This window comes from Myotis daubentonii, chromosome X, assembly GCF_963259705.1.
Source record: "Myotis daubentonii chromosome X, mMyoDau2.1, whole genome shotgun sequence".
In the NCBI taxonomy this organism is placed as follows: domain Eukaryota; kingdom Metazoa; phylum Chordata; class Mammalia; order Chiroptera; family Vespertilionidae; genus Myotis; species Myotis daubentonii.
In genome coordinates, this window is record NC_081861.1 from 60,844,623 (window position 1) to 60,916,711 (window position 72,089).

Genomic DNA, 72,089 nt, shown 5'->3' on the forward strand with positions numbered 1-72,089 from the left:
AAGACACAGAAAGGAATTTGAATTTTATTTTAATTTTGGTAGTAAGTCCTTAGAAAGAATTGAACTGAAAAATGACATGGATACAGAACAGAGATTAGCATTCATGTTGGACTGACATGAGACAGTTTTTTTGGAAAAGAGAGAAAGTGCTGCATCCCACTTGCCCTTGTTAAAGAGGTTTAACATCAATACTGTCCACAAGCTATAACTTGGAGCAGACAAATGTGACCGTTACAAAAGCTTTTCCACTCCCCCACCCCCGAACCTAATCTCTTAAATCTATCCCTCACGCTGATTGAGTAAAGTTTTTGAAATACTAATCTGAACATGCTATTTCCCTACTTTATTCCCTTCTTTCTTTTAATGATTTTCAAGGCCCATAGTGATCTTGCCAGAGCATGCCTTCCTACCATTCTTTCTTAATCCTCTGCTCATTCTAGGTGTACTGACCTGCCTGCAATGTCCTATGTTTTCTTTGGTCTGGTGCCCCTTGGCATATCACTTTGCTTGAAATGTTTTTCAGTATGCCTGCTCTGAAATCATTATGGGAGCAGGTAGTCAGAGAAGCTTTCATTTGTAATGATTAGTTTTCATTTTATCTAGTAAACAACAGGATGCCTTTATAAAATGCGGACATATAGGATTGCACGTTGTAAGTGATTCTTGAAAAGATAAATTTGCAGGTGTTATGGAGAGTGGATTTGAGGACAAAGATAATTGAGACTAAGAATTTTGTTTGGAGATGGTTGTGGTTTTACAAACAAAACTAGAATAGTGGAAGCCAGAATTAAGACAAAGGAATAAATCCATTTGCTATAAGAACACTTATTTTCTTAGTAGAAAATGAGAATGAAAGAAAGTTAAAATACAAATATGGATAGAGCCAAATAGGATATGCAATTTAATTTTTTTATTTATTGATTGATTTTTAGAGAGAGGAAGGGAGAGAGACAGAGACAGAGAAAGATATATTGTTTGTTCCACTTATTTCTTTATACATTCATTGGTTGATTCTTATATGTTCCCTGACTTGAATTAAGCTCACAACCTTGGCATGTCAGGATGATGCTCTAACCAACTGAGCTACGCAGCCAGGGGTGGATGTGCAATTTTTATGCATCCATCTATGTGTCCATCTATGCATCTAAAACACTAAGAAGCCTCATTTCCCTTGCCAGATCTAAATAATTGTATTGGAAATGAGTTAAAGACTAAGAAAAAAGACATTATATAATCACCTAGACAAAGCTATAAGGATCATCATCATGGAAAGGACTATAGTTTTTCAAATATGTCTATAGGATCATACACACACACAGATTATATATATATATTCTACAGTAATACCTACAAGATGCATATTGTGTCTTATGATGAGTTCTTTAGATGTAAAGCTGGACCTGAGGGTTTGATAACTAGAAATTAATTGTTAGAACTAATATTTAAGAATATGATGTTATTTGTAAGTGCTTTGAATTAATAATTCCAATCAGGTTTGCAGTTTTATAAGTTGGCAGTTTCTCTGGGAATTTTTCACTGCTGAATGAAATTGTCTAAGACAATGTATATACATTGTCTAGATCAGACTTGGAAGAAATTCCCCTAACTATATCTCAATGTTCTGAATAATGAAGTTTAATCAGCTGCCAGTAAGAAGCCGCCTCTTTGAAAATGTTGGGATGCCAATAGGGTATAATTAATACTTTGAATAATAAAGATTTAAAAAAAGTTGGGATGTTCAGCTAATGTCACCAAATGAACATGCAAAATAGTCTATTTGGACAGGGTTCATAAAGGAGTAAACTAACAGTGAACCGACTCTTCAAAATTTGTCAGGGCTAAAAAATAGATTGACAATTGGTTGACTTACAAAAGTAACAGAATATCAGCTTCCAAAATGTCTTAGATTTGAGGTTGTGGAATTCAATCTAAAAAAAAGGCAACTTCTGGAGCATTTGGCTTCTCCATGAGTTAATATCAAATAGTGAATGTTATTGTTCTATTCTTGTTTGTTTTCCTTTTAAAAGTTTATTTTTGTCCTAGTAAGCACCCTTAGCCAGTTGGTGGTGATATGATGACAACATGTAAGTGTTGCTTTGCATTTCCTTTGGGAAACAACTTAGGAATGTAGCAGTATAATTATCAACCATTATAACCTGATGAATATTCTATTTCTTAGCAGTCTGTGTTTCCTTTGAGGCCCCCTGTGTTTAACAGTGAACATTGGCAGTAGCCATGAAACAGTGCTCTTTGATGTACTAAAACATTCTGCATGAAGCTTTTTTTTCTATATTGTAAGGCCTGGAACAACATTTGCATATGATAGAATTAAAAGTCTGAAATGAATGTCTCGGTTTAGCATTGGCAGTTCAGTTTTAGTCCCATTGTAGGCACTCCTATGCTTCTGGGAAGGATTCCAGAATGACCAATTATGTCAAGTATGTTTTACCAAAATACAGTGAAACATATAGGGCAGAATCTCATGATGTATATTAAATCCTTGCCCTTTTTCTTTCTAAGTGCTTCTTCAAATATATCAACTCTAACTTTCTAAAGAAAATGGATAGAGAAAACAGAAATGTCCAGGTTTGGGGTGTATTGGCCTTCTTGCTTATGACGAACAAGAATCAGAACAGTGAAGAGTGTTTTGCTGAAGTTTGCTTAATGATCAAATAAAATAACTCAGGAGATTATTCTTACACAGGAAAAAATAAATAAAAACCACACAAAAACATATTATGTTAGAAATATTTGGCACGAAGCAACAAATGATTTTCACCTATAGACTGAAGTAGAACTTTGTACAATAAATGGGAGTATATATGGGTAGTGAATATTAATATTAAAAAGAAAAGTATCTGAAATTTAAGTGAAAAGTCAAATTTAATTTTGAGTGGAGTTTTTTAAATCTTTTAATATTCAGAAGAAATTCCTTGAGCTGATAGTAAAACCTATGTAAAGTAGAATTAGAAGTCACTTATAAGTGGGTGCCTAAGGACTGTCTTTTTACTCAACTGAATTTGTTCCAATGTAGAGGAAAGAGAGAGAAGTTCAAGCTAGAATCAAATAATAAGAACAATGGCCATTTATCTATCCTTTCAAATAGACAAAAGCAATACAAAGTATCACATTTCAATGCTGAGTACTCCAGGGAACAACATTCCACAGAAGCTGAAAAGCTATATTCTACTGTGGGAACAAAAAAAATATTCTAAATATTTTTGAATTTGCATTCCATTTTTAAATGATGTAAAACAATCTAAGTAGAAATAAATGAATAGAAAACATACAGTTACCCTAAATGGTTTGGCTTAGTGGATAGAGCGTCGGCCTGTGGACCGAAAGGTCCCAGGTTCTATTCCGGTCAAGAGCATGTACCTTGGTTGTGGGCACATCCCCAGTAGGAGGTGTGCAGGAGGCAGCTGATTGATGTTTCTCTACCATCAATGTTTCTAACTCTCTATCCCTCCCTCTTCCTCTCTGTAAAAAGTCATATATATATATATATATATATATATATATATATATATATATATATATTACAGTTGTCATGGTTTCTGTTTTTGATTTATAAAACACGTTTCCAATCATGGGAAGAAAGCAAAGTGCATAACAAAATATCAAGTTATTTTTTTTCTCTCCATTAATTTTTATTTTCTTAACAACCCCAGTGGTGCAAGGGTCCTAACATTGTGTTTCTGTGCTCGAATACAAATGTGTGTATTTTTAAATTTTAATTAATTTATTTTTTATTGTTTAAAGTATTACATGTATGAGGGCATGTGCCTGGGAGTGGGGGTGACTAGGGGGAGGTCAATGGGGTAAAAAGGAGACATATGTAAAATTCATTTTTTTAAAATCAAGAATTCACATTTTCCTTTTGATTTTACTTACCTGAAAAATCAAGACTATAGTAAAAGTGCTAATAAGCTGCAATTCAATGCTGTACTCAGTGAAACGTTAATTATTCTACAACTGTACTCTTATTTTCAGCCACCATGTTTACTGAATTTAGGTAGGAGTGTGTAAGACAAATTTTGAGGGAGGAAAATTTATGCTATTTAGTGATGTTTGAAATTTAAATTAGATTTGTTCTGAAAGCACTGTTGAATTTACCCATCATTGTCTACACTTAGAGTTTTATATCACACCAATGAGGTGCTACTCTATTTATTAATTGACACACACATCACATTCAAAAGGAACTCTGAAAATGTGATATTTCTTCCCTCTCCCTAATGTTCTATTTGTGAACATTCTTTGGTGTGTACATGGGTGGTATATGTCCCAAGATATATATATATATATATATATTTCTATGATGCTGACTCTGAGGCATCTGACCATAGATACATTTTCTGAATATTAATCTTTACAAACATTGTTTCAGAGAAAAACAGGACTCAACTCAGGTTCCCTGTAGTTGGACTTTCATTAGGTATAGTACATAAAGGTTGCTCGCTGAGAGACTTCATTTTCCACTAGTAAGATGACCAACTGTACCAGTTTGACAGTGAATGGAGGCTTTTCCTGGGGATATGGGACTTTAAGTGTTAACACCAGAACAGATCTTAGGAAATTAAGATAATTACTGTGGAAGACTGAACTTTAAGATGATTACTAAGACTTTGATATACACATCTTGTATGATTCCCACCCCCTGTGTATGGGCAGAAGCTAATTTGGATATTACTCTGGTTATGATGTTACTAACCAGTTAACTTGTAGCTAATCACAAGGAATATTAGCCTGGGTGGGTGTGGCCTAATCCAGGTGGACCCTTAAAAAAGGATGGAGCCGTTTCTGAAAAGAGATGACTTCTTGGCTCCCATCATTCAAGAAGTCAGCCACTATCAGTTCTGCAGTCACAGCCCCAAGGAACTGAATTCTTCCAACAAACAGTGAACTTTGAGGAGGAACTTGAGCCCCAAATGAAATTAAAGCCACAGAGAACACACTGATTTCATCTTGGTGAGACCCTGAGCAGTTGACCCAAGAAATCTTTTCCTGTACATCTGACCCAGAGAAACTGTGTTGTTTAAATCCACTAAATTTATGGTAATTTGTTATACAGCAATAGAAAACTCTAATAGTATTGATTTTTCTATTCTAGCATGAAATAAAATGTATGGACTTGTTAACATTTCTTGGACCTATAAAAGGAAGTTGTACACTTGGGCAAAATGCAGAATTTTAAAAAGCACCAGTTTTCACATTTGTACATTCGGGATAAATATATTGCCTACCTCATAGGGGTGTCCTGAAAGTGAAATTAAGTCAAATGAACATAGCCCAATTTGTAGCACTGAGTAATGACAGTAAAATAAGCAGGTCATTGTTGCTAATCTATAAAGTTTTAAAAATGGTTACAAATTGGTGGAAAGACAACATAGGACCAGATTTACAAGGTTCCACATTCCAGGAACAGGATTGAGGTCATGAGGGTCATTCATATGCGGCTGAATTCAGACTATGACTCCACTGAAGTGACAGTGTTTCTGACAGGGAGGTGCTGCTCAACATGGAAAATTAACGGGATCAAAAGCCTATCGCTGCCCTGCCAGTCGGTAACCCGCACTCTTCCATCATAGTTGGGAACTCCTCATCTTTTCAGTTCTCCGGGTAAGACTGCTTATTCAGTGAAATTCCAAGGTCACCTCAGCAGCCAGCCTGTCCGAGCCACTTGGCCGGTGACCCACCATTCCACCCTGAGGCTCAATCAAGGTAAGCATTCAGCTTGTGCTGAAAACTGTCAATGTAGGGAAACTCCGGTGTCTTTCTTTTGCCTTGCAGTGTGTTAGACTCTAGGAATTTTTGGCATTTTGTGGATACTTTGGCTCACTGAGTGGCCAGATTATTATGACCGGCCAGATTATTATGACCACCCCATCAGTACTTCCTTGGGCCACCTTTTGCCTTCAACACTGTGGTAATTCTTCTTGCCATTGACTCCACGAGATGTTGAAAGGTGATGCGAGGAATCTGACACCATGCCTGACGAATAGCACTGTCCAGTTCTGTGAGATTTGATGGTTGTGGAACCAGCTTCCTGATGGCTCTTTTAACTTTGTCCCACAAATGCTCAATTGGATTGATATCTGGTGATTGTGGGGGCCACCTAAGCAAGGTAACATCTCCCTCATGTTCTTGAAACCACTCCTGCACAATATGAGCACCGTGGCATGGCACATTGTCTTGTTGGAAGAAGCCATCTCCATTAGGATATGCCTTCAACATGATAGGATGAACTTGATCAGCAACGATACTTTGGTATGTTGTGCTATTCCGACGTTTGTAATGATATGGCCCTCTAGCAACTTCAGAGTGGAATTATAGCTAATTTGCCTATAAATATCAGGTGGTCATAATAATCTGGCCACTCAGTATATCAGTATATATATAATGCTAAGTGTTCAACCACCCAGGTAATGATGTCACGTAGCAGCGCCTAGCTTCTTCTCCCTAGCGACTAGCCTCCTTGCAGTTACTTCAGCCCATGGACACCCAGGTGGAAACATTTTACACTGTAACCAAATGTCTGTGAAGCATTTTCCTGTGCCTCATCTCATTTGATCCTCACAGAAGTCCTGAAGTAGGTGGATAGGAGACTCGGTAGAATCCTATTTTCTTTTCATTAGCTGGAAAACAGAAATTTAGAAACTTGACCCGACTGAAAAGAAGTAAAAAATGGTGGACCTTGAAAATGACTTCAGATTTTCTCACTGTGCAGAATATAGTCAAACACTGCTGCAGTTAAATATTTTACCCTTTCTTCTCCCTGCGTAATCTACAATAATCTGCTTCGTGTTAATATTTATTGCTCTGTCGCTGACAATTACCTGAAAGAGAAGTTGGGTGCTTCACTGGGCTGGAAAAACTTTAGCTACATCAGAAAGCAGGTCTAATTAAGCAAGTTTATTCTATATATATCAAAAGGCTAAGTTGACTCACACATGCACGATACATATAAAGCTCTCACTGGCACCAATCGCATGTGTGTGTTTTCATCTGTCATTGTCAATTGTGAATTTGGTTGTGTGTGTGAGTTTTTTTTTAACATTCTGAAGCTGAAAGAACGTGGTGTCGTAGCACAGAAGTAACAATGACAATTAAATATGATCATAACAGTGATCCAGGTAGATACAATTCTCCCTGTGTACCTGGAGTTGCCGTCATATTCAGAAACACACTGGAGGACCTCCTTTTGAAAGGGATTTGTTCATTCATTGTAAACCAGATCCCAATAATCTGAATGCCACTAAAATGAAACAAATCAGTGTCCTGTTTCCTACATTAGATGCAATGACGTATCCTATTCTTTTCCCACATTGTGAAAAAGGCTGGGGAACAGATGGTGCATTAAGACTCAGAGACGACAGTGTAATCGACAATAATGCTAGATTCAATGGATTGTGCCAAAAAAAAATTTTCCCATCAAGTTTCTTAAAAATATTACTACTTTGGGAATGCCATATCATAAATTATAATTGAAAGTAGGTGCTATCATCATACTACTGAGAAATTTTAATAGTAAATGGGGTCTTTGGAATGGCACTAGATTTATTATCAAAAGATTGTGACATAACATAATTGAAGCTGAAGTATTAACAGGATCTGTGGAGGAGAGGTTGTTCTGATTCAAAGAATTGATTCGTCCCCATCTGACACTGGCCTCAGTGTTAGAATAAGGTTAATCAATTTATTAGTCATTGTTTTATCAATGTTGTTTTTATATAATGTCTTTGTTGTTGTTATATCATGCTGTTATTGTTTATTTATTAATCACTTTATATATTATTTTCATATACAGTTTACTAATTTTAATTCATCTCTGAAACTTCTATTATTGAGAAAAGGTGAATAGCAATATTAAAATATTTCTTCTAATTCATTTCCTTTCAATGTGCATAAATTCGTGCATGGGGCCACTAGTGATATATGATTGCTTAATTTCCACAATATCATAATTGGTTCTACTGCAGTAGAAAAGCTCATCTTATTTTCCTTTTTTATGTTCTTTTTTAAAATAATCAACTGAAAAAGATGTCATGGGGACACTTCCATTGGTAGAAAAAAATGAATACTGTCTCAGAACACTGCAAATACACAAAATTAGGATAAAGAAACTTGTAGGAAGCAGAAAACCACACAGGGAAGGACTAGAGGTATAATAATCCTATCTAATAAAAGAGAAACATGGCAATTAGCATACGACCGCTACCCTTCCCATTGGCTAATCAGGGTGATATGCAAATTAACTGCCAGCCAAGATGGCGGCTAATTTGCATACTCACAATGATGGAAAGCGAAAAGGGAAGGATGAAGACAGTGATCAGAAACCCAGGCGCAGGCAAGAGCCAGGGAGCATGGCAAAGGTTGGTCCTGGAGGCCACCTTTGCCCTGTCATCAGTGGGTGATCGGAGAAGCCTGGGGGGTGGGGCAGGGAAGCGGACACAGACAGCGATGCAGAAGCTGGATGCAGGGGCAGGGAAGCAGCTGCCGCCAGCATCCTGGCTTCCCTGCCCCGCACCTGGCTTCTGCGATCGGTGACCACAGAAGCCCAGTGCAGGGGCGATCACAGAAGCCGGGTGCAAGGGCACGGAAGCAGCCGCCCCCAGCGTATCCGGCGGCGGCTTCCCTGCCCTGCACCCAGCTTCTGGGATCTGTGATCCGTGACCTCAGAAGCCGGGTGCGGGTCAGGGAAGCATCTGCTGCCAGAGTCCCTGGCCGCAGCTTCCCTGACCTGCACCCAGCTTCTGCGGTAGGTGACCACAGAAGCCAGGTGAGAGGGCCATCGCAGAAGTTGGATGCAGGTCAGGCCAGTGTTCAGGCCACAGCTTCCCTGCCCCGCACCCAGCTTCTGTGATCCCTGACTGCAGAAGCTGGGTGCGGGGCAGGGAAGCAGCTGCTGCCAGCATCCCCCACCATGGCTTCCCTGCCCCGCACCCAGCTTCTGCAATGGGTGACCGCAGAAGCCCAGTGCAGGGGTGATCACAGAAGACAGGTGCGGAGCAGGGAAGCAGCCTCAGCCAGCTTCCCCGGCTGTGGCTTCCCTGCCCCACACCTGGCTTCTGTAATTGGTGATGCCTATTTTTGCATGACACTTAACTGACAACCCTCCCTGGAAGCACAGAAGAAGAAGAAGCTGCCAGAAGAAGAAGCCGCCCACCTTTGGTCCTGGCGCCAGTGCCTGGGGCTGGCTGCAGCCCAGGAGCCGGACGGACAAGCTACGGGCCAGAGGTCCCAGGCTGCAGCCACCAGGAGAAGCTAACAGCCCTGTGGTCCAGGGAGCCAGTGCCTGTGGCCAGGGAAACAGTTTCCCTCTTCTCCTACTGTAGTCATTACTTCAATATTCCCCTTCTGAATTTCTCTCCTGTGCCGCAACCCAACTCCACTTTTCATCAGAAGGATACGGAACAGAGAGAGCAGTGTTAAAACTTACATTTTTAAGCCGGTAAGGTTGGTACTTAAACATATAAATGGAAAGCTAGAGTCCTTAAGGTCACAAAGGCTACAAAGGACAGGGACAGCACATGACCTATTATATCCAGCAATCCATATGGGGACTGAAAACTTTGCAATGATGACAATTACTGAAGATATGAATCAACTGAAATAGTTGACAGGGACAATTCTTCCATCTTTGAAAATATCTACATCAAATCTATTTAAATAGATTTTCATCTGCATAATATAACACATTCTGACAAGACCACCATCACCACCAATGTGGTCAGTGTTTTGCCATAAAATGTTTAATAACTGAGGGACCGCCCCCCTCGAGTGCACAAATTTTGTGCACCGGGCTACTAGTAGTAAATAAAAGAAGCTGGCCTCAAAAATGTAACTAAGGCTCATAGGCCAGAGAAGGGGTATATAATTTAATGTGTATAATTTAAATAAAGACAACATTTTAATTGATGGTGAAAAAGTGTATGTCTCAATTCTGGACACATTTAAAATTGCATAGTGCACTAGACAGCAACCTTTAGGGAAAAAGTCTTTAAATGAAAAGATAGAGGAAATAATTGAAAGATTTGAGTTGCCTTTTTAAAAATATTTCTTTATTGATTAAGGTATTACATATGTGTCTTTATCCCCCCATTGTCCCCCATCCCCCCACTCATGCCCTCAACCCCCTGTTGTCTGTGTCCATTGGTTAGGCTTATATGCATGCATACAAGTCCTTTGGTTGATCTCTCCTCCTTACCCCCACCCTCCCCTACCTTCCCTCTGAGGTTTGACAGTCTGATCGATGCTTCCTTGTCTCTGGATCGGTTTTTGTTCATCAGTTTATGTTATTCATTATAGTCCATAAATGAGTGAGATCATGTGATATTTATCTTTCTCTGACTGGCTTATTTCACTTAGCATAATGCTCAGTTGCCTTTTTAAAAAATTTAAATTCGTTATTGTTGAAAGTATTACATATGTCTCCTTTTCCCCCATTTACCTCTCCCCAGCCACCCCCCACCCCCAGCACAAGCCCATGCTCCCCTACTGTCTGTGTCCCTTGGTTATGCTTATATGCATGCATACCAGTCCTTTGGTTGATCGCTTACCCCCCCCCATACACTCCCCTGCCTTCCCATCAGGGCTCAACAATCTGTTTCATGCTTCTATGTCTCTGTATCAATTTCAGTTCATCAATTTAAGTTATTCATTATATTCCATATATAAGTGAGATCATGAGATATTTATCTTTCTCTAACTGGCTTATTTCGCTTAGCATAATGCTCATCCATGCTGTTGCAAATGGTAAAAGTTCCTTCTTTTTTATAGTGGCATAATATTCCATTGTGTAGATATACCATGGTTTTTTAATCCACTTATCTGCTGATGGGCACTTGGGTTGTTTCTAAATCTTAGCTATTCTAATTGTGCTGCTATGAACATAGGGGTGCATATGTCCTTTCTGATTGGTGTTTCTAGCTTCTTGGGATATATTCCTGAAAGTGGGATTACTGGGTCAAATGAGAGTTCCACTTTTAATTTTTTGAGGAAACTCCATACTGTTTTCCACAGTGGCTGTACCAGTCTGCATTCTAACCGGCAGTGTAGCAGGGTTCCTTTTTCTCCACATCCTCTCCTGCATTTGCCATTCTGACAAGTGTGAGATGGTGTCTCATTGTTGTTTTGATTTGCATCTCTCAGATTATTAGTGACATTGAGCATTTTTTCATATGTCTCTTGGCCTTCTGTATATCCACTTTCTCTGTAGCACCCTGGGCTAGGGGCTGAAGGGCTTGGAATCTGGGCTAGTCTACAAAAATGAACGTCTGAGACTTCTGTTTAGTAACACTTTAATCTTCTTGAGATTTTAGGAAGATAAAGATATTAGTAAGTGGCCAGATGTCGTTGGTGAAAACCAGATTGCCTTTGTTTTCCAAGTAATCTGTCTTTATTCAAATATCTGGCAAATACTACCTTGACAAGTATCAGGACACTTCTGGAAGTGTTTATAAGTGACACGTTTTATTCATTAAGAAATTAATGGATGATATCATGATTGCCAAACTAGGATTACATACAGAAAATCACAATGAATGAGAGGGAATTTGTTCCCTCTGTAAACATTGTCTTTTCTCTTCTTCCTTTTTTTCTCCTCACATGGCTTTCTTTTGTTGTCATAATACAAAACTAAACATGCCTTATAAAAAGAGCTGTGAAGAGAGTTAGAGATTAGGTCTCCTAAGGAAAAAAAAATGTAGAGAATCCTACAGGTGACAAAATAAGTAATGAGACATGCAAGGATGTATTATTACTCCTTCAAAATTCGTAACCTGTATATTGTGCTCACAATAGTAAATCTATTTTATATGAGACAATCCCCTTTGTGGGAAAATAACTGTTGAATAGTGCATGTATTCTTTGCCGATTAAAGATGCACAAGTTTCTGGAGTTTGCGAAGAGGAAACAATGTGCTTTATATTAATTCAAATTGATTGGATTCCACAATATTATTTCAAATTTGTTTCAATGAAAGGAAATGTATGGAAAATAGAAGAGTATGAATTGTTAATTAAATTGCTCATTTTTTCAAAGCCTCTTACATACCAGTTGCTACAAGGAGGTATGGGTGTTTCTTTGCTAATAATAGTAATGGAGAGCTTAGATAATAAAATTCTTCATTACAAGGAAACAAGGCTTCTTGGCAAATGACTGACGCCAGGATTGGGTCATAAAAAGTGCTAAATGAGACTGGCCATCTTCCTATGCAAGAAAGTAAGGAAATGCTAAAAAAAAATTGGGAACTTGTTAAAAAACACAAATGTCAACTTGAAAGATCCTCCAATGCCCAATATTAGAACAATGTAAGCAACAAAATATATAAGGCTAGTAATGGAATATAATCTGTAGAATAAAATGAATATCCAGGAGTCCACAGATTAATTTGAATAATCCTATCTAATAAAAGAGAAACATGGTAATTAGCCGTACATCCGCTACCCTTCTCATTGGCTAATCAGGGCAATATGCAAATTAACTGCCAGCCAAGCTGGCGGCTGGCAGCCAGGCAGCTAGAAGTTAACATGAGGCTTGCTTGCTTCAGTGATGGAGGACACCAATGTTCCCCGCCTGCCGCTGCCGGCCTCTGAGCTTGGAGTTTGGAACATTGTTACAAATATAGAAGCTAAACAAAACCCCAGAAACCTGCTTTCAGCCAGCCGTGATCTCAGAGCTGGAGTTGATACAGTGTTTCGATTATAGAACCCAAACAAACCAGATACCTGATTTCAGTAGCAGAGGCCTCAGAGCTGGAGCCAGAGCTAAAGCTGGCCCAGAATAAAAAAAAAAAAAGAAAAAAAGGAGCAGTTGGGAGCTTCAGTCACCCGCCAGCCTGAAAACAGCTCTCAGCCCCTCACCCAGACTGGCCAGGCACCCCAGTGAGGACCCCCACCCTGAAGGGTGTGTGACCAGCTGCAAACAGCCATCATCCCCTCACCCAGGCTGTCCAGGCACCCCAGTGGGGACCCCTACCCTGATCCAGGACACCCTTCAGGGCAAACCAGCTGGCCTCCAACTGTGCACCAGGCCTCTATCCTATATAGTAAAAGGGTAATATGCCTCCCAGCACCGGGATCAGCAGAGCCATGAGGCCTCCTGGCACTGGGATCAGTGTGACACGGGGCAGCGCCCAAACCCCTGATCGCCCTGCGGCTCTGTGTGTGACAGGGAGTGGGGCCACAACCTCCTTATCTGCCCTGCTCTGTTCGGGACAGGGGAAGGCGCCCCAACCCCCTGATCAACCCTGCTCTATGCCTGATAGGGGGGAGCTCCCCAACCCCCCCATCACCCTGTGGCTCTGTGTGTGACAGGGTGTGGTGCCCAACCCCCTGATCAGCCCTGCTCTGTGTGTGACAGGGTGCGGTGCCCCAACCCCCCCCCCCCACGGGCCCTGCTCTGTGTGTGACGGGGTAGAGTCATAACCTCCCCATCGGCCCTGCCCTGAGTGTGACAAGGTGTGGTGCCCCAACCCCCTGATCCACCCTGCTCTGTGTGTGACAGGTGGCGGTGCCCCAACTCTCCTATCGGCCCTACTCTGTGAGTGACAGGGGGGAGCTTCCCAACCCCCTGATTGACCCTGCTCTCTGTGTGACAGGGTACGGAGCCCCAATCCCCTGATTGGCCCTGCTCTGTGGGTAACAGGGGGTGGCACCGCAACCTCCCCATCGACCCTGCCTTGAGTGTGACAGGGGGCGGTGCCCCAATCCCCCAATCAGCCCTACCCTGAGCGTGACTGAGGGTGGCATCACAACCTCCCAATCTGCCCTGCTCTGTGCATGACAGGGGGTGGCGCCCCAACTCCCCTATCGACCCTTCTCTGAGCCCAACCAGGGGCTGCACCTAGAGATTGGGCCTGCCCTCTGCCACCTGGGAGCAGGCCTAAGCCAGCAAGGCATTATCTCCCGAGGGGTCCCAGACTGCGAGAGGGCACAGGCCGGGCTGAGGGACCACCCCCCCCGAGTGCACAAATTTTTGTGCACCGGGCCTCTAGTTAAATAATAATAAATGGGATAGAAAATAAAGCTCTTTTTAAGCATTCCAATTCATAAATGGAAAAAGTGTGATGGAACTAGAAAATTGTCATTTGATTTGGAATGTGATGATTACAATAGTCCAGAATTATCAATGTATGCTAAAATTAGTTGATAAAAATGTAATGAGAAAAGAAATATTCATGTAATACTTATCAATTACAAAGAGAAAACAGTAACCTTACAGAGGAGTTGCCTGAGAGACACTACCTTAACCAAGTAATCAAAGTTGAAATCACCATATTAAGACATATCAATATTATGTACCTTCTGATATGATGCATTGAGAAGGGCACAGTCTTAACTTCTGTGGTAAAACTTGCATAACCTGGCTATAAACATGAGGAAATATCTGACAAACCCAAATTAAGTATATTTTTACAAAATAACTGAAACAGGGCGTCCCACGGGGGTGAGGCCAACGGAGTCCTAACGAAGCATGCCCAACTCTGGAGACCAGGTTCAGTGATGCAGATCTAAGTTTATTGTGTAAGTGCAGCAGTATATATAACATTTTGGACAAATCAGAAGTTTACACTATCCTTAGGGCAGCCAATGGTAGGAAAGATCAGAGTACTATGTAGGGGCTCTAGGGGGCTTGCTCAGGCGGGCGCTGCCACTTCCCGGTGTGCCGAGGAAGCTTGTATAGGCAGAGTGTGCTCAAGCCATTGCATCTGCCACTGCACTGAGATAAATCTCCTGAGCTCTTCCCACATCTCCCCCTTCTTTTCTTATTAGCACCTGCTGGACGTGTATGATCATGGCTTGCTGGGCACTTAGCTTAAGGAACATGTTGTATAAACAGCGAAATAATACTATTCCTACGACGAATCCTACTATCATGACTCCCCAAATGAGGAGGTTGGCTGGGTTTAACCAGGAAGTTAGACGGCTGAGGGCATCACTTTAGAAACTAAACTCAACGGGTTTCACTCAGGTATTATTGCATGAGGTGATAGGTATATCCACCCTTGTCCCGGGGCAGTCCCATTATCTAGAGTCCACTTAAGGAGGTTAGGGCTACTGCTATTAGCCCATACCGTCCCGTTCTATGGCAATGAGACCTGTTCCGCTCCATCACAGGGTAAGCCCACAGAGCAGTCAGACACTTGGACAGAGGGGAATTGTAGGCTGTCGGCGCTGACAGGCATGAGCACCCCTGGATGAGGTATGGCCGCCCATACATGTTGTGCTCGTGCCTGAGAGTTCACTGTTATGATGGCACACATTAATAGGAATAATGTCCTTGCTGACGGATTGCCTTCTGGTGCCATGCGTGCAGCTTGGTCCTGTAGGTTCTTGAGGGCCCGGTCAGTGCCTTGGTTGCCTCCACCGTCGGGACTGGTTGTCCTCTATGGTCAGGTCCTCCATTTCCTCTACCGGGGTGATGGTGATGGTGGTCTACAGCTCATCGCTGGTGGTGCAGGGTTTGATGTTACAGGCAGGAATTCACGTGGGATTTTTCTCACCTTCTGGAAAAACACAAGCAAACCCTCTCCCTTGGGTTAAGAGTGGGTCGGGGACCTTCCAAGCCCTGGTTAATGGATCTCTCCACCAGACCAAGGGGAGAGGTGTTGGTATGTCTCTGAGACCTCCCCAATGTTTGAAAATGGGAGGAAGACCGTCAGGGGCAAAATGAAAATAATTGAGAGTTAATAAGGCCTGTTGTAATAGTTGTTGGAGCGTGCCTGTATTTCCCCCTTCTTTTTCTTTTTTTTTTTAATATATATATATATATATTTTTATTATTATTGATTTTTTTCAGAGAGGAAGGGAGAGAGATAGAGAGTTAGAAACATCGATGAGAGAGAAACATCGATCAGCTGCCTCCTGCACATCTCCCACTGGGGATGTGCCTGCAACCCAGGTACATGCCCTTGACTGGAATCGAACCTGGGACCTTTCAGTCCGCAAGCCGATGCTCTATCCACTGAGCCAAACCGGTTTCGGCTTCTTTTTCTTTTTGAATCTGGGTTTTTAGTTCTTTGTTTTGCCCTTCTACTATGGTTTGTCCCTGTGGGTTATATGGTATGCCAGTAACGTGCTTGATGATATTTTTCATGAGGAATTGCTGAAAAGCCTCGCTAGTGTAGTAGGGGCCATTATCTGTTTTAATTTCCCAAGGGAAGCCTAATGTTAAAAATGACCCATTGAGGGTTGCTATTGCATGGCGAGTCTTTTCACCTGTGTGAGCTTGAGCATATGTGGCCCCAGAGTAAGTGTCAATGATTACATGTACATGTTTGAGTCTACTGAAGCTTGGAATATGGGTCACATCTGCTTGTTATAAGGCATTGGGTTGGAGCCCCCAGGGGTTGACCCCTTGTGGCTGGAGGGGGCCTAAAGGCAATAGGGGCCACAGGTTTTGCATGCCCGTATGAGATGCTTGCAGCTAGAGAGGGTTAAATGAGGAAATAGCTTGTGCAAGCTAGCTGCCTCTATCTCTGGATTGTTTTTCCTCTTGTCTTCATGGCTGGAGCATTCCTGATAATTCCTCTCTGTTGCAGGAATCCACATGGTCTTGGAGTTGTTTTCTGAAAATATACAAACGTATTCTCAACCAAAGGTTAATAAAGGAAACTTTACTTGGAGTTCTATTTATTTTTGGTTAAATGAATTTCCTTTGGCTTATGTTGACACCACATAGGTTTTTCATGGGTGTCTTGCAGTTAGCATTATAAATGAAAAATTTTTCTAGATGTAAATTAGTTACAGGATATTTTTCCTTACATGGTATTTTTCCACTATCCTCTCTTTTTTTTATTTAATTATTTGGAGAATTTTGGAAAATGTATAATGGAGTCTAGATAACTTTAAATTTTAATTTTTTGCACAAAAATATGACTGCTTTAGGTTCATTCCATGTTAAGCAATTTTTCCATGAAATGAAAATTTTGGTTAATACTTCTTGAGCCATTTTTAATTAATCTGAAAACTTGATTACTATTTTACTGTCAAATTCAATACTCTAATAACAATTCTAGTTTACACTGTAAATATTAATGGAAAGGATTATTTTGCATCCTTTGAGAAGGCCCTGAGCATTCCTGGTGTTAGGCTGGATTTAGATATAGGGTAGCTGCTGTTAGCCAAGTCTTTGTTATCTGGGTACCAATTTCAGCTGGACCAAGTCTCTTTCTGTTATCTGGGTCCCAATATGAGCTGGGCATGGGAAGTGCAGCAGCCATGAGGGCAGGAGACCTCCCTCAGAAAGGGTGAGTGTTCAAGCCCATGCACAATTGGGGGGGTGAGGATCTGTGCCCCACCTTTGTTGAACCCCAAGTTCTCTCCTACTGGCCCCGGCTGTGCCTGTCTTAGGTCGCCACTCCCAGAGGGGTCTTTCCCGTCATTGACTACCAGCCATCCTCTGGGCCTAGTAGGGTGATGTGAGGTTTAGTTCTGTCTCCTTGGTAATCTATGTCCCTCTGGCCTCCATGCCCAGCAACTGCCTTTGGATCCCCTCAACTGCTGGTGGGGCCCCGGCATTGATCACATATCTTGGGGAACCCAGGTTTCTTCTCCAGAGAGGGTCCAGCTCACGCCATTGGGCGAGAGACAGATTTATGGTACTAGCCACCATGAGGCTTTAACCTTAGCATGAACAGAGAGCTCAGGCAACAGCTGTGGGCATTTGGAAGAGGGACCCCCTTTGCAAAAAGGGCAAGAGATGTCAATATAGAATCCTTAAGTGCCTTCCCAGGGGGCCTTCCACACAGTGGAAGGGATTAAATCCTTTCATGTTCTTATTAAATTGCTGCTAAACAATTAGTTTGTAAGTTGTTTGGAATAAATGTATAATATGCTGTTATAAAATATTAAAAGTTATTAATGAGCTTTGTTATTCTAAATTATATCTTAAAATTCTACTGCTGTATTTTAAGAAATATTATATAAAATAACTTGCTTTGCCCTTTCTTAGAGGCAAAAATTCAAGATATATATTTATTAACTTTTATTTGATAAAGCTTTCCATGCGATTTCAAGCTCATTAAATTGGCTTTATTAAAAAATCTTTTAAGAAGAGAAAATAAACTTTTGAAACCATTTCAGGGCCCATGAAATGTCCCAAATTCATTCCTTGGTTACAGTTCTTTTTATAATTATTAAGAGATATCAATTAAATTAAAACTGACAAGATTTTCTTTTTATACTTTAGGCATTTAGTTACCACAATTATAATTTTTCCCAATTTAATTTAACTAGAACTTTAAACTCTTAGCTGGCAAATTAAACATTCAGGATTTCTTTAGATGAATAAGAGTAGGTGCTTCCTTTCTTGTGTAATCTTAAGTATATTCTATTAGTCTAATTTAGTATTGGAAGGGTTAAAGAGAAGAAAACTGGACAGAGATAAGTTTGCTTGCTAGCAGCTAGGGTCCTCGAGACCCGCATACTTTAGATAAGCAAAAACCAACAAAGAACTCTCTCTCCCTGCTTTCCATGGCAACGGCCTCTCTCTTTTTTTTTTCTTTCTCTGCATTAACCATTTGGATATCGGGAATATTGTTGCAGATCCGGTGGCATTTGCTGCAGCTGTGGGGTTAACATTCACAGGAAAGAGTCCAGGGGTCTCTAGCCCTAAGGACTTCTTTGCTCTATCCCTCTGGCTACACAAGGATTGATATATCCCCATCCATGGGTTATCATCCTGTCCCCCATGAAAGGATTACTTGGAGGCCGCTGGGAAGTTAAACTTCTTGTTTGCTCTGCAAGGGGAGTGAGGGAGTGACTCTGGCAAGAAGCCTCCTGGTGAGACTCCCCTGCTTTCACCTCGCTTGAGGTTTTTTCTGTCTCAGTTTCAGCTTTCCTTGAGCTTTGAGAAACTCCTTTTGGCTTGTTGAAAACAGCCCAGGAATCTGCGGGGGCAGAGGGCTCTGGCAGGGAATAGGGAGGTAAAGGGTCTTCTGTTCCCCCGCCCGCACTGCTGGTGGCAGAGAGCCAGGGTTAAATGCTATTAGAACATCCCAGAGCTTTTGTACCTCCTTTTCTGTTACTTTTACTAGCCTGCTCTGTAACAACGTATGGAGTGCCCGAGTATGAGGGGCTCTGGCTGAGGGGGGAAGGTTTCCCATTGTTACAGAGGGGCACTCACCCAACCTGAAGCTTGCCTGGGTCCCTGATCATGGTGCCAGAATGAAGCAGGGGTTCCCGTGGGGGTGAGGCCGATGGAGTCCTAACGAAGCATGCCCGACTCTGGAGACCAGGTTCAGTGATGCTGATCTAAGTTTATTGTGTAAGTGCAGCAGTATATATAACGTTTTGGACCAATCAGAAGTTTACACTATCCTTAGGGCAGCCAATAGTAGGGAAGATCAGGGTACTATGTAGGGGCTCTAGGGGGCTTGCTCAGGCGGGCGCTGCCACTTCCCGGTGTGCCGAGGAAGCTTGTATAGGCAGAGTGTGCTCACGCCATTGCATCTGCCACTGCACTGAGATAAATCTCCTGAGCTCTTCCCACAAATAACTGGCCAGTTTCATAGGAAATGTCAAAGTCAATGTTATGGGCTGAATTGTGACCCCCCCCCCACCCACACACACCATATTCGTATGTTGAAATTTTACCATCAGTACCTCAGATTGTGACTGTTTGGACATAAGTCTTTAGACAGGTAATTAGAGTGAAATAAAGTTTTATTGGTGTATTCTAATTTAATATGACTCGTCTCCTTAAAAGAAGATATTAAGACACAGAGAGGGCACAAAGGGAAGACCCTGTGAACACATTGGAAGACCTAGGAGAGATGACTCAGAAGAAATCTACCCTAACAATACCTTGATCTCAGAATTCTAGGCTATAGAACCTTGAGCAAATAAATGTCACTTATATAAGCCACCCAGACTGTGGTACTTCGTTATGGCAGCCCTTGCAAAATTAATACAGTCATGAAACATAAAATGAAACTGAGAAATTGTCCTTTATTGGAGGAATCTAAAAAGACATGATAATTAAATGCAATTTGGGATACCGGATTGGATTCAAAGACATATATTGTCCCATTGGCAATAGTGAAATAAGGTTTGTAGATTGCTAATAGTATTGTATCTGTATTAATTTCCTGATTTTGATAAGTGTTCTGTGGTTATATAAGATACTGAAGTTCAGGCAATCTGGATGGGGGGTATATGGGGATCTTTGAACTATTTGGCAAATTTTGAAAATCTAAAAATATAAAATAAAAAGTTAAAAACCATAAAGAGTGCAATAATAAAATATTCTAAAAAGGTATGTTACTTTCAAATATTGCTTGAAAGATGTTTGTTTTTAAAATGCATGTTTATCTTTTGACATGGTTTTACTCAAGTTCATGAGAAGCAAATAAAATTGTCTCCCTTGACCAGTTCCTCTCTGAAATCTCTTTATTTTCTAGGCTTGAATAAAGTATTTTATAATATCTCTACCAATGAATAATCTCCATATCTCACATTTCATTGTACATTTCTTTAAAGTCCTTTAAGCTTGTCTAGTTGATATCCAGGGAGCACAGACACGTGCATATAAATTTATTATAAAATAATTTATAATTATTAAATATTAATTATGTCTTTGTACAATTTCATTTGCAAATATTCATTGAGCATTTAGCATGTGCAAGTCCTTGAGGATGAAAAGAAACAAGAGATATTTGTTTTTACCATACAGTAACTTACAATCTGGAAGGTGAAAGAAAGAAAGAAAAAAATGGATGGAAGATAAATTAAGTTTTATTGCATATCTACTAAAGATAACTACTTTAGATAGTCACGATTGAATTCAATTTTACAAATATGAAAATTAACACTCAATTAAATTTCCTTATGAAAATAAATATGAGCACAGAACATTTGTATTATTCTAGCTGTGAATGCAGATAGGTAGGTAGGTAGTACATAATAAAAGGATGGTGCAAAAGAAGCAAATTTTAAAAATTTAAGAAGTCCATGTAAAAGTTTTGTAGCAGTTCTCTGTACTATTTTTTTTGATACTTTTGTGTACTTTTGTAGTGATTTTTTTAAAAAATTGTGTATTCTTTTGAATAAGTGTTTTGGTTTCTTCAAGTAAATTCCCAGAGGTGGAATCATTGGGTGATAAGGCAGGTCCATTTTTAATTTTTTGAAGTAACTCCATATTGCTTTCCACAGTGGCTGCAGCAGTCTGTATTCCTACCAACCACACGGCTGATCCCTTTTCTCCACATCCTTGCCAGCACTTGTTGTTTCTTGATTTATTAACGATAGCCATTCTGACCATTGTGAGGTGATGCCTCACTTTTTCCTTTTTTGTTCCTTTTTTTTTTAATTTATTGGGGTGACACTGGCTAACAAAATTGTACAATTTTAAAAACTATATAATTTTGTTATTCTTATTTAAAAAATTCTACAACACATCATTTATACACTGTGTTGTGTGTTCACCACCCCAAATTGGTCAATTCTCTGTCCATTACCATTTATCCCACCCCCCCATACACACCTCCACCTTTACCCATACCCCATTTCCTTAGATTTAATTTTCATTTATCAGATGACTAGTGATGTTGAACGTCTCTTCATATGTCTATTGCTCATCTGTATGTCCTCTTTGGAGAAGTGTTTATTCGGGTCCTTTGCCTATTTTTAAATTGGAGTATTTGTGGAAGGGTGGTGTTTAGTTTTATAATATTTTTGTAAATTTTGGACACCCATATGTTCACTGCAGCATCTATACTAATAAAAGAGAAACATGCAAATTGGTGTCACCCCACTACACCTACCAGCCAATCAGGGTGAGTATGCAAATTAACCCAACCAAGATGGCGGTGGCCACAGAGCTGGAGGCTTGGGTTGCCCCTGGCAATGGAGGAAGCCAAGCTTCCAGCCCTCCCTGGTTGAAGCTCAAAGGAGAGAATAGCATGCAGAAACAAGCTAGAGCCTGAGAGATCAACACAGAGGGGCACCTGCTCCAAGCCTCTATGGTGTGGCTGGGGGCAGGCCCCCAGTAGACACACACACACACACGGGGTGCATGCTCCAAGCCTCTGACATGGTTGGGGATAGGATCCCAGCGGACACACACACACACACACACACACACACACGGGGTGCCTGCTCCAAGCCTCTGACGTGGCTGGGGGCAGACCCCCAGCGGGTATACACACACACACACACACACACACACACATACACACACACACACGGTGCCTGCTCTGAGCCTCTGCTGCCAGACTGTGGCTTAGGGCAGGCCTCCAGTGGACACACACACACACACAGCGCCTGCTCTGAGCCTCTGCTGCCAGACTGTGGCTTAGGCCCGCTCCCCATGGGGAGCGGGCCTAAGCTGTCAGTAGGACATCCACTGAGGGCTCCCTGACTGTGAGAGGGTGCAGGCTGGGCTGAGGGACCCCCAACCCCAGTGCATGAATTTCATGCACCAGGCCTCTAGTTATTTATAATAGCCATGATTTGGAAGCAAGCCAGAGGCCCATCAGTAGATGAGTGGATAAATAAGCTGTGGTATATTCACACAATGGAATACTACTTGGTCATAAATAAAGAAAGAAATCATACCCTTTGGGACAGCATGGATGGACCTGGAGAGTATTATGCCAAGTGAAATAAGCCAGTTAGAGAAAGACAAGTAGCATATGATTTCACTTATATGTGGAATCTAATGAATAAAATAAACTAACAACATAGAAACAGAATCATAGATACAGGGAAAAGACTGACAGCTGTCAGAGGAGAGGTGGATTGGGGGACTGGGTGAAAAAGGTGAAGGAATTAAGCAAAAAACACACATCATGGACAACAGTATGGTAATTACAAGAGGGAATGGGGTGGGGGGAGGTAGAGGGGCTATGGGGGGTGAATGGTGACAGGAGACTTGACTTGGGGTGGAGAACACACAATACAATATACAAATGATGCATTATAGAAGTGTACACCTGAAACCTATATAACTTTATTAACCAATGTCATTCTAATAAATTCAATTTTTAAAAAAGTGTATGAAAGTATATCTTGAATGTTTTCACCAGAAAAAAGAAATGGTAATTGTGTTGCAAGATGGAGGTGTTAGCTAACCTTATAGCGACAATCATTTTTCCACATGTATATCAAATTAACAGTCTATAAACCTTAAACATACACAATGAAAAAAAAATATTCTATGAGGGACACAATTAAATCTAAACAATAGCCTCTTTAATAAAGAACTATTTTCTATTTTAAAATAAAGTGTCAAAAACCAAGAAAAGTTCATAAGGCAATGAAACAACTTTCTTCCCTCCTCCCTCTCTAAGTATATTTATTAAAAAAAATCTGTGGTATAAGTAATCTATAAATACTATTAATGGACTTTCATATTCCACAATATTTTTTGTATAACACTTAGGTTTTTATGTAAATTTTACAGTCATCTTTATTTTTTCTTGTAGCACTTCTGTTAATATATATATATATATATATATATATATATATATATATATATATTCTTCATCTTGCAGTTGACACAAATCCAGGTGCAAAAAAAAAAAGTTCTCTTTGGATCTTCAAATGTAAAATTAATGTTCTCATTAATTTCACATTTTCTCATAACTAATTATGTTTCCTTGACACCTTCTTTTAGTAGGAGTAAAATGCATTCAATTCTCTGTTTTAATGATTTTTTGTGGACTTAGGTTTGGAGTAATCTGTAAGGCCATCCTATACATAAACTGTCATATTCCATTAGAAAACGTGAACTCCTGTCTAAAATCCAGCAAGCATACTTGGCTTTATTCTTTATCTGGTTTATTAATGAAATTTTAATTTCATATATAACATTTTTATTACATATATTTTGCTTTTATCCAAATAGCTCATTGGATCATTCATCTATCTATGGTGGTAGAGTATTAGTTTAATATGAGATAGTGATCGATATTATCCATTGGGTAACAAGACTCAGAATTAAGAAGGTAAAGGTGTAAGCAGCAGAGAATGACTTGTAAATGAATGGGTACATATAAAGGCACATGACTTTGAACCTTAGACAGACTGATTTTATTCCATGGTCTTTGCAATTGCAACATTCTTATATGACTTGCCAAAGAAAAAGTTGTGTGCTAACATTTATGTTTGCTCCTCCCTCTTACTATTCCTGAGACTACCAGCTGCTGTGTTAACACATTTCTCTGGATCATAATAAATCTCATAAAATAAGAAGACTTGAGTCCCTCTATTCACTCCACATACTTGAAATCCTCTCTAACCAATCTTGTCTTTCTCACACTGTTCATTTGGCCTGGGATTCTGGGAAATATATGATTTTTTATGCCTATCCTGAGAGTTGGTTTCATCACTGCCTGCTTCATCCCAAAATGTCTTTGCTTCCAGCCTGAACCTACAAAATTCTATCTGACTGAGTGTCCTTTCTGAATATTCATTGGCTTTTTTGATAAGTTCCTACTTTCCTGAAACTTCTGTGATTTTATTCTTTATTAATATCTTTAGGATTTTTTTCTACCACCCAGAGGGGAAAATGGTGCATAATTTTAGATTACTTAATTTTTCTTTTCATCTTCTTTCTTTGTTTAAACTTGCCTCATGTGGCATAAATACTTCCCCTTTCTCTAAGGAGTCATTAAGAAACTCTGCATTTCCATCATTAAAGCAGTAATCTTCCCTATCATCTCTTTTAAGATTGTAGGTGGTTCTAACACTTTCAGTCAGACCATATTACCCACTGTGGTTTTTACTGATTCTAGCCACCTGCATTACCTTCCTGTTTCCTTTTATTCTCTCATACCATCCATTGTTCTAATAACATAATTTTCTTTTTTTCTCTTTGCACACTTTTTAAAAAATGCCATAAAAGTAGGTTATGTCAATAATAGGCAGCTCTTTTCTTGCCCCTAATAGGTTTGTAGAATTCCTATTCCCCCCCTTGGCAAACCTTTTGGTCCTAATTAGAAAGTGGGTTAATTGTTATGAAAATCTGGCGAAGTCTTAAGTGCCAGTCCATTTCTGCCATGTCTGTCAGGGACTATAAGTCTCGGGTATTTGCATCATGTGATACAGCTTTATCTTGTATAGTGCTTGTCATATAAGGCAAATCATGAAGAACTTGAGTGAATGAAATGATGTAAGGCAGCTTATCATCTCAAAATAGTTTTTTCTCAAACTATGGATTTGTCACTTCTCATAACCTAGAGGTATTAGGGACATGGATGAAAGACATGAAATGAAAACAGCGCGATTTTTAGGACATCGTAAAGGATTGCTATGGCAAAAGCAGAGAACAAAGTCTCTTCCTTGTATCTTAACTGTGCAACTAGCAGCTGTGGGCAAACTATGGCCCGCGGCCGGATCCGGCCCATTTGAAATGAATAAAACTAAAAAAAAAAAAAAGACCGTACCCTTTTATGTAATGATGTTTACTTTGAATTTATGTTAGTTCACACAAACACTCCATCCATGCTTTTGTTCTGGCCCTCTGGTCCAGTTTAAGAACCCATTGTGGCCCTCGAATCAAAAAGTTTGCCCACCCCTCTAGACCATCATGCTCTTCACTACCTAGAGTTAAAGAACAGGCTTGTAGATCAAATTTGAAATTACCAGATATGGCTATCTAGCACTGGGTAGACCCAGTGATTGGAATCCTCAACTCTCAAAAAAACTTCTTGCAGTTTCAGTCACATACAATGCTTTCCCAATCTGAATATCCAAATTTTCAATTGTTTCACAAAGCATTGTGGGATTTTTCAGCCTGAAGTATTCCGTGGCTCAGCAATTTGTCCTTAATTTGCAGCTCCACAGACCAGCCTGTGATAGGAACAGCTGAGAGCCCTGGGCACCTGCCAGTTCTGCCGCTCGCTGTGTGTGCACACTGCAGCTGATTGGGTGGACCCAAACTTCTGTGAGTGCAATATTGTTGTTGAGTGCATGGGCACAATCTAAATGTTCGTGGTAGATATTTAATATCTAAAATCCAGAGCAGTCCTATTCCTTCAACATTACAAAGGCAGCAGACAATAAATTTAAATCAGAATGCAAAAGCATAGTATTACTCCAAAGGCTCTTATGCTTTGTGCCTAGAAAGAAGCCTTTACAAAGTATCTCCCCTAATATTTCCAGTACCCACCTAGCACCATACATAGTTATTACAATATTATTAACTATATTTCATATGCTGTACTTTACATTCCCATGACTATTTTGTATCTACCAATCCCTTCAACTTTTTCAAACCCAGTCCCCCAACTCCCCTCACCTCTGGCAACCATCAGTCTGTTCTCTGTATCTATGAGTCCGTTTCTGTTTTGTTTGTTTATTTATATTATTCTTTAGATTCCACATATAAATGAAAAAAACTAATAAAAATAATATTGACTGTAAACTATAATTGATATTTTTTAAAAAGAAGACTCTAATAATTTATCAAATTGCCATGATGCAGTTATCTTAATATCCAGAGAAGAATTTTCATAAGGAAATTCCTTAAATTTGCCTGATTAGCCTGAATAGCAACAGAGGAAAGAAGTATAGTATTACATTAGGTAAAAAGTTCATTTTTCCCTAATATTTTACTGTGTGGTGATATTTTGATGGTATTACAGTAACTAATTCGTTATTTTTACTATACAAGAGGTGAGCGGTGAGCATATTAAAAAAAAAACTAGCTTACTATCTACCCAATAACAGAGAAATGTATTTTCATTTTCCTGATTACTATCTATGTAGGTATTTATGCTCCTCCCTTACACATAATTAAAGTGAAGGTTGATTTCAGTTCTTTCTTCTCAGTAGTAGAATTATCAAGTTACTTCCCAGCTAATTATTTTCTGTAGTCTAGCACTGTTACAGATCCCTGTCATATTCCGTTTAGCAAACACAGAGTAGCTCTGAATTAGAGTTATCACAGCCTGGGTCTTTTATACTATTAATGTGTAGGGACGGGGTGGGGGTGTGTGTGTGTGAAATCTTTAGATGAATGTTATCCAAGCTGAAATTGAATTCTTTTGAAAGAATTCAATTGGTTTTTGTTTTTCTTTCATCTGGTGCTAAAATCTTTTGCCCATTCACAAGCTCTGTTTTTGGTGGGTTTTCCTGTTTTTAATTTAAGGTCGCTTAATTTGTTGAAGTCCAATGCAGCCCTTTCTCACCACACAGTGAAGTTGAACTGTTTGTCATTACTCTGGGCATATACTAGTACTGCATAGTTTTTTCAAGTGTATAGGTGAAGATGCTTATTTTGGGGAACAAGAAAAACTTCTGCTGATATTGCACAGTAGAAATATGCACATAGTAAAAAAAATAATCATGGAGAATTAGTGAACTCATTTTGAAGAAAAGCTTTACTCTTTAATTATGTCCATGAGGCAGGGGACCCATTATAACAGAATCTTCGTCTGACAAAAGAAGCCAGTCCCACTGAAGATCCCTTAAGAGATGCATTTCCATTGTGAACTGTGACTATTATTTTGATGGCAAAATTTTCGCATAGGCACTCTTTTTAAGCACTATTCCACCTTGCAGTACTAGATGACACTGCACTCCAGGGAAACTGCAATATTAGACTAGAAGATTCATTTGAAGGTAACTGACTTTGGAAATGCAATTGCTATACCCTGATTCTAGTGGACACACCTGATATGAATGATTTCAACATGCTGCTGCTGATTATTTCATTTAATAGTACATGGTGTCTTGTTTCTAGTAGTTGCTCGAAAATGTTTGCTAAAATTTATCTTTTATAGTGTATTTGTTCTGTGAGGAATGTGCTGTTATTGTTGTTTTTTGTTTGTGTTTGTTTTCCATAATTGGACTATGGACTTTTTTAGCTACTACAAAATATGTAGGGTGAAGTGATCTTCTTAACTTTCTTCCAGTTCCTACACTGCATGGTGGCCAATGTATATATTTATTCTATTTTATTCTCAGTCCCTAAACTTCCTTTCAAGTCTGTTCAATCACATTCCCTTCATCTAACCTTTTCACTACTGCTAGAAATGGTCTTTTTTTCTCTTCCTCTCCTTCCCTTTATCCGAAGAATACATTCATCAGCAAATGTTGCTACTATGAGTTTAGAGAACCTCTGATCTTCACTTATTTAAAAAAAATAATTTCAATGGTTTATTTTTTAAATTATTTTCTTTATTGATTAAGGTATTACATATGTGTCCTTATCGCCCCATTTCTCCTTCCTCCCCTGACACTCAGTTGTTTGATCCTGAGGGGCAAATGCTCGTTCCAGTTCCTTATATATTATACCAGCAATATTCCATTTGAAATGACTATATATAGATATCTATATCTTTTTTTATTGAGGCAAAATTTATATGACAAAAAAATTAAAAACTGTAAAGTGAACAATTCAGTGGCCTTTTGTACACACACAATATTATGCAAGTACTTTAATTTCAGATCATTTTCCACCCCCAAAGAAAACTCCATACCCATAAGCAGTTAACTACCCATTCTCGTCTCCCTCTACCCACTGGCAACTACCTTTATGTCTTATATCTATAAATTTGCCTATTCTGAATATTTTCATATAAATGGACTCATGCATTGTGTACTCTTTTGTCTGGCTTCTTTTAATTAGCATAATGTTTTTGAAGTCATACACATTGTAGCATGTATCAGGAATTTATTGCTTATTTATGAGAAAATATGTCATTGGACATATATGCCATAATTTATTTATCTATCCATTAATCTGTTGATGGATAGATTCCTTCCATTATTTTGCTTGTAAGCTTTATGCATAGTGCTACTATGAACATTCATGTACAAGTATTTGTTTGAAATCCTATTTTTAATTCTTTTGATTATATAGATGATAGTGGAATTGTTGGGGCTTTTGGTAATGCTATGCTAATCTTTCGAGTAACAACAAAACAAATTTTCCACAGCAGCCAAACAATTTTAAAGTCCCACAAGCAGTATTAACAGGCTCCAATTTCTTACCAGTATTTGTGATTTTCTTTTTTTAATTAAAAAATTATCTACCAACCATTGTAAGTGCACAGTGGTATCTTGTTATGGTTTATCTTTGGATTTCCCTCATGATAAATAATGTCGCATATCTTTCTCTGTGCTTATTTCCTATTTGTTTACCTTGTTGATGAAATGTGTATTCAAATGCTTTCCCTGTTTTAACAGACTTACTTGCCTTTTTGTTGTGGAGTTGTAAGAGTCCTTTATATATTCTGTATTCTAGAACCTTATCAAATATATACTTTGAAAATATTTTATCCTATTGAATAGGTTGGTTTTTTTTTCATTTTCTTGATAGTGTCCTTTGATGCACAAACATATTTAAGTTTGATGAAATCAATTGTATCACTTTTTTATATCTTATACATCTGGTGTCATATCTAAGAAACCATTAGCAAATACAAGGGCATACAATTTACCCCTATTTTTTTCTTCCAACAGTGTTATGTTTTCAGCTCTGACAGTTAAGTCATTGATTCATTTTGAGTAATTTTGTTTTGCATATGGTGTAAGTTACATATGTAAATACCAAGTTGTCTCAATGCTCTTTGTTGAAGAGACCATTCTTCCTTCATTGAATACTCTTGGCACCCTTGCTGAAAATCATTGCCCAGAGATGTATGAGTTTATTACTGACCTCTCAGTTCTATTCCATTGATCTATACATTTATCCTTATACTTGCACTACATTCTTGATTATTGTATGTCTATAGTAAGTTTTGAAATCTGGAAGGAGTAAGTCCTCCAATGTTGTTTTTCTTTTGTGATATTGTTTTGGATATTTGGGGCACTTATAATTCCATATGAATGTGAGGACTGGGATTTCCATTTCTGCTAAAATGGCCATTGGAATTTTTATACAAATTGCATTGAATCTATAGATTGCTTTGGGTAGAATGGGACTCTTGCCAGCCAATATCAAGTTTTCCAATTCATGATATATAAGGGATTTTCCCCCAATTATTTGGATTTTCTTCAATTTCTTTCAGCAATATTTCATAATTTTAAATTATGAAATGCCTTCATCCTCCTTGCTTACATTTATTTTGAGGTACATTATTGTTTTGGATGCTTTTGTAAATATAACTGTTTTCTTGATTTCATCTTTGGAAATTTCATTGCTAATGTATAGAAACACAACTGATTTTTATGTATTGATTTTTAGCTTGTAACTGCAGAATTTGTTTATTAGCTCTGGTATGTTTTATTGTGGATTATTGGGATATTTTACATATAGGAACATGCCTTCTATGAATAGAGATGGTTTCATTTCATCATTTTCAATTTGAATGCTTTTTATTTCCCTTTCTTGCCTAATTCCTCTAGCTAGATTTTCAAGTACCATGTTGAACAGAAGTGGCAAAAGTGGACATTATTGTCTTGCTCCTGACTTTAGTGGGAAATTCTTTAATCTTTAGCTATTGATCCCATTGTTACCTGTGGGTTTTTCATAAATGCCCTTTTTCATGTTGAGGAAGTTCCAATCTCTTCCTGGTTTAATGAGTGTTTTTAAAGTTAAAAAGTGTTGGATTCCTGGCAATTGTTGACAGTTTGGCTCAAAGAAACTCACAAAAATTTAAAGAAAAAAAAGATATTGGATTTTACAAAATATTCTTTGAGGGTCGTCCTAACCGGTTTGGCTCAGTGGATAGAGCGTCGGCCTACAGACTGAAGGGTCCCGGGTTCGATTCTGGTCAAGGGCATGTACCTTGGTTGTGGGCACATCCCTGGCAGGGGGTGTGCAGGAGGCAGCTGATCGATGTTTCTCTCTCATTGATCCCTCTCCCTTCCTCTCTGTAAAAAACCAATAAAATATATTTTTAAAAAATATTCCTTGAGGGTCAATTGAAATGTCACATATGTTTTTATTTTATTTTATTTTATTGATGGGATGTATTATATTCATTTGTTTTAAAAAAAGTTGAACCACTCATGTATTCCTGGAGTAAATCCCATTTGATCATTATGTATAACCTTTTTAATATGTTATTAAAATTGGCTTGCTCTCATTTTTTTTTAAAAAAAGTTTACATTTATGTTTTTAAAGAAAACTGGCCTGTAGATTTATTTGCATGTGTGATCTTTGTTTACCTTTGAGAGTAAAGTAATACTGGCTTCATACAATAAATTAGGACTTGTTTCCTCTGTTCCTATTATTTGGAGGAGATTGAGAAAGGTTAGTGTTAATTATTTTTAAATTGGTAGAATTATCCAATGAAGTTATAATTTCCTTGTAATCTTTTTAAAACACTAATTCAATCTTTTAAATTATTATCGGTCTGTTTAGATATTCTATCAACTTGAGTTAATTTTAATAATTTCTGTGCTTTTACAGATTTCCCATTTGATCTAGAGGGTCTAATTTTTGGCAACAATTAATCAGATTATTCTCTTATAATTCTTTTTATTTTTGTAATGTTGCTAGTAATAACCTCACTTTTTATTTTTTAAATTTATTTGCATCTTCTCTCTGATTTTCTTAATAAATTTAGCTAAGGGTTTGCAAATTTTGTTGATATTTTAAAAGAATCAACTTTTTTTCATTGAAACTTTATTGTTATTCCATTGCAAATCTTATTTTCATTCTAAAATTTACTACTTCTTTCTTTATATATATATATATATATATTGCATTGTTTGCCCATGACCCAAATTCAATTCTTCTGTCACCATGTATTTCACTCCCTTTACCATTTATTGCTCGCCACTCTTCTTCTTTCTGGTAACCACGATGTTGTTATCTGTATCTACGAGTTTTTCTTTGTCTTCTTCGTTCATTTGTTACTTTTAGTTTTGTATTACTCAAATGAATAAAATTATATGGTTCTTGACTTTTTCCATCTGACTTATTTCACTTAACACTTTCTCAAGTTCCATCCATGTTGATGCAAATGGCAATATTTCATCTTTTTTATGACTGAGTAGTACCCCATATTATATATGTACCACATCTTTTTTAGCCAATCATTTATAGAAGGATACTCTGGTTGTTTCCATATTTTGGTCACCAGGAAGAGTGCTGCAATGAACATAATGGTTCGCATATCTTTGTGAATACATGTTTTCAAAATATTTCAACAGATACCCAGAAAAGCATTTGCTGGGTATATGGTAAGCCTACTCTTAATTTTTTAAGGAAACTCCATGTTGTTTTCCAGAGTGGCTGAATCAATTTACATTCCCATGAGCAGCGAATGAGGGTTTCCTTTTCTCCACAACCTCTCCAACACTTGTTATTACATGTCTTGTTGATAACAGCCATTCTAAAGAGTATGAGGTGGTATCGCACTATATCTTTTATTTGTATTCCCCTAATAGCTAGTGAAGTTGAGCAGCCTTTCATATAGCTATTGACTATTGATATGTGCTCTTTGAGGAAGTGTCTGTTCAGGTCTTCTGCTCAGTTTTTAATTGTATTGTTTGTTTTTTTGTTGTTGAGTTGTATAAGTTCTTTAGATATTTTGGATATTAGTCCTTTGTCAGAGACATTGTTTGCAAATATCTTCTCCCATTTGGTTGGTTGCCTTTTTGTTTTACTGATGATTTCTTTTGCCATGCAGAAGCTCTTTATTTTGATGTAATTCCATTCATTTATTTTTGCTTTTACTTCCCTTGCATTTGGGGTCAAATTTATAAAATTCTCTCTAAGTCAAAGGTCCATAATCTTATTACCTATATTTTCTTCTCTGTCACTTACTGTTTCAGGTCCTATATTTAAGCGTTTGGTTCATTTTGAGTTATATTTTTTGCATATATGGACAAATAATAGTCCAGTTTCATTGTTTTGCATGTGGTTTTCCAAATTCCCCAGCACCATTTATTGAAGAGACATTCTTTTTCTATTGCATGTGTTGGCTCCTTTTTCAAACATTATTTGCCCATACACATATGGGTTTTTTGTGGGCTCTCAATTCTGTTCCATTGGTTTGAGTGTTTGTTTTTCTGCCAATATCATGTTTTGTTTTGTTTTATTATTATTGTTGCTTTGTAGTACAATTTGAATTCAGGGAGTGTGATACCTCTAGCTTTGTTATTTTTCTCAAGAATACTTTGGCTATTCAGGGTCTTTTGTGTTTCCATAGAAATCTCATGATTTTTTGTTTTATTTCTTTTTTAAAAATGTCATTGAGCTTTTGTTGGAGATTGCATTAAACCTGTATATTGCTTTTGAATATATTTAATCCTCACCCAAAGATATTTTTCCATTAATTTTAGAGATATTGGATATTGGAAGAGAGAGGGAAAGACAGAAAGAAACATTGATGTGAGAGAAACGCATCGATTGGTTGCCTCCTGCACTTGGCCGATCAGAGCCCAGGTCATGGAGGAGCCTGCAACTGAGATACAAGCCCTTCATGAGAATTGAACTCAGGACCCTTCAGTCTGCAGGATGACACTCTATCCACTGAGACAAACCAGCTAGGGCATGCCTTTTTCAATTTCTTTTAATAATACTTCGTAGTTTTCAGTTTATAGATTTATCACATCTTTTTAAAAGTTTATTCCTAGGTATTTTATTCTTTTTGTTGCAATTACAAAAGTAATTTTTTCTGGGTGATTTAAACAATTCAAGAAATGTTATTCATTACATAATGTAAAAGTAGGTGGGAATCTGTTAGTGCTGATGTGGAGGCAGCTGAAAAAATTTTATAAACTTTAAATAAGAGAATTGTGAAGAAAAACTACTTGCCATGGTAAATATTTAACAGGGATAGAATATTGCCATACAGGAAACAGAAACCTGAAGGACTTTTATCTATAAGGAAGCCAAATAAATGCCATGTCTTAAGGTTTATAAGGTCAGGGTAAGACTATTGTTTGGGGCAATGTAGCAGGCTACAAAATATAACTCTTCTTAATCAGACACAGTGAGAACCATGGGGCCTTTAATCATATCAATATGCCCACAATGCCAGGGTACTACAGAATTAATAAAAAGTCATTGATGACCCAGCTCCTCTTCCAAGATGCCCTCATGAACTTCTATGCCAATGAAATGGAGAAGTGCTGTTTTGAGAATAACATATCTTTCAAGGTTTTGATTATTGTTGATAATGTGTGCAGACATCCTCCTTTTATGGGTGATCTTCATCCCAATATTAAAGTGGTGTTTCCCCTGCCTCCCAACGACTACCTCTTTGATTCAGCTAATGGATAAAAGAGTTAAAGCAGTTTTTAAGACCTATTACCTGAGGAGGACCTTTGCCCAGGTTATTGCTGCAAGTGAGGAAGACAGGAGTGCTATTCTGAAAGGATTAAAATGTCAGTTACTGCATCAAAAATCTTGCTTGAGCTTAGGGTGCTATCAACAGGGAGTGTATGAATGGCATCTGGAAGGAGACACTCAAGAGGTTTGTCCATGACTTCAAAGGATTTGCCATGGGTGAGGAAATTGCAAAAACCAGCAAGGTTTTTGTTGATATGGCAAATAGCTTTAACCTGAGTGTGTGGATGAGGATGATATTCATGAGCTCCTAGATGTGATTCCTGAGGAATTGACTAATGAGGAGTTGTTGGAATTGGAAAAGGAACATGTAGCTGAAGTAGAGGCAAGAAAAAAAAACAGCAGAAGAAAAATTATATATATACTAGAGGCCCGGTGCACAAAAATTTGTGCACTCTAGGGGTCCCTCAGCCCAGCCTATGCCCTCTTACAGTGTGGGACCCCTCCTAGGATGTCCACCCCAGTGGGGACCCTCACCCCATGGAGGTTTGGCCAGCCTGGGTGAGGGGCTGATGGCTGTTTTCAGGCTGGCCACACCCCCTTTAGGGTGGGGATGTCCCCACTGTGGTGCCTGGCCAGTCTGGGTGAGGGGCTGAGGGCCGTTTTCAGGCTGGCCAAGCACCCTGGCCACATAAGTTCCCAGCCTCTCCTTTTTTATCTTTCTTTTTTTAAAAAAAAAAATCTGGGATTTATTTACCTTCTATTATTGAAACTTTGTTGCCTTTAGTGGAGGCCTGCAGAAAGCTTGGGGCAACCATCACCAGGGGCAATCCATTCGAGCTCATTCCAGCTCTGTGGCCATGGCTGGCTGAAAGCAGGTATCTGGGGTTTATTTACCTTCTATTATTGAAACTTTGTTGCTTTCAATGGGGCTCAGAGCTGGGCCACGGAAGGTGGCGAACCTTGGCTTCCTCCATCACTGAAGCAAGCAAGCCTCTTGCTCGCTCCAGCTCCATGGCTGCTGGCTGCCATCTTGGTTGGGTTAATTTGCATATAGTCACTCTGATTGGCTGGTGGGCGTGGCTTAAGGCATAGCGAAAGTACGGTCAATTTGCATGTTTATCTTTTATTAGTATAGGATATATATATATATATATATATATATATATATATATATATATATATCTGTTTAGTTTAAGCTTTTGCAGACCTCAACAAGCTCCTTAAGAGTTTGAAAACATGGACTCCAACACCATAAGGTTTTTATTAATATTGAGTGATATTCATGGTGAATTATTTGCTTATAAGCAATTCTATGATTAAAAAAGAAAAGAAGCCAAGGAAACCTCTATGGACATATTTTTTAAAAGAGAGATACCTCCTCAAGAAGGCCCTCAGGCAGGTTCTTCAAGAGGTAATCCAGAAGTAAGTATTGTTACTAAAGGAGACGATAGCTCCATGTATATTATTGTCCATGAAGAACCAGTGAAACAAGCTGTGGAGATCAAAGACAGTAATATTTGTAATTCTGACCCTGTGTAGGTCTAAACTAATGTGTGTTTTTATTTCTTAGTTTTCAAAAAAAAGTTTAAAATGAAAAAATATTAAAAATTTTAAGAATAGACAAGCATGGGAGAACATATTTGCCAATGTTATCACTGATAAGGTTTTAATCTCCAACATTTACAGGAAACTCATACAACTTAACACAAGGAAGATAAACAATCAAAACAAAAAATGGGCAATGGACCTAAATAGATACTTTTCAAAGGAGGGCATAAGGAAGGCCAGAAGACATATGAAAACATGCTCAAAGTCACTAATCATCCAAGAGATGCAAGCAAAACAACAATAAGATATCACCTCACACTTGTCAGAATGGTTCTCCACAACAAATCAACAAAGGACAAGTGCTGACGAGGATGTGGAGAAAAAGGAACCCTCGTGCACTGCTGGTGGGAATGCAGACTGGTGCAACCACTGAGAACAGTATGGAGTTTCCTCAAAAAACTAAAACTGGAACTCCAATTTGACCCATTGACTTCAAGGACTATATCCCAAGAAACTAGAAACACCAATCAGAAAGGATATATGCACCCCTATGTTCATAACAGCACAGTTTACCATAGTTAAGATTTGGAAACAGCCTAAGTGCCCATCAGCAGAAGAGTGGATTAAAAAACGGGGGTACATTCATACAATGGAATACTATGCTGAGGTAAAAAAAAATAAAAATGGAATTCTTACCATTTGCAACAGCAGGGATGGAACTGGAGAGCATTATGCTAAGAGAAATAAGCCAGTCAGAGAAAGATAAATATCACACGATCTCACTCATATGTGGAATATAATGAACAACATAAACTGATGAACAAACACAGATCCAGCAACAGTGAAGCATCAATCAGATGCTCAAACAGCAGAGGCAAGATAGGGGAGGGTGGGGGTAAGGGGGAGAGATCAACCAAAGGACTTGTATACATGCATATAAGCCTAACCAATGGACACAGACACCAGGGGGGCAGTGAGGGCATGAGTGGGGGGTAGGAGGGTAATAGCGCAATAAGGACACATATATAATAACTTAATCAATAAAGAAAATAAATATTGAGACTATATGTGGTTGCCCAAAAAGCCTTATTTCTCAAAATAACTTCCTTGTCATCTTTTTACTTTTCAGACTTCAGTCTGTGTGACACTTAAATTTTCATCCATCTGTTGCCCCGGTATATAGGGTATTGCATATCTTTAAATGCTCTCATTAGACACTAACCAGAGAGCACTCCAGCCTGAGAGATGAAACAAAATTCAGCTTTGCACCATCCTTTAGATAACTACCAGAAAAGTCAAAATCACAACCACATTATTTTAGGGGAAAAAAAATCCCTAACCCCCTAGCACCAGCAAACCACACCATAAATGTGGTCTGTTGTCTATAATTCATAATAAAATGGCAATCAAAGATGATAGTCATTTAAATATCAAGATTCAATTTGACATTCATAAGTGCTTTTGATTTGTTTTCCTTTAAGGTGGCCTAGTTATGGACAGTTGGAAAGATAGTGAAGTTTTGCATTTACCACTTACCAGGCTATTTTTGTGGAATTAGAGACAAGTCTAAGTATTGCCAGTAGTATATACATGCAGATGTGTGTGTCAGTTGAGTGGCTTAAGAATATGAGGTCACTTGTTTCCATTCTCAACACATCTACATACATTATTAAGGGCAACAGCAAATTGTAGAGTTTATAACCTTTTCAAATTGCATGACAATGTTGCATAAAATAAAAGATGGGACAGTTTTCCACTGTGAAGTCCACAGCTCAGGCACTGTAAAGTGACTTTACTGTTTAAAAAACTGATAGACTATTATTTATTAATTTATTTAATGATTATAGTCCCAGTATCTTGGTCTTTATGTTGTTAATTTTTTTGAGAGACTACAAGGAATTTTCAACAATGAAATGAACCCTTAATAAAAATGTTTTAAAAATTAGGTGAACTTAAATATGTTTCATATTTTATTTAATGGAAATATTCAGTTATAATTGGGCATGAATGATTTCTCCTAACATCCTATCTAATAAAAGACAAACATGGTAATTAACCATACTTCTGCTACACTTCCCATTGGCTAATCAGTGAGATATGCAAATTAACTGCCAACAAAGTTGACGGCCAGCAGCCATGCAGCTGAAGCGAGCAGGAGGCTTGCTTGCTCCAGTGATGGAGGAAGCCAAGGTTCCCTGCCTGCCGCAGACCGGCTCTGGGATCCGAAAGCAACAGCTTCAAAAGCAACAAAATTTCAATTATAGAAGCTAAACAAACCCCAAATACCTGCTTTCAGCCAGCCGTGGCCTCAGAGCTGGGAGTGCCAGTGATGCCAACAGAGTTTCAATTATAGAAGGTAAATGAATCCCAGAATGAAAACAAAGAAAAAAAGGAGAGGCTGGGAGCTTCAGTCACAGGTCAGCCTGAAAAGGGCCCTTAGCCCCTCACCCAGACTGGCCAGGCACCCCAGTGAGGACCCCCACCCTGAAGGGTGTGTGACCAGCTGCAAACAGCCATCAATCCCTCACCCAGGCTGGCCATGCACCCCAGTGGGGACCCGCACCCTGATCCAGGACACCCTTCAGGGCAAACCAGCCAGCCCCACCCATGCACCAGGCCTCTATCCTATATAGTAAAAAGGGTAATATGCCTCCCAGCACCGGGATCAGTGGAGCCATGAAGCCTCCCGGCACCGGGATCAGCGTGACAGGGGGCAGCGCCTAAACCCCCTGATCACACTGCGGCTCTGTGTGTGACAGCGGGCGGGGCCACAACCTCCCTATCCACCCTGCTCTGCTCGTGACAGGGGAATGCGCCCCAACCCCCGATCAGCCCTGCTCTGTGCCTGATAGGGGGGAGCTCCCCAACCCCCTGATCACCCTGTGGCTCTGTGTGTGACAGGGTGCGGCACTTCAACCCCCGGATCGGCCCTGCCCTGAGTGTGACAGGGGGCGGTGCCCCAACTCCTCTATCGGCCCTACTCTGTGAGTGACAGGGGGGAGCTCCCCAACCCCCTGATTGACCCTGCTCTGTGCGTGACAGGGTATGGAGTCCCAAACCTCCTGACGGGCCCTGCTCTGTGCGTGACAGGGGGCAGCGCCCCAACCCCCTGATTGGCCCTGCTCTGTGCATGACAGGGTACGGAGCCCCAACCCCCCTGATGGGCCCTGCTCTGTGCGTGACAGGGGGTTTCGCCGCAACCTCCCCATCGACCCTGCCTTGAGTGTGACAGGGGGCGGTGCCCAAACCCCCCAATCGGCCCTACCCTGAGCGTGACTGAGGGTGGCATCGCAACCTCCCAATCTGCCCTGCTCTGTGCATGACAGGGGAAGGCACCCCAACTCCCCAATCAGCCCTGCTCTGAGCCCGACCAGGGGCTGCACCTAGGGATTGGGCCTGCCCTCTGCCACCCGGGAGCAGGCCTAAGCCAGCAGGTCGTTATCTCCCGAGGGGTCCCAGACTGCGAGAGGGCACAGGCCGGGCTGAGGGACCCCCCTCCCCCCCCGAGTGCACAATTTTTTGTGCACTGGGCCTCTAGTTATCATATGAGTATGTAGCCTATTGGCAAAATCTGGTTGGAATTTCTACTACTCTAATGATGCTGGAGGGAGACAGATATTGAAGATTCATCTCACTAAAACATGAGCCATCTGAAAGAATGTAAAAGACCCTTACTTCTCTGTTTGCCTTGTGACACAGATATTTAGGATCTATACCATCCAGAAGACTGGACAGTTATAGGGGTTTTTCTATTTTATTAATACTTGTATCTGTGAAGCTCTTTATTTCCTCAATTTTGAATGAGAACCTTGCTGGATAGAGTATTCTTGGATTCAGTGACAAGTGCTGGTGAGGATGCGGAGAAAAAGGAACCCTTGTTCACTGCTTGTGGGAATGCAGACTGGTACAGCCACTGTGGAGAACAGTATGGTTTCCTCAAAAAACTAAAAATGGAACTCCCATTTGACTCAGTGATCCCACTTCTAGGAATATATCCCAAGAAACTAGAAACACTAATCAGAAAGGATATAGGCACCCCTATGTTAGTAGTGGCACAATTTACCATAGCTAAGATTTGGAAACAGCCTAAGTCAGGGGTGGGCAACCCCTGGCATGCGTGCCAAACATGGCACACCAGTAACTTTTGCTGGCATATGAAACCCTCTCTTGTAATCTTCCATTTACAATTTTTGTGAACATTTGAATGACTTAAATGTTAAATTACAAGGAACTGGCAAGACACTTGATGTTATGTTTGCTTACATAAAGGCTTTTGAAAAAACTGGAAGTCTATAAGAGGGATGTGGATGGTGAGAGATTTAGATATTTCCCAAACCTCAAGAAGCACATCAAAGCCTTTCCAAAAGATGACATAACAAACAGTCAAAGCCTTCAAAAGCTGTTTTTAAACATCATCAAGTCAACTATTGAGCAGTTCTTCTCAAGATTTGTGAAATTCAGAGAACTGGAAGAGATAGCAAAATTCATGAGGTTTCCAGACAGCATGTAACTGGAGGAACTAAACTTACAAATGTTTTCATGGATATACATGGCTGACTTTGAAATGCAGTTGATTGAATTTCAGAGTAGCTCAATTTGGAAGCAGAAATTTGTTGGCCTTAGAAAACATTGGAAAAAAAAAAAGCGATTAGAGACAGGAGTATGGAAAGTGTGGAAAACGAACTATTGAGGACTTGGAATGCCATTCCAGAAAATTGTTTCTGTTTAAAAAACTTTGCAATAGCGTTACTCTCCATGTTTCATCCACATACGCTTGTGAATCTTTGTTCTCAGTGATGAATTTTGTTAAGTCTCATAATAGGAGTAGCCTGACAGATGAAAGTAGTAGCTTGTGCATCTCTCTGAAGGTCACGAAATATAAACCTGATGTAAAATCTCTGTCATCAGTGATGCAGCAGCAAAAGTCCCACTGATGATATCAAACGGAGTCATAAAGTTTTCTGTCGGACTATCAGTGTACATGTATAAATTAAAAAATAAATGTATTTTTCATCATCATATACTGTGTTTTTGTCGCTTGAATGAATTTTATTATTTCTTCAAGGTTCTTCACATACGTACACCTTAAGAGATATCAAGTAGGCGTAACATGTTCTCAAAAATTTAGGGTTGGCATGCAGAAGAATTTTGAGTCCGAGATTTTGCTGGTTTTGGCATGCACTGACAAAAAGTTTGCCCCCCCCCCCCGCCCCGGCCTAAGTGCCCATCAGCAGATGGGTGGATTACAATTTTGGTACATCTACACAGTGGAATACTATGCTGTGGTAAAAAAAAAAAAAAGGAATTCTTACCATTTGTAACAGCATGGATGGAACTGGAGAGCATTCTGCTAAGTGAAATACGCCAGTCAGAGAAAGATAAATATCACAAGATAAATATCACATGATCTCACTCATTTGTGGAATATAATGAACAACATAAACATTTGTGGAATATAATGAACAAAAACAGATCCAGAGACAGAGAAGCATCGATCAGACCGTCAAACCTCAGAGGGAAGATAGGGGAGGGTAGGGGTAAGGGGGAGAGATCAACCAAAGGACTTGTATACATGCATATAAGCATAACCGATGGACACAGACACCAGGGGGGTGAGGCCATGAGTGGGGGGTGGGGAGCTATGGGGCAATAAGAACACATATGTAATACCTTAATCAATAAAGAAAAAGAAAATAATTATTCTGCAACATTTTGTAGGAGGAAACGTTTTTTTGGCCTATTTCCCATTCAACTACTTAGAATCATGTATGTATACATGATTTAGGTTCAGTTTTTCAAAAACTCAGCTGAACAGAATCATCCTCATTACTTCCCTAAAAGGAGATTTAAGAAAATAATGAATGTGAAAAATGGTGGAAGGTCAATAGGACGAGGAGGTAAAGGTCTCATTACCTTTGAAAAGGTTTATTTATTTATTTATTTATTTAATATGTTTTATTGATTTTTTTTTACAGAGAGGAAGGAGAGGGATAGAGAGTTAGAAACATCGATGAGAGAGAAACATCGATCAGCTGCCTCCTGCACACCTCCCACTGGGGATGTGCCCGCAACCAAGGTACATGCCCTTGACTGGAATTGAACCTGGGACCCTTCAGTCCGCAGGCCGACGCTCTACCCACTGAGCCAAATCGGTCAGGGCTGAAAAGGTTTATTTAAAAAAGAAAAGGAAAAGTACCCACAAGAACTACTTAGTTACAACAAAAGCTGAGAATTTAAATACACAACAAATCACACAGACATATGTGAATAGATTCTTATGGAGACTAAAATATCTGTCTTGAACAAATCACAAAGAAACTAAAATGAAAATTTTTCATATAAAATAGGCTAAATAAAATTATAAGTAAAAGAGTTCATTTTTTTCTGAGAACAATACCTTTTGGAAGTATTAATTATAATATGTTTTTCATACTGTTGATAATTGTTGTTACATTCAAGATGTTTTTCAAAAAAGATGTAAACATTTTATTCTCATTTTGGTATAGGTATTCATTTATGTTTATTTTTATGTTGTGATTCAGGAAGATCTAAAATATAGATTTCTACTTCAATAACCATTTTTCAAGAATTACCTTCTTTTGGTTAAGTTTTCATAAAATATTTACAACAATAGATTATGTTCTAAGTTGTACACTTGAAATTTTATAATACCATCAAACAATGTTACCACAATACATTTATTTTAATATAAGCATACAAATTTAAAAATGGAACATTAGACTGAGAGATAAAAGACACTCAAACAAGAGCAAATATGATATGTTTCCATAACACAAAGTTCAATTAGAGAAAAAATTAATCAGTAGTGATAAAAATTAGATCAATGGTTACCTGAGATGAAGTTGAAAATAACTGCAAAGGTGAATGAAGGGATTTTACGTGATGATAGACATGTTCTGTATTTTGACTGTGGTCCTGATTACATGGATAAATACATTTGTCAAAATTAATAGAACTTTAACCTGAAATATGACAATTTCTTGAACATAAATGAAATGTCAATAAAGTTGAATAACACTGGACAAATGATATTTACTGGCCACACACGAAAAATATGCAAGTGATGTCTCTTAAAGCACATAGCCATTGAATCTTACTAGTCATAAAAGTAATGCAAATGCATAAATTAAAATATTTCCTATTTTCATCAATTAGATTATGAAATCTATAAATAATAATACCTTTCTGATCAGAAGTACATGAAACTCTCATTCCTATACACTATTATTGGGAGTGCAAATTGGTTCAAATGTGAGGCGGGCAATTTGAAAATGCATATCAAAAGCCTTAAAAATATTCACAAGATTTAACGTAGCTATTTCATTTATAGAAATGAATTGTAAGGTTTAATATGAGAATAATGTATAGCATATTCTCTTCACTATTTAAAACATAGTGAAAAATATACAGTTATGAAATAAACACCTAGCTTTATCAAATCTTAACACTTTACCATATTTGCATCATACTTTAACACATTAAAAATAAAGATACGTCTTATCCTGTATACATCCTTATTAGATAATTCCATTTCTTATCTCCTCAGAGAATTGCCACTATCCAGAATATGTTTATCATTCTCATATATATATTTATTTTTTTCACTGATTGGCGTGATTCTAAGTGTTATATAAATGGTATCATCATCTCAACATATTTTTCATTACTTTTTCCTGAATATGCTATAGAGTATTCCATAGTATGAATATACAAGCAATTTGTTATTACTTTAATAGACTTTATATAGATCCTAGATTTTCACTATTATAAACAGCAAAGAAAAAGTGTATTATGCATTTGTATTAGTTTGCTAGGACTACTGTGACAAAACACAATCTGGGTGGCGTAAACAACAGAAATATAGGGTGGGACAAATGTAGGATAACAATAATAAATAATAGTACCAGAATAAACCATATTTAACTTACAACTGTAAACCTATTTTTGCCCCACCCTGTTTATTGTCTCACACTTCTGGAGGCTGGAAATCCACAAAAGAATGTGTCAGCAGGTTTGATTCCTTCCGAGGGCTATGAGTGAAGAATGTGTTTTCAGGCCTCTCTCCTTGGCTTATAGATGTCATCCTCTCTCTGTGCCTCTTTATATTGCCTTCTCTTTATAGATGTCATTGTGTCCGAATTTATTTTCTTTTAATAAGGACACCAGGCATATTGAACTAGGCCCACCCTTACGATCTCATCTTAACTTATCCGATTACACTTTTAATGACCCTATTTTCAAATCAGTCATATTCTGAGATACAGGAGGTTAGGATTTCAACAGATGAATTTGAAGGGATATAATTCAACCAATAACAACATGTTTCCTTGCATATCATATATGATATTTCATGACAGAATTTTAACAGATCATATTTATCAGTAGTAGTTTACTATTTTCAGCAGGAATGTGTATTGAATTTTATCAAATTTCTTTTAAAATTTCTTGATATAAATATATATGTTTCTTTTTTCATTTGTTAGTGCTCTTTATTGCATTACTGTATTACGTTTTGTACTGCTGCACTGTCCCTGAATCCTGGGACTAACAACACTTGGTCATGATGTATACATTTATTAATATGCTTCTTCAGGCAGCAATTGCCAACATTTTTCAACATGCTTTTATAAGCAGGAGAGCTCCATTATAGCCTTCAGCTTCAAGCCATGAACCTGGCTCAGGTCCTCAATCATGAGTGGAGCACTTTTAGTCCCCATAAGTCATAGAAGCTGATCACTCAGCTGCCATTGGAACATGCAGGCTTGGAGCCATTTGAGTGCTTAGCTTCAGCTTCTCTTAATACCTGATTTTTTTTTTCATTTTTTTGTTGATTTTGAGAGAGAGAGAGAGAGGGAGAGAGAGGAGAGAGAGAGAGAGAGAGAGAGAGAGAGAGAGAGAGAGAGAGAGAAGAGAGAAACATCTATCAGTAGGCAACTGGTGCCCTGTGTGCTGATCAGGGATAGGACCTGCAACTTGGTTATGTGCCCTAACCTGGAATCAAACCCACCACCTTTTAGTGCATGGGGACACTTCAAGCTACTGATCCACACTGGCTAACGCATAACCATAAATTTTTTTATTTTCTCTTTTTATATTTGATTTCTTCTTTGCTCAGTGTTTAAAGCATAAGTATGTCAAGTTTAAACTTTATAATCTTTAATATAAAGCTCTAAGGTATTTTTATAGTAGCGAAAATTGTGTTTAATATATTTTAGTAGTGGCCAGGCACATTCCAATTTTGTAAATCAAAAATAAATAAAGACATATAAATGTAGAAAAATACTAGAATGAAATAAAGTAAAATGCAAATTGTTTAAATTATAGTTGGTCTGAACATTTTCCTCTATTTTATTTCCTATAGAAATCATGCATGAAAGACCATCTTAGCCAACTGTCACTTAACCGCTTTGTCATATTAATTAGCACTTTCCATTGCTTCTGTAAAACATATTCTATTGGTTCCCAGAGGATAATAAATCCCCTTTTTAACTATACTCCTAACCATTGAATGACATAATTTCCAAGAGTCAGTTGGGATTGTTCCTAAAACTGTTTAAACCTTTTTTTTATTAATTTTAAATTAATATTATAAAAACCAATAAAATATAATCATAAAGTTGAGTTGTCACTATGCAAATAATTTTCACGATTTTAGAAAGATCAGATAAAGATGAGGATCTTCAAAAAACTCAAAAATTAAAAATATTCTGCTCTAGTATTGTTTCAAAATCATCTTTAATTATTTGTTTCACTTTTTGAAAAGGTTTTCAGCCTTATCCCTAAGTAAAAGATTGATGAAGGTATGCACATTATGTCATAGATATATCTGTTTCTCTGTGTGTTTTCATAATTTAAACAATGTTTAATATTAATCAGCCAATTTCTGGGTCCAATTTTGTTGATTAACCTGATTGTCTCTCTCTCTCTCTCTCTCTCTCTCTCTCTCTCTCTCTCTCTCTCTCTCCCTCTCCTATCTATGGGTTAATCTCTTTATCTACCTACCCCAATTTAAATACTATATAAATTCTAATACTGGACATCTTTTTTATAATATTATAATTTAAAATTTTACTTAAAATTTCATTTCAGAGTAAATAAACTATGATTAACAAAGTATAAAATTTCAAGTTAGGACTCTGGGAAAGAATGCAATGTCAATAGACATAGCCTTATCAAAACCAACCATGAAGCAAAGGTTCTTTTCTAATCTAATCATATTCTAACCGCCTTGATAAGACAGCCTAGTTACTAGGCCCTAGTAGGTTATAGGGGAGTGGCTAAATTTCACACTGGATTACAAATTGACATATATTAAGAAGAATCAGCCCTACCCATGCATTTGAATAGTTAAAAAAACAACATGTCTTTCTTTTTAATTTCCTGTGATCCCTAGAAGCAACTGTGTGAGAGTCTTATTAATAATCCTGTATATTGTAGCAATAGTTTCCAGATTTTATAGTTTGACTAATAATATATCAAGTAGATTTCGTTACTCAGACATTAAAATTTTAAATATATATTGATTTTTTACAGAGAGGAAGGAAGAGGGGTAGAGAGTTAGAAATATCGATGAAGGAGAAACATCGATCAGCTGCTTCCTGCACACCCCCTACTGGGGATGTTCCCACAACCAAGGTACATGCCCTTGACCAGAATGGAACCTGGGACTCCTCAGTCCACAAGCCGACGCTCTATCCACTGAGCCAAACTGGTTAGGGGGGGACATTAAAATTTTAAAAATCATTTGCATGACAAACTCCATCTGGGTGAGAACTGTTCCCTTAATAAGTCCTATAGCACCATTAAAGCTTTGTAAATATTTTCTTATAATCAATCAGTTTATTTAGAAGGTTATTCTATTCTAGCTTGATCTTTGTGTTTAATTTGAATGCAACTATAATCCCCATCACCACCATACCCTGTATGCCATTCAAACACTAGTGTAGAGCTAACATGATTTTGTTTAAAAGTAAAACACTAGACCCCTGGCTTGTTGCTCAGTGGTTGGAAGGGTAATGGGTTCAATCTGGTTAAGGGCAGGTACCTCAGTTGCAGGCTCCATCCCCATGTGGGAACAACCATTTTTGTGTCTGTCTCACATCGATGTTTCTCTCTGTCTGTCCATATCCCTTCTACTCTCTGTAAACAAATTTAAAAATGAAAAAATATTCTTGGGTGAGGATGAACAGCAACACAAATTGAAAACACTAAATTTATCCAATCAGGTTATTGTTTGTTTGTTTACTCTATGATGACTACTATCAATATATTAAGTTTTTCTTCATGATACAAAACTCAGTTTTTTTTTAAATATATTTTATTGATTTTTTACAGAGAGGAAGGGAGAGAGATAGAGAGTTAGAAACATTGATGAGAGAGAAACATCAATGAGCTGCCTCCTGCACATCTCCTACTGGGGATGTGCCCGCAACCCAGGTACATGCCCTTGACCGGAATCGAACCTGGGACCTTTCAGTCCGCAGGCTGACGCTCTATCCACTGAGCCAAACCGGTTTCAGCACAAAACTCAGTTTTGATATCTGATAAACTAGATTCTGTGGTGAAAAACTAAGTGGTAAAATATTTGTTCAATATTTTTAGACTTTAAACAGCTAAATTCGATGACCCACCTAATTTTGAAAAATAAATCACACATGTTAAAACTGACCAACAAGAATGGCTATATGTGTCTTTGTGAATACTTTTCTTAAGAATGTAGCAACCATCTTTGAACCAAATACATGAATAAAATGTTTTGAACTATTGAGAAATAATCATAATAGAAATTAAAATAAAACTTTTTTATTTTTAGTTTTAAATATATTTTTATTGATTTCAGAGGGGAAGGGAGACGGAGAGAGAGACAGAAACATCAGTGATGAGAGAATCATTGATAGGCTGCTTGCTGACACGCCCCCTACTGGGGATCTAGCCTGAAACCCTAGAATGTGCCCTGACCAGAAATCAAACCCTAACCTCCTGGTTCATAGGTTGATGCTCAACCACTGAGCCACACTGAGTGGGCGGCTAGTAAGGTTTTCTGGGACCTACATGATTCTGTACACTTGGGCCAATTCATTGCTAGTAGGCCTTCTTTTGGCTGTTGTTATATGGCCAGGGTGGCTACCACACCTCCTGTATGTATGGCTTTTACTGAGAGTTGGTCTTCTGAGTAATCACTGGCAGCATTGCATGATTCTAGAATGCAAAAGTGTGACTCTCTTGCCTCAATGTGGGGCATGTTTATAGTGCCAATCCTTCCTTCCTTCCTTCCTTCCTTCCTTCCTTCCTTCCTTCCTTCCTTCCTTCCTTCCTTCCTTCCTCACAACTGTTTATCTAAAAAACTATCCAATAAATCACCTGCGAGTCTGTTTCCAGAGGAATGGAAGCAATAGCAGCTGGTTCCAAATGTATTCCTAGGAAGCAGACTCTAAAATGGAATTTTGGAGCTTGTTTACCTACCAGTCAGGTGTTAAAAAGGACCTTATCATTGACAGTAGGTGGAGAAGTGATAGTCCCTTGTTAAGTGCAGTAGTGGAACAAATATTAACACTTATTAACATTTTCAAAAGTGATGAACCATGAAAAGATACTTACAGAAGGGAATACTTTGGTTAATGCAATATTTCAGGTGTTTTGGCAATTCATATATGGATGGGGGGAAGGGGATACAGAGTAGGTGATATGGGATATAGAAAAGATGGTGGCCAGTGATTATAGATGTGCTGGAGATAGAAAATGACAAACTGAGAGTGATAAATTGCCAATTGAATGTAAGGTGTGATGGCCAGAAAGCTTTGTTGGCAGCACATAAAGAAATTCTAACCTCCCAGAACTTAATATTAAAGATAGTAGAGAACTGGGACAGATGGAATTATCAACCTCAGAAGACTCCTATACCTACGTCTTAAATTCAGTTTAATAGTTATTAGACAAGCTTTGTCCATAATTAGTTCCCATAAACCTGTCTTTCAGAAGTAGCTTTATTGTGTACTTACATTTAGCAGTCTGAAACTACATGACAATCTTCTAAATGTATTTATGTGCCTGCATAAATCTCCTCTTGATATGTGGCTATAATTTCCTTCTAAATTAAAAGTTGAAATCGCATCATTTTCAATCATTTTTTTTAGTTAAATAAGAAAATATTTTTTGCTCCCGCTGCAATATAAAATAGGTGTAGGACTTAGAGTACAATGAGAAATAGTAGGCAAATAATATATAGTTTTGGCCCATCCAGTAGCACACTGTATTTCCAGAGTAGCCTGACAAGGGTCATGTTAACTTACTGTTAATCTTTCCCTTGTTGTTCCTGCTTTTATAATGTGTCATTCATTCACTTTAAATTATTTAAAATCCAGGAGAATTTAATTTAAAAACAAACAAACAGAAAATGGAGAGTAGTGGGAAGATTGAATGGAAAGATATTTCACAGTTTGTAAAGTAGATAAAGGTGTAAATTTAATTGCTTAATAGTTCCAAAAATGAATATAAATGGCTTGAACCTTTCTGCTAAAAGATACATATTTTCACATTAAAAAATCTAAATATATGCAATTTGTAAGAGAAAACCATAAAATATAATAGCAAAAATGTTGAAAATAAAATAGAGAATTAAAAATTAAAAACATATTCCAAGAAAATACTAACAATTAAAGTAATACTTTTTATTTGTATATTTTAATTTTCATACAGTACAATTGTCTCTTTGTGGTGTGCAATTTTCTGAATTTTATAAATGCAAACAGATGCATTTGCCAAGTCTACCACCGAATTCATTATATATAACAAACCCATCACTCTTAGAAAAACTTTAAACTGCTCCTTAATACATAACCACTCACACCACCACTAACCCCTAGCAAACACAGATCAGTTCCATGTTCCTTTAGTGTTCCTTTTCCAAATTTGCATATAAATAGAATCTTAAAGTATATAGCCTTTTGAGGTATGGTTCCTTTTATTTAGTAAAATACATGAGATTCCTCCATGATTTTTTAGCACTTAATAGCTAATTGCTCTTGACACTGAAGAGCATTCCATTATATGCATATACTAGACCTATTATTCATCCACCTATTGAAGGACATATTTGTTGCCTCCAGGTTTTGGATATTATGAATAAAACTGCTATACACATTCACATATGCTTTATCTGACATTGATTTTTTAAATTTATTTTTATTGTTGAAAATATTATAGTTACCTTCTTTCATCCCCCCATTAGCCCCCTCCACCCCACTCCTGACCCCTGCCCAGGACTTCACTGCACTATTGTCTATGTCCATGGGTTATGCATATATGCATATAAATGGAAAAATGTGAAAACAAAAATCCTAGAAGAAAACATAGGCAGCAAAATATCAAACATCTCACGTAGCAGAATTTTCACAGCTACATGCCTAGGGCAGGAGAAAAAAAAGGAAAAATAAGTAAAAAGTGACTACATCAAACTAAAAAGCTTCTGCACAGCAAAACAGACCATCAGCAGAGTGAAAAGGGAACCTACTGTATGGGAGAACATATTGCCAATGATACATGTGACAAGGGGTTAATTTCCAAAATATATAAAGTACTCATACAACTCAACAAAAGGAAGACAAACAGATCACTTTCAAAATGAACAGAGGACCTCAATTAGTGACTTTTAGCATTTTTTCATATGGCCAAGAAACATGAAAAAAATGCTCAAAGTCACAAATTATCAAAGATGCAAAGTAAAACGATAGGGAGGTACCACCTCACACCTGCCAGAATGGTTATCCTATCTAATAAAAGGGTAATATGCAAATTAACCATCACTCCATCACAAAGATGGTGGTGCCCATAGCCACAGGATGGCAGTGCTCAGTCCTCTCAGCCCCACCAGAGTCCCCCAGTCCTGGGGGCGGGGGACGGCCGCTGAGAGCGGACAGTGTGAGCAGCCTAGCGGAATGCTTGCTTCGTTGCTGCAGCGACGAGGCAAGCATTATGCACCCATCTGCAGAGGAAGGGCCTCCTGGCCAGGCCGGGCACAGACAGGAGGGGCAGCCTTGCAGGGCACCTGGCAGGCCTCACAGCCCCTGGTGGGTCAAGGATGGGATGAATCATGGAGCTCCAAGTGCAGCCGCCAGTGCTGCCAGACGATCGCTTTGCCAGTGCTTTCGGAGAGCAGGGTCTATGGAACAGCCCTCCTCTGAGTCTCATGTTGTTAAAGAGGCTGGAGTTACAGGTGACACAGTTCAGAAACCATGCATAAGGGAAATCCCCTACTACCTGCTGCCTCACAGTCACCTTTTGGTGAGGACCTTACCTTTCATGGCCACCCGGCTTCTCTTCTCACTTGGGAGAGTCACATGCCCACCTGGCAGGAGTGGGAGCTCTTGGGAGTGCCCAGTATATAGAGGGCCTCTTGCTCCTGCTTTTCCCTGCCGCTGTGTGCCCACGGGAGAGGCCAGCCTCTCAGGTGGCTCTGTCTGCCCACACTGAGCGATTATCAAGACATCAGCCCGGAGGTCTGCACAGCCTGTGGCTATGGCCCCCTGTGAACGACCAGCATGCCTGACATACTGGCCGAGGATGCGGGGAGGTCAGGGGTCAAAAGGACCCACACGAAACAGCTGCGGTGATGGAGCCAGCCTCCTGTCAGCAGGTATCATGACAGAGGAGGGATGCATCCTGGAAATGTACTGTGATAGGCTTGGGAAGTTACAGTCTAGAGCCAGTCTCCTGCCAGTCATTGCCCCCGAGGTGTAGCTGCCAACTGTCTTGATTTGTATGTCCTTTACCCTTGGAAGACACATGCATGCACATCTGTGATTGAATATATATATATATATATATATATATATATATATATATATATATATATATATACACACACATCCTACTTTTTCCCATATATGCAGCTCAGACACCTGCAGGGAATCACCAGGCGTTATTCCATAGGTTCCAGGTAGTTTGCATTTCCTACTGAATGGAGTTGGGGATAGAATTTATGATGTAACTAAACCAATTGCATGCAATGATGGATATTCATCCTGGCGGCCTGGCTGTCTTGGCAGCACCTGGCAGTGGAGGGAGAGCTTCCCAGCCTGGCCAGGTACGGAATGCTTGCGTCATTGCCCTGGTGATGAGGCAAGCATTCCGCACCTGGCAGCAGAGGGCCTCTGGCTGGGGAGGGCAGTTGGGGGCCATGAGGCTGGCAAGGAAGGGCATTTAGGGGCAATCAGGCCAGTGGGGGGGGCAGTTGGTGGTGAGCAGGCCAGCAGGCAGAGTGGTTAGGGGCGATCGGGCAGGCAGGCCGGTGAGCGGTTAGGAGACAGCAGTCCTGGATTGTGAGAGGGATGTCTGACCTGATCCCTCAGAGATATCCCCCAGCAGTAGGACATAACCCGAGGGGTCCCAGATTGGAGAAGGTGCAGGCCAGGCTGAGGGACACCCCCCCCCATTCACGAATTTTGTGCACCGGGCCACTAGTTATTAATAAATCAACAGACAAGTGCTGGAAAGGATGTGGAGAAAAAGGAACCCTGGTACACTGTTGGTGGGAAAGCAGACTGGTACAAACAGTATAGAAAACAGTGTGGAGTTTCCTCAAAAAATTAATAATGGAACTGAACTGCTATTTGACCAGTGATCCCACTTCTAAGAATGCATCTTAAGAATCCTGAAACACCAATCAGAAAGAATGTATGGACTCCTATGTTCATAGCAGCATCCTATCTAATAAAAGAGAAATATGGTAATTAGCGTCCATCCGCTACCCTTCCCATTAGCTAATCAGGGCTATATGCAAATTAACTGCCAGCCAAGATGGCTGCCGGCAGCCAGGCAGCTTGAAACTAACATGAGGCTTGCTTGCTTCAGTGACGGAGGAAACCAACGTTCCCCGCCTGCCTTGCCGGCCTCTAAGCTTGCAGTTTGAAACATAGTTACAAATATAAAACCCCAGAAACCTGCTTTCAGCGAGCCGGGATCTCAGAGCTGGAGTTGATACAGTGTTTCAATTATAGAACACAAACAAACCAGATACCTGCTTTCAGCAGTGGAGGCCTTAGAGCTGGAGTCAGAGCTAAAGCTGGCCCAGAATAAAAAAAAAAAGAAAAAAAGGAGCAGTTGGGAGCTTCAGTCACCCATCAGCCTGAAAACAGCCCTCAGCCCCTCACCAACTGGCCAGGCACCCCAGTGGGGACCCCCACCCTGAAGGGTGTGTGACCAGCTGCAAACAGCCATCATCCCCTCACCCAGGCTGGCCAGGCATCCAAGTGGGTCCCGCACCCTGATCCAGAAACCCTTCAGGGAAAACCAGCCTGCCTCCACCCATGCACTAGGCCTCTATCCTATATAGTAAAAGGGTAATATGCCTCCCAGCACCGGGATCAGCCAAGCCGCAAGGCCTCCTGGCACCAGGATCAGCGTGACGGGGCAGCGCCCAAACCCCCTAATCGCCCTGTGGCTCTGTGTGTGACAGGGGGCAGGGCCACAACCTCCCTATCCACCCTGCTCTGTTCGTTACAGGGGAAGGCACCCCAACCCCCTGACCAGCCCTGCTCTGTTCCTGATAGGGAGGAGCTCTCCAACTCCCTGATCGCCCTGCGGCTCTGTGTGTGATAGCGTGCAGAGTCCCAACCCCCTGATCAGCCCTGCTCTGTGTGTGACAGGGTGCCACTCCCCAACCCCCCCCCCCCCACGGGCTCTGCTCTGTGTGTGACGGGGTAGAGCCATAACCTCCCCATCGGCCCTGCCCTGAGTGTGAGAGTGGCGGTGCCCCAACCCCTTGATCGGCCCTGCTCTGTGGGTGATAGAGGGCAGCGCCCCAACCCCCACCCACGGGCCCTGCTCTGTGTGTGATGGGGTAGAGCCATAACCTCCCCATCGGCCATGCCCTGAGTGTGACAGTGGTGGTGCCCCAACCCCCTGATCGGCCCTGCTCTGTGGGTGATAGAGGGCAGCACCCCAATCCCCTGATCCGCCCTGCTCTTTGTGTGACAGGGGGCAGTGCCCCAACTCCCCTATCGCCCCTACTCTGAGTGACAGGGGGGAGTTCCCCAACCCCCTGATTGACCCTGCTCTGTGCATGACATGGTACAGAGCCCCAACCCCCCTGATGGGCCCTGCTTTCTGAGTGACAGGGGGGAGCTCCCCAACCCCCTGATTGGCCCTGCTCTGTGCGTGACAGGGGGTCATGCCCCAACCTCCCCATCGACCCTGCCTTGAGTGTGACAGGGGTCGGTGCCCCAACCCCCTAATCGGCCCTACCCTGTGAGTGACTGAGGGTGGCATCACAACCTCCCAATCTGCCCTGCTCTGTGCATGACAGGGGAAGGCGCCCCAACTCCCCCATCGGCCCTGCTCTGAGCCCGACCAGGGGCTGCACCTAGGGATTGGGCCTGCCCTCTGCCACCTGGGAGCAGGCCTAAGCCAGCAGGTCGTTATGTCCCGACGGGTCCCAGACTGTGAGAGGGCACAGGCAGGGCCAAGGGACCCCACTGCCCCCCTGAGTGCACAAATTTTTGTGCTCCAGGCCTCTAGTTATTTATAATAGCTAAGATTTGGAAACAGCCCAAGTACCTATCAGTAGATGAATGGACATTGTGACTTTTAAATGTTATTAAAGTATAGTTGGCATTCAATATTATATTAATTCAGATGTACAACATAGTGATTTGAAATTTACATACCTTATGATGTGATCACCACAATGTCTATAAATCACCCCTCACTGTGCAGTTATTACAATTGTATTGACTATATTCCTGTTGCTGTATACTATATCCCTGTGACTTATTTTATAACTGAAAGTTTATACATCTTATTCCCTTATATCTTTGTCACCCATCCTCCCAACTCCTCCCCTCTGGCAACCATTACTGTAGTCATTTCTCTGTGTCTATGAGTCTATTTCTGATTTGTTTTGTTTGTTCTTCTATTTAGTTTTATTTAATATTCTATACCAGTATAAGTGAAATCATATATTATTTGTCTTTCTCTAGCTTATTTCACTTAGCATAATACCTGCTAGCCCCATCCATGTTGTTGTAAATAGCAAGATTCCATTTTTTTTATTGTAGAGTAATAGCCAATTGTAAATATGTATCACATCTTCTTTATCCATTCATCTATCCTTGGACACCTAGGTTGATTTCAAATCTTGATGATTATTTCTCTAACAAAGATATCTAGGAGTGGAATTTCTGGATAACATAGAAAGTGCATGTATAAATTTACAAGAAACTGATAAATTTTTCCAAAGTGGCTGTTTCATGTTGCATAATCACCCAAAGTAAATGAGAGTCCAGTTGCTTCACATTGTAGATAGCACTTGGTATTTTTAGATTTTTCTTTCTTTTACATTTTTAAAGCCTTTATGATTGGTGTCTAGTGGTATCTCATCACAGTGTTATTTTGAATTTTAAAATGTCTAATAATATTAAGCATTATTTTCTTATGCTTATTTTTCATCCACAAATATTATCTGAATAAGTAACTCTTCAGATATTTTCCCCACTTAAAAAATTGTGTTTTTTTTATTGTTGAGCTTTGTATATTCTTAATGCATATCCTTTATCAGAAGTGTGAGTAACAGTTATTTCCCTCCCACATTGTGACTTAAACTTTTAGTATCTTAATAGTGTTTTTCACAGAACAAAAGTTTTTACTTTGATAAACTCCATTTCACCATTTTTAATGTTATCTTTCTTTTAGTTTCAATTTGTTGCCTATTCTGCAGAAACAAAAGGTTTTCTTTCCCTATGATTTGTAATAAAAGTATTGCATTGTAAAATTTTACTAGGCAGCTGGCAAAAGGAAGAAAATCTTTCCTTTTGTGACAGCATGGGTGGACCTAGAGATTATTATGCTAAATGAAATAAAGCAGTCAGAGAAAATAAATACCATATGATCACACTAATATGTGGAATCTAATGAACAAAATAAACTGATGAACAAAATAGAAGCAGAGACATGGATAAATGGAACAGACCAACAGCAGTCAAAGGGGAAAGGGGGAGGGGCACTGGATGAAAGAAAGTGAAGGAATTAGTGAAAGAACATATATATATATATTCATAATCCATAGACACAGACAACAGTGTGGTGATGGCAAGAGGGAAGGGGGTGAGGGGTGAGGGCTGAGTGGAGGTGGGCAAAGAAAGGGGAAATGAGGACATCTGTAACAGTGTCAACAACAAAAGATAAAGTCTAAAAATTTACATTTAGATCTATGACTCATTTGAGCTAATTTTTAAATAGTATTAGTCATAGCCCATAGGTAGATGGATAAATACATAGGTATTCACACAGTAGACCTTTGAACAACATGGGCTTGAGCCATGCAGGTCGATTTATTTTTTTAATACAGCAAATGTATTCTCTCTTCTTTATAATGTTCTTAATTATATGTTTTTATTTTTGCTTACTTTATTGTAAGAATCCAGTACATAATACATATAAAATACAAAATATGTGCTAATTGACTGTTTATGTAAGCAGTAAGGCTGCCAGCAACAGTAGGATATTGGAAGTTAAGTCTTTGGGGACTCAAAGCTATATATGGCTTTTTGACTGTAGGTGGGTGGGTTGGTGCCCCTAATCCTTGCATTGTTTAAGGGTTAACTATCTATAAAAATAATTTACCACAGGGAAATACTATTATTTTAATGGCTGTATTAAGAAATATTCCTTTTAATTTAACCTTTATATTTGTTAGGGCATCTTTTTTAAATGTATTTTTTATTGTTGACAGACAGTATTATACACGTCTCCCATTTTCTCCCCTTTAACCCTCCTCCACCCAGTCCCTACCCCCCAGGTCTTCACCACCCTATTGTCTGTATCCATGGGCTATGCATATACATATAAAAGTTCATTGGTTTATCTGTCCTTGTCCCCATACCTCCATATATGTCAGTCTCTTCCATGCCTCCATGCTTGGGCTCTTATTTTGTTGGTCAATTTGTTTTGTTCATTAGATTCCACTAAGTGAGATCATGAAATATTTGTATTTCTCAGATTGGCTTATTTCACTTAGCATAATAATCTCTAAGTCTATCTATGCTGTCCCAAAAGGTAAGAGAGAGATACCGCTTTTTTACAGCTGCATAGTATTCCATTGCTTAAATATGCCACAGCTTTTTTATCCCTTCATCTACTGATGGGCACTTAGGCTGTTTCCATATCTTGGCTATGTAAATATATAAAAGCTTAAGCGACCCAAACGACCAAATGACCAGTTGTTATGATGCGTACTGACCACCAGGGGGGCAGACACTCAATGCAGGAGCTGCCCCCTGGTGGTCAGTAAGCTCCCACAGCCAACCTCCCTTGGCCCCTCCCCCCCAGCAGACCACCCACTGCTCTAATCAGACCTGCTGGTTGGCCAGGCCGAGGAACCCCACCCATGCACAAATTTGTGCACTGAGCTTCTAGTTGTAAATAATGCTGCTATGAACATAAGAGTGCATATATGTTTTCTGATTGGTGTTTTGGGGTTTTTAGGATATATTCACAAAAGTGGGATCACTGGATCAAATGGAAGTTCCAGTTTTAATTTTTTGAGAAAACGCCATACTATTTTTCATTGTGGCTGCACCAGTCTGCATTCCCACCAGCAGTGAACTAGTATTTTCTTTCCTCTGCATCCTCTCCAGCAATTATTATTTGTTAATTTATTGATGGTATCCATTCTGACAGTTATGTGATATTTCATTGTTATTTTAATTTGCATCTCTCTGATGATTAGTGACTTTAAACATTTTTTCATTTGTACCTTGGCCATTTGTATATCTTCCTTGGAGAAGTGTCTACTGTGGTGCTCTGCCCATTTTTTAATTGGATTGTTTGTTTTCCTTTTGTTGAGTTGCATGAGTATTTTATATATTTTAGAAATCAATCCCTTACCAGATGTAAAATTGGCAAATATGTACTCCCATACAGTGGGCTCCCTTTTTGTCTTGATACCAGCATTACATGAGGGTTTCTTTTTCTCCACATCCCCGCAAGAACTTGTCATTTGTTGATTTGTTGATGTGTACTATTCTGACAGGTGTGAGATGGTACCTCATTGTTGTTTTGATTTGCATCTCTCAGATGATTAGTGACTTTGAGCATGCTTTTATGTGTCTCTAGGCTTTCTGTATGTCCTCTTTTGAAAAGTGTCTACTTGGATTCCTTGCCCACTTTTTGATTGGATCCTTTATCATTTGTTATGTCGTATGAGTTCCTTGTAAATTTTGGAGATTAAACCCTTATCTGAGATATCATTGGCAAATATGTTTTCCCATGCAGTGGGCTTTTTTGTTGTTTTGTTGATGGTTTCTTTTGCTGTGCAAAAGCTTTTTATTTTGATATAGTCCCATTTTTTTTTTGTTTTTTTTTTTCTCCTTAGTTTCCATCATTCTAGGAGCTGTATTGGTAAAGATATTGCTTTGGCATATGCCTGAAATTTTACTGCCTTTGGATTCCTCTAATATTTAATGGCTTCCCATCTTTTGTTTAAGTCATTTTTCCTTTATGAGTTTATCTTTGTGTATGGTGTAAGTTGGTGATCTAGTTTCATTTTTTTGTATGTACCTGACCAATTTTCCCAGCACCATTTATTGAAGAGATTGTCTTGACTCCATTATATGCTCTTGCCTCCTTTGTCAAATATTAATTGAGCAAAATGGCTTGGGTTGATCTCTGCATTCTCTGTTCTGTTCTACTGGTCTAGTTTTCTATTCTTGTGCCAGTACCAGGAAGTTTTGAGAACCGTGGCTTTTAATATAGTTTGGTAACTGGTATTGTGATCCTTCCAACTTTGATCTTCTTTGTAAGGATTGCTATGGCTATTCGGGGTCTTTTTTTATTCCAGATGAATTTTTGGAGAGTTTGTTCTAGGTCTGTGGCATTTTAATGGGGATTGTATTGAATCTATAAATTGCTTTGGATAGTATGGACATTTTAATGATGTTTATTCTACCAATCTGTGAACATGGTATGTTGTTCCATTTGTTTATATCTTCTTCTATCTTTTTTTCAGCGACCTGTAGTTTTCTGAGTACAGATTTTTTACATCCTTGGGGATCTTAATTTTTTTTGTTGCAATGGTAAATGGGATTTTTTTTTTTAGTTTCTCTTTCTGTGAGTTCATTATCGATGTATAAAAAAGCCATAGGTTTCTGGGTGTTAATTTTCTATCATGCTATATTTTCTAATTCTTTTATTAAATCTAGTACTTTTTTGATGGAGTCTTTGGGATATTCTATGTACAATATCATGTCATTCTCTGTACAATAATGACAGTTTTACTTACTTTCCAATTTAGATTCCTTTTATTTCTTCTTGTTGTCTGATTGCATTGGCTAGCACTTCCAGTACTATGTCACACAGGAGTAGTGAAGTGGGCATCCCTGTCTTGTTTCTGTTCTTAGGGGAAATGGTTTTAGTTTTCGCACATTGAGTATGATGTTAGCTGTAGGTTTGTCATACATGGCTTTTATTATGTTGAGGTATGATCCCTTTATTCCCAATTAGCTGAGAGTTTTTATCAATAAAGTGTGTTGGATTTTCTCAAGTGCTTTTTCTGCATCGATTGATATGATTATGTGAATTTTGTCTCTCAGTTTGTTTATGTGATGTATCACATTTATTGATTTGCAGATATTTTACCATCCTTGCATCCCCAGAATAAACCCAACTTGGTCATAGTGTATGATCTCTCTAATGTAATTCTGGATCCGTTTTGCTAGAATTGTGTTGAGGATTTTAGCATCTATGTTCACCAAGGATGTTGGCCTGCAGTTCTCTTTCTCTGTGGAGTCCTTATCTGGTTTTGGAATTAGGGTAATGCTGGCTTCATAGGAAGAGCTTAGAAGTGGGCTTTCTTCTTGAATTTTTTGGAATAATCTGAGGATAGGTTTTAGTTCTTCTTTGAATACTTAGTAGAACTCCACTGTAAAGCCCTCTGAAATGGCTTTTGTTTGCTGCAAGATTTTTGATTACTGCTATAATTTCTTTGTTAGTTATCAGCCTATTCAGAATTTCTTATTCTTCCTGATTGCGTTTTGGATGCTTGTATTTTTAAAAGAATATATCCATTTCATCTAGGTTGTCCAGTTTCTTGGAATAGAGTTGTTCATATTATTTCTACATAATCCTTTGTATTTCTTTGGGGTCGGTTGTTACTTCTCTTTCATTTCTGATTTTGTTTATTTTGTTCCTCTCTCTTTCCTTCTTGGTGAGCCAGGCTATAGGTTCATCAATTTGGTTTATCCTTTCAAAGAACCAGCTCTTGGTTTTGTTTATTTTTTGATTTTTTTTGTCTCTATGCCATTTATTTCCGTTCTGATCTTTTTAAAAAATATATTTATTGATTGATTTCAGAGAGGAAGAGAGAGAGAGAGAGAGAGAGAGAGAGAGAGAGAGAGAGAGAGAGAGAGAGAACATCATGATAAAAGAGAATCATTGATTGGCTGCCTCCTGCATGCCTCCTATTAGGGATTGAGCCCTGAGCCAGAATCAAACCTGGGACCCTTCAGTCTGCAGGACAATGCTCTATCCACTGAGCCAAACCAGCTTGGGCTGAGGTCTGATCTTTATTATTTCCTTCATTCTGCTTACTCTGGGCTTTTCTTGTTGCTCTCCTTCTAATTCTTTGAGTTGTAGGGTTAGATAATTTATTGCCTTTTTCTTTTTTTTTTTTCTTTTTTTTTTGGTCTTTTGAGGAAGGCCTGTAGAGCTATAAACTTCCCTTACAAGACTGCTTTCACTGAGTCCCATAGATTTTGGATGTTGTGCTTTCATTGTCATTTGTTACTAGGATGCTTTTTATTTCTGCTTTGATCTCTTTGATAACAATCATTGTTTAACAGGATGTGAGTTAGCCTCCAAGTGTTTGACTTTTTTAATGTTTTTATTGTGGTTTATTTCTAAAGGTATGCCATTGTGATCTGAGAAGATGCTTGATATGATTTCTATCTTCTTGAATTTGAAGAGACATTGCCTGTGTCCAAATATGTGGTCTATCTTTAAAAATGCCCCATGTGCACTTGAGAAGAATGTATATTCTGTGGCTTTGGGGTGAAATGTTCTGACTGTCAATTAATTCCATCTAATCTAGTGAGTTATTTAGGATTAATGTTTCTTTACTGATTTTTTGATTAGAGGATTTGTCCAGTGGTGTTCCTGGGGTATTAAAGTCCCCTACTAAGACTGTATTGCTGTCCCTCTCTCCCTTGATATCCTCCAGAAGGTTAGGTTAGTATATATATATATATTGGATGTTCCTGTATTTGGTATTTGGTGCATATAGGTTTACCAGAGTTATATCTCCTTGTTGAATTGCTCCCTTTAGTATTATGAAGTGGCCTTCCTTATCTCTTGTATGGCCTTCACTTTGAGGTCTAATTTGTCAGATATAAATATTGCTACCCCAGCTTTTTATTTTTTTTATTTCAATTTGCCTGAAAAACCTTTTTCCATCTCTTCATCATCAATCTGTGTGAGTCCTTTGTTCTGAGGTGGGTTTCCTGTAGACAGCAGATATATGGGTTATATTTTCTTATACACTAAGCTACTTTATGTCTTTTGATTTGGGCATTTAATTCATTTACATTTAAAGTTATTATTGAAGGGTACTAATTTTTTCTCCATTTTTATTCTTTATGCTGTGTTCCTTCTTCCCTTCCTATTTCTTCTTTTTATAGCAGACACTTTAGCATTTCTTGCATTGCTGGTTTGGTGGTAATAAACTCCCTTAGTCCTTTGTTGTCTTTGACGCTCCTGATTTCATCTTCAATTTTGATTGATTTACTTGCTGGGTACAGTTTTCTTGGATTCAGACCCTTGCTTTGCATGACTTTGTATATTGCATTCCATTCCCTTCTTGCCTGATGTGTTTCTGTTGAGAAATCAGTCGATAATCTGATGTGACATCCTTATAGGTAACTTTCTGTCTCTCTGGCAGCCTTTAAGATTCTTACTTTGTCATTGGTGTTTGACAATTTAATTAAAATGTGTCTTGTTGTTGGTCTTTTTAGGTTCATCTTATTTGGGTGTCTGTGAACTTCTTAGACTTGTGTGAGTTTTTTTCTTGTCAATATCAGGGACATTTTCTATCAATATTTCTTCAAACAGGTTTTTTTATTCCTTGGTTAGTTTCCTCTCCTTCTGGCACCCCTATTATGTGGATGTTGTTTTATTTTGTGTTGTCCCAGAGTTCTCTTAGGCTCTCTTCCTGCTTTTTAAGTTTTTTTTCAAGATGCTGCTCTGCTTGGGTATTTTTTCCTACCTTGTCTTCTAGCTCACTGATGTGGTTCTCTGCTTCTTTTAGTCTACTGTTGATGCTTTCTATTGTGTTCTTTATTGCAGTGATATCATTTTTCATTTTTTCTTGGTTCTTCTTCATTTCCTCTTGATTCTAACACATATTGTTGAAATTCTCTTCCATCCTTTTCAGCATCCTTATGACCATTACTCTGAATTATTTCTCTGACTTATTGCTTGCCTCCATTTCCTTCACTGCATTTTCTGGTGATTCCTCCTTTTATTTTGTATGTGGGCTGTTTTTTTGTCTCCCCATGATCACTCCTCTCAGGGTATCAGGTTATGTAATTCTCTCTCTCTCCTGTATTGACTTAAAGGCTCAACATACAACACAACAAGACACAATGCACAGGGAAACAAACACAGATGTATTCATGATACTAATAACCCCAAATAAAGGTGACCACCAGAGAAAAAAGAATTAGGCAATAGAAAAAAGTGCAAAAATGACATTGAGAAAAGGAAAAAATGTAAGAGAGACAAGAGAGAGGCGAAAAAAGAAGGGGGAAATATATATATATATATATATATATATATATATATATATATATATATGGAGAAAACTCCAATAAAACAACAACTAATCCAAAAAATGCAAACAACAAACACCCAGAGATGAATGCAAACAATAAACAACAATTAATTCAAAAAATGCAAAAACCAACACCCAGAGGAATCTGCAGAGTCAGATCTTATTTCCAGAATGTAAGTTCAAGGAATTTAATGAATGGGGAAATACCTACAATTCAGTTTAGAGTAGGTAGAAAGAGAATGAGTGTATAAGAAGTAAAAAACAAAATACAAAATATCCTACATAATAAATGCCTAGGTGGCGTCATGCCCTCATGTGATGCCTTTGTGCAAGGTTGTCAAAAGATGGCTGCCACAAGATGGCCATGCACACAGTTGAGGTAGGACCCGGTGGCCTCTCCACAGAGTGAGGCTTGGGGGTCCCACGGCTCTGTGTGGCACAGAGAAGGCTGGTCCCAGCATCTCCGCTGTCTCATGCGGAGGAGGCAGGTCATGGCAGAGGAGGTATATCATGGCAGGGGAGGGCAGTTGGGGGTGATCAGGCCAGCAGGGAAGGGCATTTGGGAACAATCAGGCTGGAAGGGAAGGGCATTTGGGTGCAATTGGGCCAGCAGGAGAGGGCAGTTCAGGGCTATCAGGCCAGAAGGGGAGCAGTTATGCATCAATCAGGCCAGCAGGGGAGTGGTTAGGGGGCAATCAGGCAGGCAGGCAAGCAAGTAGTTAGCAGCCAGAGGTCCCATATTGTGAAAAGTATGTCCAACATCCCCCATTGGATCCCAGATTGGAGTGGGTACAGGCTGTACTGAGGGACACCCCCCATGCACAAATTTTGTGCACTGGGATATATATATATATATATATATATATATATATATATATATATATGAAATTTCCCCTTTCTTTAATCTATCTATTTGTTTACTATTGGAAAAGGAGAACAGAGAGTAGATAGGTCTGAGTTGGTGATTGGAATTAATTACACTATTAGTATAGGAAGGGAACAAATGAGGAGATTAAAATCAGAATTAAAAGAAAAAGAAATAAAAAAACTAACAATTAAACAAACACCAAAAGAAGACAGAATGAGCCGGAACTGGTTTGGCTCAGTGGATAGAGCGTCAGCCTGCGGACTGAAGGGTCCCAGGTTCGATTCCGGTCAAGGGCATGTACCTGGGTTGTGGGCACATCCCCAGTACGGGGTGTGCAGGAGGCAGCTGATGGATGTTTCTCTCTCATCGATGTTTCTAACTCTCTTTCTCTCTCCCTTCCTCCCTGTAAAAAATCAATAAAATATATTAATAAAAAAAAAGAAGACAGAATGAAAGAAAAAGGGAAAAAAAGAGGAAAAATATAATTGGATAGTGAAGAAAGAAAAGGAAGAAGTGTACATGGACTTGGAGCAGGGGAGAGGAAATTAGATATATAAGTAAGAACAATTTTTAACAGGGAGTAAAAAGAAAGGATAGAGAAAAACTAAAGCAGGAACAGGGTAAGAGAAACAGGACAATAGAGGGAAAAAGTGAGGAAGAGAGTGTTGGCATAAAGGAAAAATTGAGATAGAGTAAAATAATGCTAAAAGAAAAATAAAAATAAAATGTATAACACTAATCTTAAAATTGAATTAAATAAAGAAAAAATGAAATAAAATGAAACTTTAAAAAAGGTAAGATAATAGTAGTAACAATAATAATTAAAAATAAAAATATAATAATAAAAAAGTAAAATCAAGTGAGAAAAAAATTTGGTTTCTTAAGTAAAATATAAAAAATAAAAAAGTGAATTACTGATGGTCGTTCACTTCCTCTACTGTTCTGCTTGGCATGTCTGTTTCCTGTCAGGTAGTCAGCACAGTATTGAAGTTCCCATTGATCCACCACTACTCTGTGTCATAAGCCAGAATCCTGTTTTCAAGCAGGAGGGATCTCTCTGCTCCCTTTGTTTCTCAGCCTGCCTTTAGTTGTATTTACACAAGAGTCAATTTCTGATACAACCCTTGGTTGGTAGTGTTTATGTATTAATATCTGGGGCTAAAAGGCCCCTCTACCCAGTGTTTAGATTATTCCAGTGATGGCGAACCATTTGAGCTTGGCGTGTCAGCATTTTGAAAAACCCTAACTTAACTCTGGTGCTGTGTCACATATAGAAATTTTTTGAAATTTGAAACCATAGTAAAACAAAGACATATTTTTGATATGCATTTTATATATTTAAATGCCATTTAACAAGGAAAATCAATCAAAAAAATGAGTTTGCGTGTCAACTCTGACACACGTGTCATAGGTTTTCCATCACTGGATTATTCTTTCCCAGCCACACTTAATATTGGTTGGAGGAACGGACTTCCCCAGAGCTGGTTTCCTGTTCGTCTTTCCGCACTCTGATCCCCAGTTTCCACAAAACAACTTTCCCCTGCAGTCTCTGTGAGAGATTTAATTAGAACATCCTATGTGGACTTAGCAAGCACAAGCAAGGAGTTAAAAAGTAAAAAAAAAAAAAAAGGCAAAGGAAGTGCGCAGACTCATGTCTTTTTTCCCTGGCACTGCACAGCTGGTATAGAAATTCAGGCTGCCTTTCTTGGCCCAGCCAAGCTGTGGGCTAATATCTAGAGTCCTATTTTTCCAGCAGCCCTGTGGACCCACTTTCACATTTGAGGGCTACACTGACCCCACCAACTGTGGATTTTGTGGGGCACAGCCTTCCCCTGACACTACCAAGGGTGGGCAAACTTTTTGACTCGAGGGCCACAATGGGTTCTTAAACTGGACCGGAGGGCCAGAACAAAAGCATGGATGGAGTGTTTGTGTGAACTAATATAAATTCAAAGTAAACATCATTACATAAAAGGGTACGGTCTTTTTTTTTTTTATTGCTTAAAGTATTACATATGTATCCATTTTATCCCCCCGCCCTAGACAGTCCCCTAGCCTCCCCTATCACCCAGTGTCTTATGTCCATTGGTTATGCTTATATGCATGCATACAAGTCCTTTAGTTGATCTCTTACCCCCCTACCTCCTGCCCCCCAACCCTCCCCGGCCTTCCCGCTGCAGCTCGACAATCTGTTTGAGGCAGCTCTGCCTCTGTATCTATTATTGTTCAAAAGTTTATAATGGTCTCTATTGTCCACGAATGAGTGAGATCATGTGGTATTTTTCCTTTATTGACTGGCTTATTTCACTTAGCATAATGCTCTCCAGTTCCATCCATGACGTTGCAAATGGTAAGAGTTTTTTTTTAGTTTTATTCATTTCAAAAGGGCCGGATCTGGCCCGCGGGCCGTAGTTTGCCCACAGCTGCCTAGTCCCTGCTGCGCCGGTTTCTCCCTCCAGCCAGGATCCTAGATCTCACCTTCCTCTATGTGATATCTGACCTTTCCTTCCAGGGATTTCCTCACCAGCCATGTTTAATTTGCCACTTCCAGGTGGGTGTTGTTCGATTCAGCTGTTCCTTCTAGCTGCTCTGTGAGAAGGCGCAGGGCTCGTGTACATATTCTGCACCACTTTGTCTCCCCCTGGACAGACTTTTTAGGCGCCCGCGGTCATGTAGGCTGGAGTCCTGGTGTTTGTGGGTTCGCCGCTGAGGCAGTTGGTCCCTGGGCGTTGTGGTTGTAGGGTCCCAGGAGGTATCCAAGGTCTCCCCAGATGAAGGTAAGGCTGGGCTTCTGATCACAGCTGGTCTCCCCTTCAAGATGGTGCAGTCTCTGTGGCAAAGCTGGCTGCTCTGGGAGAGATTTCAGCAGCAGTATATGCTGCCCGGCCAGGGAAGACTGGTCCACCAGTCCCCAACAGTCCCATGGAATATAGCTGTCCCTTACTCTCAAATACAGAAACTCCCCACACCTCCACACATTCTCCTTTTGCTCTCTCACTCACACACTGTCTTGCAGCCTGCTGTCCCGTTGTCAGCCATCTTGGATCTCCCCCCAAGATTTTTTTTAAGGCTGTGCCTTAAGAAACACTCGTGTCAAGAGAGTGCATATGAGTAAAGCAAGAGGATATGATGTTTGGACACTGGCTAACTTGGCAGAAGCGATGGCAAAATAAAATTTATGAGTTGAAGAGATAAAGAATGAAAAATAATTTAATACCTTCACATGCACAAAGAATTCTCCCATCTTGTTCTAACGTTTTTCATACCTTTTTCCTAAAAGAATGGAGCTTATAAAAGGAATCAATTGTTGAGTATTTGTGTTTGACATCAGTCTGTTTTGGTCATTTGTCACAAATAATTTGTTTTCTCTTTCAATACGGCTACTAGAATTATGTCTGTTCCTGTGGAATAATTTACTCCTAGCACTATTCTTAGTTCTAACATATTATAAAATCACCATAAGTCTGCCCTATTGAATAATCTAAAACAGTGAATGAGCCAGAAATCATTTATTTTAAACTTTAGAAAATGATTATGTTCTGGTGGAAGGTAGATATGTTTGATGTTTAAGGATTTCACATAAATTAAAATAGAAAAATGGAACACCAACATTTGCTACACTATAAAATGTATCATCTCCCCCCATGTTTACCATATGTCAAATTTCCCTCCATTCTTATTTCTAAATATAATTAATAAGAAGTAGTAGAAAAAAACTACTTTGAAAAAATAACTAGTTTGTTATTTCTCAGTAATTAAATTCCTGATTGACAGATATTTGTCAGTGTGTTTCCTATACTCTGGGGGCAAGAGCCCATGTATATAATTTACTTAAACAAAAATATGTGTTGTTTATCTGAAGTTCAAATTGAACTAGGCACCCTGCATTTTTTCTGGAAACCCGATATTAATATGCTTTCTATCTCTTGCCACATAGAATTTTAAAAAAGTGTAATATGGCACTTGGTATCACATCCCTTTGTTTTATAGAGATTTCTTATTTTGACCATTTATTGGCAATTATCATCTCATATCTAAATATTGTTTAAGAGTTTTACAAAGTTATTAAACTTATTAATTCATTGATTCTCACAAAATCTTGTGAGGTTGGTAGGAGTATGCACTTTATAAATGATGAAGCTGAGATTATAGAAGTTCTTTGATTTACCTGAGGTCACATGTTCTGCTAGTAGTGGAGAACAGATTAAAATCTAGCTTTGATTCTGGTTGGGAGCTCTGTTGGTTGGAGTATCATCCGGTACACAGAGGTTGTGGGTTCAATCCCTGGTCAGGGCACATACAAGAAGCAACCAATAAATTCATAGATAAATGTAATAACAAATGGCTGTTTCTCTCTCAAATCAATCAATAAATAAACTTTTAAATCTAGATTGGGGTGCTCTCTAGAGCACAAATTATATAGTGTGTTACAGTGTTCCTTAAATATTTAAAATAAATAGCAAAAATATTAGAAAACCAAACTTTCTATCTGAGCAATATTGAGATACATTTCTTTACTATTATTTTTATTGATTTTAGAGAAGGGAGAGAGAGAGAGAGAGAGAGAGAGAGAGAGAGAGAGAGAGAGAGAGACCAATTGGCTGCCTCCCACACTCTCCTGGACCAAGGATCCAACTTGTAACCTTATGTGCCCTGATTGGGAATTGAACCCACCACCTTTTGGTGCATGGAGGAAACTTCAACCAAATGACCCACACTGGCCAAGACCAGGGTAAAAAAAAATCAAAACATTATTTTCTTTTTTTTAACTTTTTCAATGCATCAGTAGCACTTATCAATTCCAACAGGGACATAGAATTATATATGTATCTTTCCTGCAATACTTTCTTAATTGTAGAAAAATTAATTGCCACTTGAAAGTTTGATCGTGATTTATCTTTATAGTAGGTAGAAAAATGGATAGAAGCTATAGCTTAGTTCCCATAGATATACTACTATAATATGAAAAGTTTTTTATGTCTATAATTCATTCAGTCTATAATATATATAACAAGTATTCATTGATATATCTATATAAGAATTATATTATGCCTTTGAGATAAAAATGAATATAAGACAGTTTTTCGTAGGGTCTGGAAAATAAGAAAGAATAAAAAGGAAAGCAGAACAAGTTAAACACAGTCTCTACTTTCATGGAGCTTGCGTTCTACAGGACACAAAGTGTGGAAAATGCAATTTGAAAGATAGACTATTGCCAAAAATAATAGGCTCTGTAATTTGACTTAACAATGGCCAGAGGGAAGGGAGGTCAGGGGCTGGATGGAGGTGGGTAAAAGGGGACATGGCTACATCTGTAATAGTGTCAAATATAAAAATAAAGTTAAAAAAATAAAACCAGTATTCTAATAATACACACACACACACACACACACACACACAAACACCCCACAACCCAACATTGCTATTATTCACTTAATATACACAACAAGGCAGTAAGCAGAGAGGAAGGAAAGAGGAGCAGTGTGAGTAAAAGTGCTGATATGGGAATGGATCCTTCTTATTCAGGTGACCTTTGAATTTTAAACTAAGAGAATTAGATTTTATCTTGTAAGTATTTGAATAAGGCACAACATGATGAAAGCAGAGATTTAGAAAGAACATTCTGTTAGCTACATAAGGTCTGTATGTATTACACAGTGCCCTTGTAATGCACACTGTCTTTGAAGAAGCCACATTCTTATTTCCTGTTTTGTTTTCTGTACTCTTGTAACAAATTCATAGACTGCAACTTACAGAAAATAACTGAGTTGTTCATAGGGGAAGAATAAATTCTGGCATCTCGAATCTTAGAAGCTCAGATGTTTTATTTCCTTGGAGGTGGGAGGTGGGAAGGACACAATAACAAGAAAAGCCTAATGAAAGGTGTGAGCTGGGGAATGTACTTTTCAATATAGTCATTTTCTTTTAGATTATCAGAGAACCGTTAATGGGAGTAAGAAAAACTTTTTTTTTCCAGTACAGTATACAAATCTTAGGTAAAAGAACTAATATTGTACCAGGAGTTGAATTTATCAAAGTTATTTCCCATTGTAGGTTGAAAAAAAGGGATTTTCCCAGGGCTGAGTAGAATGAGAGTGCAGTCATGTAATGTCCAGTACTGGGACTATATCATAGTAGCTTTATTTGAGAATGAGTAGAGAAGTAGCATAAACACAACGACAGAAATAACATGGAGCTTATAAAAAATCTTTATTCTTCCAAAAATATAGAGGCTAAAATATAAATTTGGTAAATAATTTTCTATCATAACCAAAAAAGAGTAGAATATTGTTACAATATCCTTCAAAGCAAATTACATTCAAGGCCTCTAAAATGGAGTAAGAAGCTAAAAAGAGAGAACAATCTGAAATTAATAGACAACTGATTAACATACGAATAGGATGAACTACAGGGGAATTAATGAAACTAAATGAGTAATGAGATCTGCATTGGAGACTATAAAAGTTATAATTGAGTAAAAAATAAACCAATGATATTGTGATGCAGTCCTACATAAAAAAGAGATTAATGTAAAGTTAGTGGTATGCAAATCTATAGTTATAAAAGGCTAATATGGTAAGTGTCCAACCATCCAACTGGTCATTATGATGCACACTGACCACCAGGGGGCATATGGTTAATGCAGGATCTGCTGTGACGTGCACTGTTCATTTACAAAGAAATGTCACCATGGACCTGGCATCCACAAAGCAACACTCGGCTTCCCCCAAGTGGGACACAGGCCCCGCCACCACCCCGGAGCGACACCCCACCAAATCACAGCTGACACTGCGGAGACCTCAAAATGTGGCCCACAGCCCAGCCCAGCCTGGAAACAGTAGCTGTGGGTGCTGGATAATGACGTCATGTAGCAACACCCAGTTTTCTCTACTTAGAGTCTAGCCTTCTTGCTGTTTCTTCAGCCCAGGAACATCCAGGTGGAAACATTTACACTGTAACCAAATGTCTGTGAAGCGTTTTCCCATGACTCATCTCATTGGATCCTTACAGAAGTCCTGGAGTAGGTAGATAGGAGACTTGGTGGAATCCTATTTTCTTTTCATTAGCTGGAAAATGGAGATTTAGAAAGCTTAGAAACTTGACCTGACTGAAAAGAAGTAAGAAATGGTGGACCTTGAAAATGACTTCAGGTTTTCTCACTGCGCAGAATACAAACACTGGTCAGGACTGGCAGCCGCTCGCAACCACTGATGACACTGAGTGATCAGGGCTGGCGTTGGGCCCTGACAGTGGATGAAAGCAGCGGTTCTGGCACCGCAGTGGGCGCAAGTATGGCTGGCTCCGGCAGCAGGTGCGAGTGCCAGGAAGGACCATGATGCGCGGGAGCAAAGAATTTTCAGTAACCACTAGAGGCTCGCCTCAATAACAGTTACCGGCGCCCTGCCTTGGTCTGGCACCCCTGCTCACCATCCCTCCATGACCTACACCCACCATGTTCCACGCTCTGCCGCCTGCTGCCAATGCCCGCCATGTTCTGCACATGCCCCCTGGTGGTCAGTGCATGTAATAGCGACTGGTTGTTCAGTTGTTCCGCAGTTCAGTCTATTTGCATGTTAGGGCTTTATATATATATAGATAAAAGGCTAAGTTGACTTATGCATGCATGATACATATAAAACTCTCACTGGCGCCAATCACATGCGTGTGTTTCAATCTGTCATTGTAGATCATGAATTTGGTTGACACTTCTATTATAGCAAAAGAGTGAATAGCATTATTAAAATATTTCTTCTAATTAATTTCCTTTCAATGTGCATGAATTCATGCACCAGGCCACTAGTATGAAAGAAAAATACGAGATCTAGTACAAGAAGAATAAATGAAAATGTTGAAAACAAGTGTAATGAATGAAATCTTTCCAGATTAAAAATCCAACAGACCTGCAAAATTTAGTAAAGATAGTAATGTGGAATCATGCTCTCAACCTTTAAACTCTGAATTCAATAAAAAAATAAACAAAGGAAATCAAGAATAATAAAGGAACTAATTTACACTAAAATAATTAGACAGCCACAAAAATATATTATAAAAATATATTTTTAATATAAAAAAATTTAATAAAATTCAAAAAGGACAGTAAATATTGAACTGAAATTCCACTACACTAGATAATAGAAAATTTGGGATAAAGTAAGAAGAGAAAATTTTTAAGAGTCCAATTAAAATCCTTTAACTCAGCAATGAGCTGAAATGGTATATGGACTATTTTAGGATGATATACATAAATAGCTTAGGCAGAGGGGAAATCTTGTTTTGTGTATTCAATTTTTTCTCTATTGCAAAAGGAAAGGTGTCTGGTAAAATTAATAAGATAATGAAATGTTTGGAATTTGGGGAAAATGGAGACAATTTGAAAGATTTATTATGGAAAAAGAAAAGTTCAAGATAAGTTTCTAGACTATGGATTTATATTGGTTCTTCTTCATAGTTACATACTTTTTTTTCTGTTACTAATCACCAGCCTGTATGTAGGCAGTGAGAAGATTGCAGAAGTTGAGTTCTGCTGGGACAATAGCATACAAGTTATGGAGTTGAATATATTGGTACAGGAATGATTGAGAGGTAAATAGAAGAATCTAGATGGAATATGAAAATAAATTGTAAAAGATGGATAGTTGACAGGTGGGAGGAATATAGAAGTCTTAAGTGACCTGAGTTAGAGGAACAAGGATA